This window comes from Myotis yumanensis, unplaced genomic scaffold (genome assembly GCF_028538775.1).
Source record: "Myotis yumanensis isolate MYYU_CA2020_CCGP unplaced genomic scaffold, mMyoYum1.0.hap1 SCAF_18, whole genome shotgun sequence".
NCBI lineage: Eukaryota > Metazoa > Chordata > Mammalia > Chiroptera > Vespertilionidae > Myotis > Myotis yumanensis.
Genome location: NW_027223769.1, coordinates 33,948,123 through 34,013,215, shown reverse-complemented (window position 1 = coordinate 34,013,215; position 65,093 = coordinate 33,948,123). Strand labels below are relative to the sequence as shown.

General features: G+C 58.4%; 4 protein-coding genes across 11 annotated transcripts; 3 read left to right on the top strand and 1 right to left on the bottom strand.

Moving 5' to 3' along the window:
* The first annotated feature begins 5,417 nt into the window (after positions 1-5,417).
* On the top strand, positions 5,418-9,736 carry SPMIP8 (sperm microtubule inner protein 8). Of its 2 annotated transcripts, none has more exons than XM_070398487.1 (7): positions 5,418-5,642; positions 6,719-6,780; positions 7,061-7,235; positions 7,891-7,952; positions 8,167-8,231; positions 8,542-8,574; positions 9,566-9,736. In XM_070398487.1, exons 1-7 carry the CDS (start codon positions 5,420-5,422, stop codon positions 9,594-9,596), a joined length of 651 nt encoding a protein of 216 aa, XP_070254588.1. In that variant the 5' UTR covers positions 5,418-5,419; the 3' UTR covers positions 9,597-9,736. The 2 variants fall into 2 exon arrangements, with proteins under 2 accessions (XP_070254588.1, XP_070254587.1); XM_070398486.1 differs by having other exon boundaries at positions 8,098-8,231.
* Positions 9,737-13,980: 4,244 nt separating this feature from the next.
* ZNF319 (zinc finger protein 319) lies at positions 13,981-37,218 on the bottom strand. Of its 6 annotated transcripts, XM_070397793.1 has the most exons (4): positions 37,090-37,218; positions 35,196-35,447; positions 19,041-19,207; positions 13,981-17,756 (listed from the first exon to the last, which is right to left on the bottom strand). In XM_070397793.1, exon 4 carries the CDS (start codon positions 17,497-17,499, stop codon positions 15,730-15,732), a length of 1,770 nt encoding a protein of 589 aa, XP_070253894.1. In that variant the 5' UTR covers positions 17,500-17,756; positions 19,041-19,207; positions 35,196-35,447; positions 37,090-37,218; the 3' UTR covers positions 13,981-15,729. The 6 variants fall into 6 exon arrangements, with proteins under 6 accessions (XP_070253894.1, XP_070253896.1, XP_070253893.1 ...); XM_070397795.1 differs by lacking the exon at positions 19,041-19,207; XM_070397792.1 differs by lacking the exons at positions 35,196-35,447; positions 37,090-37,218 and adding an exon at positions 19,902-20,165 and having other exon boundaries at positions 19,041-19,212.
* Positions 20,883-28,671, top strand: USB1 (U6 snRNA biogenesis phosphodiesterase 1). 2 transcript variants are annotated; one of them, XM_070398477.1, is made up of 8 exons: positions 20,883-21,035; positions 21,859-22,025; positions 22,502-22,685; positions 24,198-24,251; positions 25,198-25,303; positions 26,480-26,563; positions 27,654-27,754; positions 28,367-28,671. In XM_070398477.1, exons 1-8 carry the CDS (start codon positions 20,926-20,928, stop codon positions 28,653-28,655), a joined length of 1,095 nt encoding a protein of 364 aa, XP_070254578.1. In that variant the 5' UTR covers positions 20,883-20,925; the 3' UTR covers positions 28,656-28,671. The 2 variants fall into 2 exon arrangements, with proteins under 2 accessions (XP_070254578.1, XP_070254579.1); XM_070398478.1 differs by having other exon boundaries at positions 27,654-28,459.
* On the top strand, positions 37,158-57,714 carry MMP15 (matrix metallopeptidase 15). Its single transcript, XM_070397791.1, has 10 exons — positions 37,158-38,092; positions 48,714-48,862; positions 49,496-49,621; positions 50,992-51,299; positions 51,591-51,752; positions 52,842-53,095; positions 53,501-53,639; positions 54,213-54,363; positions 54,485-54,600; positions 55,872-57,714. The coding sequence occupies exons 1-10, from the start codon at positions 37,934-37,936 to the stop codon at positions 56,306-56,308; spliced, it is 2,001 nt and encodes a 666-aa protein (XP_070253892.1). The 5' UTR covers positions 37,158-37,933; the 3' UTR covers positions 56,309-57,714.
* Positions 57,715-65,093: the final 7,379 nt, after the last annotated feature.

The window sequence follows — 65,093 nt, the reverse complement described above, 5'->3', positions numbered from 1 at the left end:
TCAACAGGAGGACAAAATTAACCTATTTTCATGATTTCAATGTTTAAAGTAAAATGACAGGGAAGCCCCTTGTGCATGGTTTACTGGGATAGGTCAGCCCTACCTTATATGGGTTCAGTTTCTGGTATCATTTACCTTCGGGGAACAGGGAGCCCCCCTCCCCCATGATCAGATCCCCGCAGGAGGGCCTAGCCTAGTGGCACCACACAGGTCAGGCTGTGCAAACTCCCAGCCCTGAATGGTCCCTTCCGGGCCATGCCCGCCCCAGCCCTGGGCAGCCAGGTGTTGGTAGAGGGCTCCTCTGTCCCTGCTCCACCAAGGACCCCAGCCCCCGGCTGAAAAGGGCAGGCCCGGGCCCAGGATCCCTGCCCCGGGGCCCCGCTCCCTGAAGCCCATGGCCATGCTGCCTCCTTCTGCTCACAGCTCTGACTTCCGTCCCCACTCGGCCTCAGCAGCCAGCCTCCCCTATGAGAGGCTCAGCCTCCAAAATAGTGAACTTGGGCCAGACATGACCCCTCTAGGCATCCATGTCCCTGCTGGGTGGGGATAGACAGTGGCTGGGGCCCAGGCACCACTGTGGTCCTGGCTGTCCCTCTCAGGGCCCCTTTCCGACCAGCCTTTCAGAATCTTGTGAGGAGCTGGTGGAAATGTTCATTCCTAGGCCCCCAAGCCCTCTGCGGGCCTAGAATCTGCATTTCACAAGCTGCCCTGGGAGTCAGATGCACACTAAGGTTTGAGCCGCGCGGGGAGGGCCGGGGGAGGGAAGCCCTGGGTGCTCAGCTTCGCCTGGTTCTCCGTGTCTAAAGGCCTCGCTAGCAGGAGAGCGTAGGGATCCCATCAGCAAGCCCACCACCACCTCATCCCCCCTTACCTGCTCTGAGGCCGGCCACCAGCCAGGAAGTGCCTTCTCCCCACCACCTGCAGCTGCCCTCTCAGACACGGGGATTAATTGACAGCACCGGGCAGGCGGGCCCTTAATTGACAGCACAGCACAGGGCCGTGTGCAAAGGATTAGCAGGTGCCAAATGGGGGTGGGGATGTGGGGTGGTGGGGAGGAGGCTGACGCTCAGGGAGCCAACAGCAGCCCCCTAGAGGCCAGCAAGAAGTCTGGGGGGGGGACAGATTTGGGAGCCTCGGGGGGCCCAGGGGCCTGGCTCCCCACATACCTTGGCCAAGCTGCAGAGTGGCTGGTCGGAGAATGACAGCTTGGGGTCCCCGGGTGATCCTGGAAGACTCCTCCAAGTGGCAGGGGCTTGTCCACTCTCGGTCATCAGTGGCCGTACACCCCAGCCCCCCAGCGCCAAGGCCGAACTCGGGCGGATTCTCTCTGGTCCCAAATCCTCGAATCCCAGGCAGCTGGGGTGGGGCGGGGCCTCAGCAGCTCCTGCCTTGGGCTCTGCCCGAACCACTGTGGTCCCAGGGCCAGACCATTAGGAAGGATCTGAGGACTGAGGGGTGACTGACTGCGGGTGAGCTGGCCCCCTGAACTGATGTGGGACCCTAGAGGGGAGACAGAGATCTCGGGGAGGAGGACAAGAGGGACAGAGGCCCGGGAAAGAGGGACGCTGAGGCGACAGGACCTGGACGGGCGGTGGGGTAGAGGGGTGTTCAGCAAAGGGGTGGGAGCCTAACTTGATCATCCACAGGATTTCTCGAGCTCTTCCTCCGCGCCCAACAGCGTGCCAACCTTGGCCCATTGAGCAAGACAGGCACGGGGCCTGCCCTCCTGGAGCTTCTATTCAACGGAGGGGACAGAAGTAAAGCAGATTAAGGAGGAGTAAAGAAATATTGCAGCCCAGCTGGGGTGGCTCAGTGGTTCAGCATGGATCTATGAACCAGGAGGTCACGGTTCAATTCCCAGGTTGTGGGCTCGATCCCCAGGAGGAGGTGCGCATGAGGCAGCTGATTGATGTTGATGTTCCTCTCTCATCAATATCTCTCTCTCCCTCTCCCTTCCTCTCTCTCTGTAAAAAAAATCAATAAAAAAATATTTTTTAAAAAGAAATATTGCAAATGTTGCTGATTCCATGGAAGAAGCAAACAGGGCAGGGAGTAGGGGCTGGCAGGTGTCCTTGAAGAGGTAGACATGTGAGCTGAGACATGAAAATCATGATCTGAGTGAACGGTGGTCCAGGCAGAGGACACTGCCAAGGTGAAGGAATGAGCTTGGATGCACCTGAGGAGGAGAGGGGCCGGGGCCGGGGCTCAGTGGGTGTAGGGAGAGTGGCAGGAGATGAGGCCCAGGGATGGGCCCAGGCAGGTCATGTAGGCCTGTAAGCCATGAGAAGATTGGGTTTTAGTTGATGGACCGCATGAGCCTGTCTTGTCTGTGTCTGCGACCATAGGTAACGACAAGCCGTGGTTAAACTATGTAGCAGGAAAGCGGGTTACCACTTGTAGGAAGTTGGGGCTGTGACTTGGAAGAGGTACTGGAAGCTCCTAGACCAGCCGTGGGCAAACTACGGCCCGCAGGCTGGATCCGGTTCATTTGAAATGAATAAAACTAAAAAAAAAAAAAAAGACCGTACCCTTTTATGTAACGATGTTTACTTTGAATTTATATTAGTTCACACAAACACTCCATCCATGCTTTTGTTCCGGCCCTCCGGTCCAGTTTAAGAACCCGTTGTGGCCCTCGAGTCAAAAAGTTTGCCCACCCCTGGCCTAGACTGTTTTTTGCTTTCTTTAGTTGGCAGCTATTTTTTTAGAACAACTTGAAGAGGTATAATTTACATGCCATAAATTTCACCCGTTTTAGTGTACAGTGATTTTTTAGTAAAATGCCTGAGCTAGGAAATTAGCACCCTCTAGTTTTAGAACATTCCCATCACCCATTCCACCTCCCCCCCCCCCCGCCCCCCAAGATCCCTCCTGTGACTTCCCGTCCCACCCCAGCCCCAGGCAACCACTAATCTGCCTTCCGTCTCCCAGGCTTTGCCTTTCACGCACATTTTATATAAATGGTTCGCACAATCTGTGGAGTGTTTTTGTGTGCGGTTTCTTTCATAATGTTCTTAGCATAATGTTTTTGAGGATCATCCACATGATAGCACGTATCTTGGTTTCTTTTTCATTCTCAAGAGTATCCCATGGTGTAGCTGTAACACAGTCTGTTTATCTGTTCACCAGTCAACAGACACTTGGGTTCTTGCCACTCTTGGGCCATTATAAAGAATGAACATTTGCATGAAGTCTTTGTGTGGCCATATCTTTTCATTTATCTTGGGAAGATTCCTAGAGGTACAATTGCTGGGTCATATGTCAATGTATGTTTCACTTTTTCTTTTTTAAGTTCAGAGCAGACGGGCGAAGGAGAGAGAGATAGAAACATCAATGATGAGAGCGAATCACCGATCAGCTGCCACCTGCAGGCCCTCTACTGAGGATCAAGCCTGCAACCCGGGCATGTGCCCTGACTGGGAATCGAACCGTGACCTCCTGGTTCATAGGTCGACACTCAACCACTGAGCCACACTGGCCAGGCTATGTTTCACTTTCTGAGAAACTGCTAAACTTTTTTTGCAAAGTAGTGCCCGATGTCTTGACTTGCGTGGTAGTTACATGAGGTCTCATTTTATAAATTTGTGGTCACATTATTTATGCACTTTCTGTATTTTGTTATGTTTCACAGCTTTAAAATAGTTAGAAATAAATGCGGGGGGGGGGGGGGGGGGTTGTGACTGAAGTCAACTCTGGGAGAGTTTTCCGTGAGCTGCGGGCTTGGGGATGCTGTCCTGGGGCTGTATGGAGCCCTGCAGGAGGAGCAACTGGGGAGCCAGATCCTACGTGATCTCACAGGATCAGCACCCACTCAGCACCCGGGCAGGCATATGCAAAGTACATATGCAAAGTACATATGCAAAGTATATGCAAATAGGGCAGGCTCTCCCAGGGGTCCCTCACCTGAGGGTCTCTCTCTACTGGTTGTGACCAAGGTGGCAACAGGCCCCAGGGCTTGGGGGTGCTGGGCTTAGGCACTGGTGACCTTGCTTTCTGGGAAGGAGGGAGGGAGGCTGCAGGGGGCTGGGATGGTGTATCACCTGCTAATCCCTGTCCTGCTGAGGCCATCGCTCTCCCTGATCCCCTTATGCTGACCCTGGATACGGGCCGCCACTAATCCCCACCCCTGGAGCCCCAAGGGCTGGCAGGCAGGGGGAGGGAGGGCCCTCCCAGACCCCAGGCACCCCTCGTGGCAGGACCTGGGGCCCTTGCTTAACACCGATGGGAGCCTTGAGGCCCAGAGAGAGACAGTAACAAGTTTAGGATCACACCGCCTGTCCTGGCCAGCCCTGGCATGGCCATCCCCAGGGAGCCCAGCTCCCTGTCTGACATTTCCCAACATGCCTGGCCTGTGCTGTGGCCCAGAGGACAGCAACCTTCAAGAAGGCTGAAATGGGGGGTAAGGGGAGCAGACAGAGGACTCCTGGCAGCAGGCTCTTCTCCCCAGAGCCTGTGGTTGCCAGGGTTGCCAAGGAGTGGGTGTCCTCACAATCAGGTGGCAATGGGCATTGTGTCTGCAGAACATTCTTTGTTCCCCTACTGTCTTATAAGGCACTGGGCCTGGCCCACCTCGCTATCTCTTCCCCGCCCTGAGCAGCTGGAAGAAGAGAAAATCCTTATAAGCCCGAGCACCTGGGGCCTGAACCCTACAGATCAGGTAGCCACTGTGGGTGGGTCAGGAGCAGAGAGTCCTTCCTTCCCTGCTCCACTCCCTGTCCTTCCCCCTGCAAGCCCATCCCTGTGCCCTCGCCCTGCTCCTCCATGGCCCTAGGTCCTCGCCTCCTGCCCACCTACCACCACCTCCATCTCTCGCCTCTAACGGGGCTCAGGAAGGAAATGAGCTGAGTCAACAAATCCTCACTACAGTTGAACAGGCGGAATGGCTCCTGGGAATGCCTGATTTTTAAAGGGAGGCGCTGCCCAGGCAGCAATGTTTCCCCAGTTCGTATCTATCTTGTCTCTCCCCTTCTTTAAAATGCCTTTGTCTTGCTGTAGAACTTTGAGTAAATGCCAGAGGCCTTAGCTAAGGCCAAAAGTCCATAATTAGTTCTCACTCTGAGCTAAATCTGAACCCAGTTGCTGCTGCTGCTTCCTGCTCCTTATGTAAGAATAGACTCAAATGCCACCTCCTGTAGACCATTCCCCGAATGCCACAACCCCAGCCTCCCCAGACACACACCCCCTGTCCTGACCCTGTCAGAGCCCTTAGCACATCCTGGGTGTGCCATGTTGTCCGATTGTCCCTGCCACCACACGGGGAGCTCGAGAAACATAAAAAAGATCTGGCATACAGTAGGTGCTCAATAAATGTCAGACCAGAAGACAAATCAGCACTGGCCAAGGTGGTGTTCCGATGCTGAGGGGTGTCTGGCTGACCTGAGCCCAGGGTGAACCCCTTTGTACACTTTGCTCCCCAGCTATGGCCCGCATCATCGACCTGGTGCCCTGGGACGATGGCTCCACCCACGTGTACGCGTCCCCAGCCATCCTGCTCCCAATGGAGCGGCGGAGAAACCAGTTGGCCAGCGTGAAGCAGCAGCTCTACCACCCGGCCCTGCCCAGCCTGCGCCGCATGGACATGGATAATGCCAGGGCCTGCCTGTCGGACGAGCACTGCCAGACCACCACCTACTGCCGCAAAGGTCAGGCCGCTTGGCCCGCTGCTGGGGCCCCTGGGTCTTTGGCAAAAGGGTGGATGGTTCGGAGGAGAGAGATCTGGGAGTGCAAGGCCATGAGTGGCAGGTGGAAGCAACCAAGGGGCTAGTCCCAGCTCTGCTACTTCCTACCCAGGAAACCTCACAAGGTCTGAGCCTCTGTTTCCTTATCAGCAAAATGGGGTTGGTAATGGGACCTGCCTCCCAAGGCCCAGTTTGAGGTTCAAATGAGGTAAGGCAGGAAAACTAATTAGACTAGTGCCTGGCACCTAACGGGTCTCCACGCATGGAGCATATTGATGTAGATGTTATTATTATTCATAGAGAACAACTGTGCAGAGGTCAGTAGTTGCAGCAGCAGGAATTAATAATAAAAGCACTAATAACAACTTCTGCCCAATCCTCTCTCCATCTGGAAAATAAGTGGAAATATTTTTTCCATTTGTCTTTTGACTTCTCGTGTTGTTTTTTGCAATGCAGAAGTTTATTTTTATGTAGCCAAAGTTATCAACTTTTTCTTTAAGGCTCCCAGATTAGAGTTGGCACAGCCTTCCCCACCCCAAGATTAGGAAGAAATTTACCCATGTTTTCTTTCTTTTCTTTTTTCTAAAGATTATTTTTAATTGATTTTTTTAAGAGAGAGAAAGGGAAAGGAGGAGGAGGAGGAGAAAGAGGAGGAGGGAGACGGGGGGGGGGGGGGGGGGGGGTGACATCCATCAGCTGCCTTTTGCATGTCCCCTACAGGCGACCAAACTAGCAACCTTTCAGTGCATGGGATGATACCCAACCAACTTAGCCACACTGGCCAGTGCTACCCATGTTTTCTTCTAGTAGTTTCTTTTCTTCTATAGTTTCTTTTCTCTTAATATTGAAATATTTGATCTTTTGGAGTTTATTCTGTTGTAAGCCATATTAAGTAAAAATCCACTTTATCTTAGTTTTCTTAAAGTTGTCAAATATTTTTTCCCAAAAAAATGTTAAGCAGTGTGGCCCAACCTCTTCTGGTGTGGGCCTGTGACTGCTGCGCAGGAGGCATCTCCTCTCCCTTTCTCTTCCTTCTTCAGATGACTTTGACAACGCACACTACACACTCCTCGGTGTCCCCAACAAACCCCTGCAGTGCTTGGTGAGTGAGTGTCCTTTGCTCCTGGCCCGGGTTTGCTCAGGGGAAAGGAAGAAGGCTGCGCCTGCACCCAGCCCCAGGCGCCTCTGGTCTTGGGCTCTACTCCGGGTGCTTCCTCGGCCGCCGCCTTGGGACCCTGGTCCCCTTCCCGTCTCCATCAGGGGCTTCAGGCGCCCCTTGGTCAGATGAGCCAAGTGTCAGCTCCGCCCTCCAGGGTAGTTTGCGTCGGCCTCCCAGGCTTCTGCATCTGCCCCTGGGGCCCTGACTCCCATCGCCCGGTCAGGACATCACCGCCACTGGCCAGAAGATCCGCCACAGGAGCCGCGAGGGAAAGCTGGCGCCCATCCCCCCGGGCATCAACCGAATCAGCTGGCCCAGCTTCACACGCGCCATCGAGGACTGGTCCCGTTTCGTGTCCTCTGCCGGCGAGTTCAAGCTGCCCTGCCCGAGCAAGAGGGGTTAGTCTCCCGGGCGCGGAGGATGCCCTGGGGCGGGAGAGGTAGCCGAGCCGCGGCAACCGCCTTAGGTTGCCCTGGAGTCCGGGATCCGCAGCGCTGACTACGGACAGGGGAGGGGGGTGGGGGTGGCGCTCCAGCAAGGACAGGGCGGGGAAGCTGGGGAGCAGCGGGGGCACTGAGAGAGGGAAGGGCTGAGACGCATTGAGAAAGATGGAAGCGAGGTTCGTCTTAGGGACAGGGTGGAGCCAGGTACGAGCCAGGAGCCTTTGGGCTGAGGCTGAGGCTGAGCCCAGGGTGGGTTCTGCGACCCGCGAAGCAGGGTCTGGAGGCGGGGCTTGTTCCCGCCGCTCAGTGGTGATGGGACGGGTTCTAAGCAGGTGTGGGCGGGGCTTGGTCTAGGGGCGGGGCTCAGGTGAGAGAGAGGGCGGGGCTTGTCCTGGCCGTGCAGTTAAGGCGGGGCCGGTTCTAGGAGCAGGTGTGGGCGGGGCTCAGGTGAGAGGGAGGGCGGGGCTTGTCCTGGCCGTGCAGTTAAGGCTGGACGGGTTCTAGGAGCAGGTGTGGGCGGGGCTGGGTCCGGGGGCGGGGCTCAGGTGAGAGAGGGGGCGGGGCTTGCTCCGAGTGTGCTCGGGGCGGGAGACCGGCGCTCTCTCCGCAGTCGAGAGTTTCAGCGGCTACGCGGTGCGGTATTTGAAGCCGGAGTTGACCCAGAACTGGCGGGTAGGGAGGGCTGCGCTGGCCCGTCCTTGGGGCCGGGCAGGGTGGAGGGAGGAACGGCTAACCCGGGATGGGGCATGGGCGGAAGGAGGGTCTCCCAGTCCTCAGGGCCAAGATCTCCCGCATAGAGCGCTGTGTGAGGCGTGAGCGGGTTGGGGTTTTGGGGTGCGTGTCTCCCCGGCTCACGGACCACCCCTATCCCTCTGGCCTGCCCCAGTACTGTCTCAACCAGAACCCCAGCCTGGACCGCTATGGACAGAAGCCCCTGCCTTTCGATTCCCTGTAAGTGAGGCCACAGCCTTCCCCCCACCCCTCTCCACCCTGGACCCCTGTGAGATGAGGGGAAATTCGTTGGCTCCACTACACCACAAGAAAATAGCAATTTCAAAATGAATAACTGTGGAACTTCTGCCGAACGGAGCCCCTTGTCCCCCAGTCCCTGGCAACCTCGCCCTTTGGGGTGGGCGAAGGTGCAGCGTAATCCTGGTGGCCTGGAGGCTCCCGAGGTGGGAGCCAGGTTTCCGGGGAGCGAGGTTCCCTAAGATGGGAATGCGCCTCCCCACCCCGGTTCACCCTCCTCCCTCTCCCGCAGGAATGCGTTCCGACAATTCGGCTCCAAATACAGGTAGGGAACTGCCCCGCCCGCCCCACACCTGGCCTTCCCTCCCTCTGCCTGGGCTTCTGGGCGAGGGAGGCTCCAAGGGTTAGAGAGAGAGCCGATGCCTTCCAGAGACCCGCCCAGGCAGGAGCGCAGCCCACCTGGAGGTGGAGGGGGCAGAGAGCTTGTCCCACCCAATGTGCCCCCGGCCATGCAGGGTTGGGAGGTTACCCGAGAGGAGAACAGGGGCCAGACAAGCAGACAGATATAAGAAACATGATGGAGGGGGTCAGGGCTGCCCTCCGGGATGCAGAGCTGGCAGGAGCTGGCGCGAGTGTGCACAACATTCAAGCGTCTGCCTCTTTTGGCCGGCTCCCACCTCTCCAGCCCGGTTCTCTTCATCAGTCCGCAGTCTCCTGGTCGCGCTACCCAAGCCACCAGCACAGCCACGGGCTCCACACCTTCGAGTGTGCTGATCTTTCTGTGCCTGAAAACTCCTCTTCAGTCTTTACAGCCCAACCCAAGGATGGCCCATCCTTGAAATCGTCCCCCACGCCTCTCCCCTCCAGCTCAAACCCCCTCCCTAGGAGTGGTGTCCCTATCTGATGGTGCACAGGCTGCTGTGCCCTAATGATTGATGGGAAGCTGGCTTCTCGCCCACCCTGCGCACACCCAGGGAGCACGTGCGATTCTGTCACTAACATATAACGCCTCCCAGCGCAGTTCACTAAAGGGTTGAACATGAGAAATGCGGTGCATGGTTGGGGATCAGAGGGAGAGAAAGGTGAGGCAAACCGGAAGGGAGGGGGCTTGGAAGTCAAGCAGAGCAACTGAAAATATAACAAGAGAAATAGGGAGCCATTGAAGGTTCTTGAGCCAAAGAGAGGCAGGGCGGAAGCTGTGTTTTCAGAGCTTTGAGGGCAGGAAGGTGGGTTGGGGAGGGGGGGGGAGGTAGACATCCTGATTTTCCCCCAGGATGCCCCAGAGGCGCCCACCTCACCCCAGTTTCTCTCCACAGTCGTGTCAACTACCTGACCCCCTGGCACTAATCTGTGAAAAGGAGGCCGATGCCCAGGCTGCTGGACCATGCCACCTCAGTTTCCAAGCTGGACAGAGGGGGTACGGTGGCAGCCCCCATCTCCCCAAGAGTTCATCCTCACTGGAAATAAACCTAATGCTCCCACAGGAAGGCACCAGGCTCATATCCTGTGTGTGTGTGTGTGTGTGTGTGTGTGTGAGTGTGTATGAGTGTGTGTGTGTGAGTGAGTGTGTGTGAGTGAGTGTGTGTGTGTGTATGAGTGTGTGTGTGTGTGTGTGTGTGTGTGTGTGTGTGTGGCAGGGACTGGGAGTGGCCAGGACCTGCACATGACAATATCTTACCCTTTCCTGCCCCTACCGACTCCTGCAGGACGGGTGGGGCGAGAGGAAAAGTCTGGCGACCCTGGGAAAGAGTCAGGATCTAAGCTGTGAGGCCCAGCTGGGGGTGAGATGCAGAAGCAGGCTGAGAATTGGGGTTTCCTTGTGCCCTGTCCCCTGCTTGTAGCCCCACAAGCAAGTCCCCTCCACCTCGGACTGTGAACTTGAGCCCTAAAGAGAAAAGAAGAGGTTCAAAGGGGATTTTTAGACACCATACCAGTGTGCCGGGAGTGGGGGAAGAGGGTGCGGGAGGGGGGCAGCTGGGGCTGGGGCTGGGGCTGGAGAGGTGGAGGCAGGCTTGGAGGGCTGGCCAGGCCTGGGGACTCTTCCTGGCCACACAGCAGAGAGTAGAAGTAAGATGAGGGCCCCAGGCCACTCAGAGAAGCAAGTTTCCTGCTCCACAGGCACCACCAGTGAACATACCGTGTGAGCAAACACTGGTCTGCTCTACCCAGTGCTGGCGGGTGAGCAAAGGCAGGCACGCAGGCCGGGTGGGGATGGATGCCCGCCGTGACGGGAGACCCACAGGCCCTCCCCACCCGGCCCTCCTTCCACCTTCGCTTTGGGCCCTGGGGAGGGCCAGGCATTCCAGCCGGAACCTGTGAATCTACGGAAGGTCAGGCTTTTCCTGGAGGCATGACCTTCAAGGAACAAAGAAACCCGCCAGCGTGAGGATGGCAGCTTATCACAGGGAGCCTGGCCCGCCCGGATAGAGGGGGAGCAGGGGGTGGGGGTGAGGGGTCTGAGAGGTAGGAGGGAGGACTGGAGACCAGAGAAGGCCCTCCACCAGGCGCCTGTGGGGGCCCGGGCTCTTTATAAAGCTGCTCCGCACAGATGGGAAGACGGAGCCCAGTGGCTTCAACCTCTGAGGAAGCAGAGGGCTGGCCGCCCCCTCTGCCTGCTGGGAAAGAGCTTCCCTGCTCCCCTGGCCAGACCCAGTGCCAGCTCCAGTCCCGGCCATTGTTCCGGCTTCCTGGTCAACCGCAGTGGGTGGGAGCCAGAGCCCCAGGCTCCAGTGGCTGGAGCTGGAGGCCTGTGAGGTCCCAGCCCCACTGCCCGTCCCCCACCTGGCCAGCCCCCCCGCAGTGCCAGGCTATTTTTATCACTAACTGCATGGCCCTGGATATCTCAAGGGTCTGCCCTGCCCATCTCACGGAGATGGCATGAGGCTCAGGCCAGCTGGGGGGTCGGACAGGTCTTGGGAACAGGGCGTCGGAGGGGAGTGGGACACCCCGACACTCAGGTGGGAGAGCTAGGCCGGCTCCCTCTATCATCTCCCCTCCCCGTGCTCTGCTTTCCTGAGTGCCCACTACGTGCCAAACACTGCACACAGTGAGGGCAATGTCACCTCACCGTGCCCTCGCCCTAAGCCCAGGGGAGAGCATTACTGGCTCCATTTCACAGATGAGGAAAATGAGGCTCAGAAAGTCCAACAACCTGGCACTGATGGGCAACAGCGGTGCGACACCAGCCAGCTGTGACTGTGTGCTCTTCACCGCGCCACTGCCACCACAGCTCATGAGCTCAGGGTCCCCTCCCACTGTCCCCTGTGGGGCCGAGCACAGAGCCAGCCACACGGTGGGAGTTTGACAGAGCTGCCAGGATGATGGCTCCCAAGGGAAGTTGTCTTTGGTGGCCCTGCCTGCCCGGGCGATGACCTGCGGACCCTGGGAGAACGCCCCCACCCCCACCAGGGCAGTGCCTCTCCCCCAGCCAGCGGGAATTGCTAACTCCAAAAGGTAGAGTTTTATGTCAGCCTCCCCCTCTCGCTCCTCCCAGCTCTGGCTCTGATCCGGATGTCCTCCCCCCCACAAGGTACCGCCCTCTTGCCATACCAGCAGTGGTTGGGGCGAAGGGAATGATCACCCAGAGACTAAAGAAGACAACGCTAGTTTGCCACCCTGGTCACAATGTCTGAAGTTCCCCTGTGAAAATGCTACGCTCTAAGACAGGGGTGGGAAACCCTGTTTCTGCTGAGGGCCATTTGGATATTTATATCACCATTTGCTTAATATAATTCACTTAATATAAATTTATGTTGCTGTGAAAGAAAGCTGCTAATTTATTGAATTTTGAGTCCCGCATGCAGTTGCCTTGGCAGGGCCAAACCAAATGGTTTCCCAGGCCTTATACAGCCCACAGGCCGGACATCCCCCACCCCTGCTCTAGGAGGAGGAGAGTCGCATCAGATACGGGACAGGTGAGAGAGGTACCTGTGTGTGTGGCCAGGTGCGTTGCGCAGCTGTGTAAGCCAGTTTGTGCCGTTCCTGTCACTTACAACCAAGAGAACGCAGGCTGAGACAGGCAGGCAGCAGGCTGGAGGCCAGAAGAGACGCGGAGGGAAAAGGAGATATGGATCGATCCTGTCACCTTCCCAGAATCAGAGTCTCGGGTCTCTGAGGGCCTTTGGAGATCAGGGGTCAAGACTTCTGCTTCAGCTGAAACCGGTTTGGCTCAGTGGATAGAGCATCGGCCTGTGGACTGAGAGGTCCCAGGTTCGATTCCGGTCAAGGGCATGTACCTGGGTTGCGGGCACATCCTCAGTGGGAGGTGTGCAGGAGGCAGCTGATCGATGTTTCTCTCTCGTCGATGTTTCTAGCTCTCTATCTCTCTCCCTTCCACTCTGTAAAAAATCAATAAAAATATACTTTTTTAAAAAAGACTTCTGCTTCAGATGGAGAATTAAGGCCCCAAGAGGGGCAGAGAAAGGCCTGTGGTCCCTTGTTAGCAAAGGGCTAGGACTTGAAACTGAGCCTCCCGGCTTCATTCCCGGCCCTGGTTGGGCCCAGGCTGGAGCACAGAGGCTGAGAGCCAGGTGGGAGCTGGAGGGGCCTCGGTGGTTTGTGAAGGGAAGCAGGGATAGTGACAAAGGAAGAAAAGGTCATTGCAGACTCCACGTGGGCTCACATTCCCAGCCGGGGCTGCTCCTACCTCTGGTGCACGCAGACCATCCTCTGTTCAGGAAGGAGAACCTGAAGCTATAAATCACCAGGCACATGCCAGTGCTTTCCAGGCATCTCTGGGGGGTGGCTGGGGTTTGCCTGAGCTCATGCAGCTACAGGGGAAGCCGGGATCCGAGCCTGGCTCAGGCACCAAGGACCAGGTGTCCTCTTGCTGGACCGAGTGGTGGCCGCTGGCAGAGGAACCACATGGTTTCTCAGTCTCGGGGGCGGGGTCCTCCTGTGGCCACACACAGAGGAAATAAAGAGAAGTGTGAGGTCCGGGTCATATCTGGGGTCCCCCCCCAGCCTTTCCACTAAGCCTTCTGTACCCATTTTTGAGCCCCTGCATTGTGGACAGCTCCCTGTCTTCTTGATTTTCTAGCCTCAACTCCCACCCCCACCCGCAGGACAGCATGTCTTTGCTGACCGCCCTCCACTGGCTCTCAGATGCCCAACCTGGGGAGGTTGTTTCTCCCTTTCTATCCCCACCTCTGCCCTTGCCTTGGAGAAATGGAAGAGGCTTGAGCTGGAGTTGGGCCGCTGGGAGGCAGGGATGGGGTGCAGGAGAAAGGGGTGTAGGAGGGCTGAGATGGGAGGCGGCTGGGTTGGGCACGCAGACGGATCACAGGGCGAGTGGAAGCGGGTGAGAGCAGGCAGTCCTCTGGGCCCATCGCTGCTCTCGGCAGGCGCTGGTTTTCCACTGGGGCTGAGCAAGCGGCTTCTGACCACCCATGACCTGCTCGTCCTCGCGACCCAGGGCTGCAGGGCCATTCCTGAGGGTCCCAGGTATCCTGCAATTGGTATTATCAGCATCTTCACAGCTCCCCCACCAGGGCCTCCATACACAGCTCCAAGAAGGGAAGGGTTAACCTCCCCATTCTTCAGATAGTCCCCAACGAGGGAGCTTCCACAGTGACTTGCCCAGTCACACAACCACAAGGTTCAAAACTCGGGATCCGAACCCAGCCTATGTCCCAGGCTCAAGCCTGCCACCCTGGCCCGCACCCCCCTCTCCCTCTCCACGTCCCTTCACGCCCCCCGTGGAAGAACGACCAGAACACGCAGCGCTGGGGTCTGTGATGGGCAATGTCTTTACTTCTAAAGCATACATTGGACTCACTATATATTAACATCCAAAGGGGCTATCTAAAATGGAGACGTTCTTTTTAAAAATCCAAATTCTCACATTTTTATATAAGATTCAAAATGACATGAAATTAAAATATACGATGTTATGAAGAGTATAACAATAGCTTTTAGAAAGCAAAAGGAAAAGAAAAAAAAAGTAGCAGTTGCGACTGTTGTCAGCCTGGGTCAATGTCTTTTGAGGCCTTGAGACTGTCTTTTGGGGCCGGCCCAGCCCCACAGGAAGGGAACCCGGTCAGATGGAGGAGGTGGATGTGCTTTTCAGACGTGTTAAGGAAGAGTGGGATGAGGGGGGGTGGCTCCCTGCTCCTCTGGGTCCTTGGTGCATTGATTAACATCTTCTTTTAAGACCCAGGACCAGGGAAGGGGGCTGGAAGAGGCAGGGGCAGAGCTGGGGCCTAAATACTCATTTCCATGATAAAGGTCCTCTGGGCTTCCCAAGGGCCCCGGGCGTCCAGTGACATCAGTGGACTCCATCCGTCTACTGATTTCCTTAACCCCCTTCCCCACCTGTTCCATCTGCCGACACCACGGTTCCACGAGCAGTGTGGGCAGCCAGAGACAGGGAGGGTGCAAGAGGACCCAAGGGAGAACTCCCTGGCCTTGGAAGTAGCTGGATGTCATCCAGGGCATCTGGGCAATGCGAGATCGCTGCGGTCCCTGATAGAGGAGGGTTCCCATGGGCTGGCCATTCGCACGGTCCTTTCACCTGCCCCGCCCTGGGTACACAGGCCTGGTCTGGGCCCTGACGCAGGGCCGGGAGCTGATTGAGGCCACACCCTTGATACTGTGGTTCACACAATTCAAGGGGGAGGACACTTGTCCACAACCACTGGGAAGGTCATGGGCGTGGCCCGGGCACCAGGTGGCCTAACAATCCCCCCCGTCACATCAGCAGCTCTGTCTGGCTGAGAGCACACTCCCCAGCAGAGCTCGGAACCAGGCGGCAAAGGTGAGAGGGGCACTTCTAAAGCATCGGGATTAGGCCTCCTGCCTTTCCTCCTTTCCCTGTAGACAGCACTGTCCTGGGCCCTGTCCCTGGCTGAGTGTCCTCCCTGGAGGAGGACTTCTCGGCCTCTTCCCTCTGGCCAGGCCGATTGCTCTCCAGGCAGACCCAGCCCACAGGTGTTCGGCCTGCTTATCCATCTCACCTGTCAGAAACTCCTGGCCAGGGCAGACAGAGAGGCCCGCGGCTCATGGTGTGCCCTCCTGGTCCCCAAGACTAATCACAAGGCCGGCCTTCTCCCTCAAACAGCAACTTGAAGGAGGGTGCCCTCCACCCAGCCCACCTCTGGGGTCCAGCCCTTCGCCCAGGCCCTACCATGACTGTCCTCTTTCCTAACCATCTGGTTTCTAATTAGGCTACAAGGTTTGGGAAGGTCGGGCTGGCGCCAACCCCTCTTTGGGGTGGAGAGAGGCCACCTGACTTCCAGTCTGGTTCCAGGCCCCCAAAGACAAGGGAGGCTGATGGCTCCCAGGAAAACGAATCCTCTCCAGGGAAAGAGGTTCGTGGAGTCGGGACCAGCCAGGGCAATCTGGCTCCCCCACCTCCGGGCAGGTTCCAGAAGTGCCAGGCCTCTCCACCTGCCCAGTGCTCTCCTGTCCTCCTGCCCAGAGCCTCTGAACCAGGAGGCCGGGCCTGGCCTGGGGTGGAGACAGGGGGTAGGACGGCAGGGACTCAGGGCAGGCAGGCGGCCACCTGGTAGGCGCCCTCGGCAGCAGCGGCCGCTGCGCTGTGCTGCGCACTGTGTTCCTGCAGCAGGGCCACATCCAGGAAGCGCTCGCCGCACCACACGCACTTGAACTGCTGCTCGCGGGCGTGCACGCCCTGGTGCTTGTTGAGGTGCTCGCGCTGCTTGAAGGCCTTGTCGCAACTGGGGCACTTGTAGGGCTTCTCGCCGGTGTGCACGCGCCGGTGCCGCTGCAGGTCGGACGCGTACTTGAAGCGCTTTTCGCAGTCCGGACACTTGAGCGGCTTGTCGCGGGCTGGGTCACAGCGGTGCTGCACGAACTCCGAGGACGAGAAGAAGCGGCGCTCGCACAGGGTGCAGCGCAGGGGTTTCTCGGCCGGGGAGCAGTGGGCCAGCTGGTGCTTCTGCAGGGCCGACGCCCGCTTGTAGGCCTTGTTGCACACCGAGCACTTGAAGGGCCGCTCGGGGGCGCTCGGCAGGCACTTGTGCCGCAGCAGCTCGGCCGACTGGTCGAAGCCCTTCTGGCACACGGGGCACTTGAAGAGGGTCTCGAGGGTGTGCACGTGCTGGTGGTAGAGCAGGTGACTGGGCTGCCCGAAGCCCTTCTCGCACAGGCCGCACTTGAAGGGCTCCTCGGTCTTGTGCGTGCGCCGGTGCCGCATCAGCGCGTACTGCTGCTTGAAGCCCATGGGACACAGGTCGCACTTGAAGGGCCGCTCGGCGCTGTGCGTGCGCTCGTGCTGCCGCAGGTCCGAGGGCCGCTTGAAGGCCTTCTGGCACTCGCCGCAGCGGAAGGGCCGCTCGCCGCTGGGCGTGCACGGGTGCTGCAGCAGCTCCGACGACTCCTTGAAGTGCAGCTCGCACACGTTGCAGCGGAACAGGTGGTGCTCGCCGGAGTGCGCGTACATGTGGCGCACCAGGTGCGAGCGGTGCTTGAAGGTCTTCTCGCACACGGCGCACTTGTAGGGCCGCTCGGAGCTGTGCGTGCGCTTGTGGTGCACGAGGTGGGACGACTGGCTGAAGCTCTTGTCACACAGCGTGCACTTGTACGGCTTCTCGCCCGTGTGGATGCGCTCGTGCCGCGACAGCTCCGACAGGTGCTTGAAGGGCTTCTGGCAGACGGGGCAGCTGTAGGGCTTGTCGACCTGCTCGGGAGGGACGACCGCGGGCGGCGGCGGCGGCGGTGGGGGCAGGGAGGGGGCCGCAGTGGCCGCGGGCTCCGCCGCCTCGGCCGGCTTGTAGGTCTTCTCGCAGATGGAACATTTCACGAGGCCGCCGGTGCCGCTGTGCGCGCTGTGGTGCTGGGCCAGCGAGGTGAGCAGCGAGAAGCCCATCTTGCAGACGCCGCAGACAAACGGCTTCTGCTCCACCTGCACGCACTGGTGCTCCAGCAGGTCGGTGGCCTGGTGGAAGATCTTGAGACACTGTGTGCACTGGAACGAGCGGTCGTGGCCCACCAGGCACTGGTGCTCGTGCGGGCTGGACAGGTGTGCCAGGTCGTGCCCACACACCCCGCACTTGGGGCCTGGCTCCCCTGCCGCCTGCAGGGGCTCGTGCTGTGGGGGCTGTAGGCCCGGGTCCGGCTGCAGGAGGATGCCATAGACGGCACAGCCCAGAGGGTTCTCGGCCGTGCCGGGGGGCAGCGTGTGCTCCGCTAGGGCGGGCGGCGGCTCCGCGTGGTGCTGCGGCTGCGGGGGCTGCGGCTGCTGCGGCTGCTGCGGCTGCGTCTGCGGCGGCTGCTGCCAGCTCTCCGACATGCTTGGGAAGATGAAGCAGGGCTTGGACAGTAATGGCTTCAGTTTCCCCGATTTAGATGACCCAACCCAGAGAGAGAAGGTGCCCGGGATCAGGGGTGGACGAGGACCTCAGACAAGGCACAGAGGAGGGACTTCTGGTCAGATGGCCCAAGTCATTAACCAAGACAGGCTACAAGGCTCTGCCTACAGCACCCGGGGCTCTTCGGGGCAGGGTGCCAACAATGCCAGGGAGGCTCTGCCCTCCCGGATGACGGGTTCTGTAGAAAAGAGAGAAATCGTGAGATTAAGGCAGGGTCCCGACACTGGGCCCTCTCCCTGTTTTTCCTGCACTGGCCACACTGACATCAACCACATCAACCACACCAGGGAAGGCTCGGGGCTGGGAGGTCTGCCCCCTTCACACACCACCAGAGCAGTCTGTTGGCAGCTCAGCTCCTCCAGCAGAAGGGATAATAGCTGTGTCCACCCCACCGGGGCCAGGATGTCCCAGCCCCCCACGTACTGCCAGCCTTCTGTCACCAGCTGCCTCACAGGTGAGAGTCCGCGGTGACCTGTCCACCACACAAAGAAGTCACAAATTCTGCTCAGGCTCCAAGAAAAGCTGACCAGTTTGGGCCACGGTATCCAAAACAATGATTTTAGCAGCATAACTTTTTTTTTTGCAAATAAATTCTTACTTGGAAGCCCAGTATATAAGATGGATAAAAGCAGAGAGGCTCCGTTTGGGGCCTCCCTAAGGCCTGCCAGCTCCTCTCCCGTTGCTGCCCTGAATTCCAACCCGGAACATCACTGCTCAGAACAGCCTGCTGGGTCAAAGAGGCCAGGCCTCCCAGGTGTGAGGGCCCCACAGCAAACAGCCTCCATCGGTCAATATTTCAAACAACTGCACGGAACAAAGGACCCTCTCAAAACCTTCTCTTGTGGCCCACATCCCTTTCAACTATCCCCTAGGCCAGGGGTCCTCAAACTTTTTAAACAGGGGGCCAGTTCACTGTCCCTCAGACCATTGGAGGGCCGGACTATAGTTTAAAAGAAAACTATGAACAAATTCCTATGCACACTGCACATATCTTATTTTGAAGTAAAAACACAAAACAGGAACAAATACAATATTTGCATTTGCATGTGGCCCGCGGGCCGTAGTTTGAGGACCCCTGCCCTAGGCCCTCCACCCTGACCATACGACTGCTCTCTCCCCACACGCAGGTTGGATGGTCTTGCGGGGACCTGAGCCAATGCATGATGGGATTAAATGATAGGTCCACTGACCCACCGAGCTTCAATATCTACAGGAGAATTTCTACTAATCCCACGGAGTATCAAAAAAAAAAAAAAATAGTGCTAAATCCTCTGATGTGACTGTGCCGAGGCCTGCAGGGAGATATAAGCAATTCCGAGCTTGCCTCTGCGTTGTGGGGAGTAACCTGCTAAGCACAGAGCGTTTCTCCTCATCACCTTCCCAAAGACCATCCTGCTCCCTGGCTCCCAGTCTACAACTTCCTGGGTAAAGACCACCCAGTCCAGGCAAATCTCTCACTCACCACTTTGTGGCAGCATAAGGTAATGACATCGAGAGGGAGGAACTTTTAGAATCCAATGTAACCCACGTACAGGTTCCCAGCTCTTCTGCCTCTAAAATGAAAACTTTCAAAGTTTTCTCCTGAGGGAAAGAGAAGTAGATGCCTTCACCGGCCGGCCTGGCCTCTAGCTGTTCTGCCAAAGAAACGTGAGAGTCAGGCTGAAAGCTGTCACTCTCCATCTTCTGGAAAGAGGGGGAAAGAGCCCTTGCTCTGGGTGAAGGCAGCAGGTTGCACGAGCTGGCAGGTGCCAAAGCCTCCCCAGAAGAGAGGGAAGCGGGGCTCCTCCAAGGGCGGTGTGGGCTAGGCTGCGCCAACACAGCTGTTTTTTCCTGCATGAATGGCTGCCAAACATAAGGTCCCTGGCCCAAGGCCCCCAGCGCCACTGCCCACCCACTCCAGGAAGGTGCAGCCACGAGGCCTCCCTGATCGCCCTGCAGAGTGGGGTAGGGAAGCAAGGGGGAGACCCACCCCCGCGCCCCACCCCAGCCCTTCCTCCTCCCGGGGAGGGCGAAAGAAAGCCCATCACCTCCCCACCCGCACTGCCTGCCGGCTCAGCTCCGCAGCGCCTGTCAGCCCTCGCCCGGCACGGCCAGGCCGCTGCAGCCCCCGGGCGCTGGCCCCGCGGGCGAATGGGCCCCAGGAAGGCCTGGGGGCGCAGGCCCGGCCCGGGAAGCAGTTGCGCCGCGAGGCCGGCCTGGCCGCCCAGCTCGGAGGCCGCCGGGTCGGGCTGGATGGTTGGGGGCGGGGAGGGACGGCTGGGGAAGGGGTGCGGCGGGCGCGGGAGTGGCCCCCAGACTCGGCCGCAGGCGCCCCGCCGCTCACCTGCTCCAGGCCACCCGCGGAGTCGGGCGCGGGGCGAGAGGAGACCCGCTGTTCTCGGCCGCCCCTTTATTCCGGCTCGATCGGCCGAGGCGCGGCCTACGCGCGCTGCCAATCCCCGGCCTAGCGTAGCGGCGGCACCGGCCCGGGAGCGGGGGACGGGCTATCGGCGATCGGAACCAGGGGAGCGGCGAGTGCGGCCGGGATAGCGGTTCGGAGCGGAGGAGCGCCGGGAAGACGAGCGGACGGACCGATGGCCTTGCAGAGACCGGAGGACGGGCGGGCGCGCGGGGCCAGGGAGGCGGGGCTGGAGGAGGAGCGGCGGCCCGGGCGGTGGCGGCTGCGGGAGGAGCGGGCCGCGCGGAGCGAGGCCGCCCCCTGCCGGGGACCTCGAAGCCCGGCCGGGCAGGGTCGGACCGCCGGGCGCGCGGAGCGCTTTGCCTCAGCTGACTCGGGAGGGTCCTCCGCTGCCGAGCACCCCGCTCAGCCGTAGGGGAGAGGGTTCTGGCCCCGGCCCGACCCGTGCACCTGAGAGGGGGGCCCCTAGACCCCGGGTCCTCTGCAAGTGACCCGCCTGACTGCTCAGCGGGCTCTTAGGGGCGGGGCCGGCCTGAGCTGGGGGCTCGGGGACCTCGAATCGGCCGGGGCGGCGAGGGCAGGATCTCCGCTGAGTCTAGAGCGCCCCGCTGACTGAGGGACTGTCGGGAGCCGGGACGTCTGCTCCGGTGGCTGCAGAGCTCCCGCGCGACCTGTGACATGGGCACACGGAGGCTGGAGGCACGCGGAGGGGCCGGGCTGCCCTGCACCAGCAGCGAGCGGCAGAGAGTGCGGTAGACAGTGCGGTCTGGGTGGGGAGGGAGGGTGCTGGGCGGCGCTGGCCCCGCCCTCCCTCCAGGCCCCGCCCAGAGGCGGTGCTAATGAAGGCCCCGCCCCTCTAGGTCCCGCCCCCAGTGGCACTTCCGGCATCGCGGAATTCCGGGTGCTGAGAGCAGCGAGCCGGCCACACTGTTGTCGCCCAGGAGGCCCCATGAGCGCGGCTCCGCTGGTGGGCTACAGCAGCAGCGGCTCGGAGGATGAGGATGAAGCCGAGGCCAAGGCCGGGGGGCCGGCCAGGCCGGGGGCTGGATGCCACCCTCGGTGAGGAGCAAAGAAGTCTTTCTGGGGAGGTTGCGGGGTTCACGTGAGCCCCCGAAGGGAGGGTGGGAGATCCCAGTGAGAAGCGGCTGGGCAGGGAAGGAGAAGGAGCCCGGGGAGGAGGGGAGGGCGGAGAAATGGAGATTCCAGGAGACACCCCTGGACAAAGCCCCAGAATGCCCCCCCACTCCCGACTAGACCCAGGTTAAGAGGCAAGAAGCCTGGGTTGGGGTCAGCCTCTGCCACTGGCTGACCATCTCCTGGCGCCCATCCCTGCACCGCCCTAGGTCTGTTTCCTCGTTTAACACAGTTGCATAGTAACAAGAGCTAAAGCATGGAGATTGTTTTCATTCATTCAGTAAAGATTCATTGAGCGCCCGCTCGGCGCCAGGCTGGGACTGGGGACCCAGCTGTGAGCACAACCAGCGAAGCCTCAGCTCTGAGGTACCAGGCCTGGTGCCGCTGAGCGCTTTTCCAGCAGCAGCTCCAATGGCGCCATCAGGTCGAAGTATACTTTACAGAAGAGGAAACTGAGGCCCACAGCGGGCACACGGCTGGCCAAGACCGCGAGCTGGGCAGTGCTGCTCCAGCTCAGTCTGCCCCTTTAAGGAAGGTGACAGCTGAGCCACACATTGCTGCCTGCTCCCTGCTGAGGTCTGGCTCTGAGTCGCTGGGAGACCCCAATGAGACAATCCCGGGGGGGGGGGGGGAGAGCTGCAAAGCTTACAGCACCTGGTGGAAACAGATGCACGGTTCCCCTGTACGGAGGTAGAGGGTGCTCCGAGGACACAAGTGCTCATTTTGTTTTTCTCTTTCTCTCTTGCAGTGTCCAGAGCCCCCTTCCCAGCCAGAGGCTGCCAGTGCCGGACAGTGTGCTGCACATGTTCGCAGGCACCGAAGAGGGCCCTGAGGATGACAGTGCAAAGCATGGGGGCCGGGTGCGCACCTTCCCCCACGAACGGGGCAACTGGGCCACCCATGTCTACGTCCCGTGTGAGTAATGCGTGAAAGACACGTGGCTGAGACCCATAGGTGCCTCTTGTTGGTTTTTTTTTTTTAGATTTTTAAAATATATTATATATATTTTTAAATTGATTTCAGAGAGGAAGGGAGAGGGAGAGAGAGATAGAAACATCAATGATGCGAGAGAATCATTAATCGGCTGCCTCCTGCACTCCCCCTACTGGGGATCGAGCCCACAACCCATACATGTGCCCTGACCCGGAATCGAACCATGACAGACAAACACGTCCCTTCCCCATGCCACCCCCGGGTTCACAGGTCAACGCTCAACCACTGAGCCACACCGGCCGGGCTGAAATATCATTAAAATACATAGACACGGGCTGCTGTCACGGCAATTTTCTCCTAAAAGCCAGAGTGACAAGGGCCTTTGCCTTCTGGGCTCCTTCACTCAGCCGGACCCCCTGGCTAAGAGGACGGCCCACCCTCTGCACTGTGCCCTCCAGATGAAGCCAGGGAGGAGTTCCCGGACCTGCTTGACGCGTTGCTGCCCCACGCCCAGACCTGCGTGCCCCAGCTGGTGAGGATGGAGGCCTTCCACCTCAGCCTGTCCCAGAGCGTGGTCCTGCGGCACCACTGGATCCTCCCCTTCGTACAGGCCCTGAAAGAGCGCCTGGCCTCCCACCAGAGGTGAGCGCCCAGCGCCCCCCTGCCTCTCCCCTCCCTCCCCTCCCAGGCTCCTCTTCCTGTCCTGAGCCCCCTGGGGCATGGAGGTGTGGGGTGTGTCACCCCAGCCAGCAGGCCAAACGTCTGCACCTCATCCTGTGTGAGCTCGGCCCCCCACGTAAGCTCTGGAGCCTTCGTGTCCTCGTCCGTGTGTAGGTCATGGGTGTGGTGGTGGCTGCTCAGAGGGGACTTGGGAGAGTGACATGAGATCCGGGGTGCCCTTATCATGGCACCCAGCGAAGGATCGGAACTGGACCCCACTTCTCGTCGTATCTGCCGTTCTAGGACTTTTTAAAAAACTGAACTGTTTCATACATCGGCCTGCCAGGAATGCCTTTTCTCCTAGACTTGGCCAGATCGCCGTCCTGCTCCTTCACTGCTCTCCCGGTTGGCGTTTCCCCCAGAATCCCTCAGGGGGCAATCCCAAGGACCATTCATCCATGGCTGTTTACACCCTAGAGCTCATTTCACTCCTCATACCCAGTCCTTCCCATGTCCCTTCGGAGCCCAAGTTCCTCTAAGCCAGTGGTTCTCAACATTCCTAACGCCGCGACCCTTTAATACAGTTCCTCATGTTGTGGTGACCCCCAACCATAAAATTATTTTCGTTGCTACTTCATAACTGTAATTTTGCTACTGTTATGAATCGTAATGTAAGTATCTGATATGCAGGATCTATTTCCAGGGGTCGCGACCCACAGGTTGAGAACCGCTGCAAGCCCAGGAGTGCGGCTTCTCTCAGAATTCCCCCCTCGTTTCCAGGCGCTCTGCTCACTGTAGGCATCCCCTGGACATATAGTGAGTGAGTGAGTGCGCAGGCCAGAGAGAGTCCCGAGATCATCCCTGGGTCCTCTGGTGTTGGTTCTAGAAGAAGCAGACGGTCCCTGTGTAACTGATCTGAGTGGTGGGAACGAGTTTCTGCCCCAATTTTATACCCAAACCACTAGGCATCCGAGAGGAGAGCGAGGACTTTGGAATCAGGCACACTGAGGCTCAAAGTGTCGCTCACCACATCCAACGCCCTCAGTTTTCTCGTCTGTGAAATGGGCATCATTATAGTGCCTGGGACACAGGGACTGTTCTGGTCATTGCTTAGGTGAGATCAGAATTGTCTTTTTTTTAATATACAAGGAACACATTATCTTTTCCGTGATCTATTACCACCTGCTTGACGAGTAAGACTCTCTTGGTTCCCGTCGGTAAGTTGAGATGGTCTCAAACTGTTTAATGGAATGACTGGCTATTCCTAAAGTAGAAATTTCGCTGGCACCTGGATGGAACTGGATGTCACTTGAACTGGGTGATTATTTAAGGTCTTGTCCAGCTCTAATATGTTAGGGTTCAATTCACCACCTGTATGATAGGAGGACAATACTAGTGTGCCATGAGTTCACTATATTTTCAAAGTGCTATTTTTTTTTCCAATTTTTTTTCCTTATTCTTCCTGAAATGTGGTCTTTTTTTTCTAAATTTCAGATTCTGCTTTACAGCCGACCGGGTAAAGATTTATACCAATGAAGAGAAAACCAGGTGGGTCTTCCCCACTAGGCCCCGTCATTTCCAGAAGCTTCTCTAGAATAAAGATTGGGTGGGAGGGGGGGGTGCTTGGTTTCTGGCCTTGTCTGTCGCAGTTTTCCATTTGCTTGTGTTTTAACCGACTCTATGACTACAAAGGCGATTGTTCCCAAATCTGAGCCTTTCTTTCATTAAGAGAAATAACAGAAGGGTGTAGGGGGAGGGGCAGAGGTAAACATCTTGGTGTACTGAAAAAAGCCTGCGGCCAGAAGAAAACCTGAGTTCCTGCCCAGCTCTGCCCCCAATTTAACACTTAGCTCACAGCTCCAGCTCTGTGACCTTCTGTTTCCACGTCACACGCCTGTCCTTGATCCGTTCATCACTGGATACTTGTGAGGCTCAGATGAGCCAAACGAGTTTTTGATGGCCCTGGCCGGTGTTGCTCAGTGGTTAGAGCATCGGCCCGTGCACCGGAGGGTCTTGGGTTTGATTCCCGGTCAAGGGCATGTACCTTGGTTGCGGGTCCGATCCCCGCCCCCAGGCCAGTTGGGGTGCATGTGGGAGGCAACCAATTGATGTGTCTCTCTCACATGGATGTTTCTGTCTCTCCCGCTCCCTCCCACTCTCTCTCGAGCCAAGTCCTCGAGAAAGGGGCAGACTCCGAAGTGACGATGGAGAGATGAGTACAGGGGCTTCGGGGTCTGCAGACTTGGCAGTGGCCGGCGAAAGCACTCCTGTCAGTGTTATCAGACCCTGGGGAGGAAGGGAGGCGTGTGGTTAGACCGAGGGCCAGAAGGTTTCCAGCCGGAGGAGGGAGGATGAACAGGAGACGGTGAGCGAGCACTCATGGTCCAGCCTGCTCGGCCATCCGTCTGTCACGGCCTCCACCCCGTCACAGATGCTCCCGTTCTCAGTGGCTGCGTCTCATGCCCCTGTGGTCTCCACTTGTGTCTCCTCCCAGGACCTTTGTTGGGCTGGAGGTCACCTCTGGCCACGCCCAGTTCCTGGACCTGGTTTCAGAGGTGGACAGAGTCATGGAGGAGTTTGACCTCACCACTTTCTACAAGGTAGCCCACGGGGCCTTTTCCTCTCTGGCGGCCCCTTCTTCTACTCGAGTAAAACCCGCCCCAGTTAGAGGCAAACTGAAGAGCCCTCCAGAACTTTCCATTAGGTGTCCCCAGCACCAGCCTTCAGAGGACGCGCCCCCCCGGAAGCTGAGGGGTCTGCGATGTGGTCAGATGCAGCCCATTCGAAGGCCAACATTCCTTAGAATCCTTTTCTATGCATTTTTAAAGATGCACATGAGTTATGCCTTCTACTCCATAGTTTTTTATGTTTATTTTTATATTTTTGTAAGAGGCGGTTTTCCTCAGTTTTGACACCCCAAAGGGTATAGCTTCATATACCTTCCTGCACCCCATGGTCTCCAGGGGTTCTGGAACTCCAAGCTGAGTATCAGGGCTTTAAAGGGCCGCCAGCTTAATATCTTCTTTTCAAATCATGCTGAGATAGGCAAGTGTGAACCTGAATGGAGACAATGGTTGTTTCTTCTTCAAGGTTTTAGACACTTTGATTTTTGTTCATCTCACCTTAAAAAGTGTGTCATCTGTCGAAGCGTTTTAGATCAGGACACAGGCTCAGAGCCTGGGTTCTCTCCCGCGTCCCAGATTCACTGACTCGCCCCATAAGCAAAGGAAAGTCTCTGCGAACAGGACTGTCTCCGCTCGGGCTGCCACGACAAAATACCGTGCGCTGGGCGACTTAAACACCGAAATTTATTTCCTCCCAGCTGTGGGGCCTAGACGTCCAAGATCAAGGTGTCCGCGTGGTCAGTGTTGGTGAGGCGGCTCTTCCTTGTTTGTAGACAGTTGTCTTCTCACTGTGTCCTCACATGGTGGAGAGAGAGGGGAAGCAAGCTCTCAGGCGTCTCTTCTTATAGGGCGCATATCCCATCATGAGGGCCCCACCCTCATGGCTAATTATCTCCCAAAGACCCCACCTCCAAGTACCATCCTATTGGAGGGTAGGGCTTCAGCATAGGAACCCGGGGGGAACACAGTTCGGTCCAGGGCTATGTTGTTTACCGGTAGAGGGTGCTTGGGACCAACTCGGATCAGCACTGAGGGCCTCTCCCGTGGAGCCGTCCAGGGATCCAGCGGGGATGCCATGTCAGGGATCTGCTGTGATGCCCAGGCCGGCCTTGGCACCTGGTGACCGCCCGCCTCCCTGCCCTTCCCCCGCAGGACCCTTCCTTCCACATCAGCCTGGCCTGGTGCGTGGGTGATGCTCGTCTGCAGCTGGAAGGCCAGTGCCTGAGGGAGCTGCAGGTGAGTTCCCAGAGCAGGAGCCCCGGGGGTGCTGAACTCCAGAGTGAGGGGTGGCGGGAAGCGGGAGGTGCCGATTGGCCCTGGGGGTGAGGTGCGCAGCCCTGAATCTCCGGGAAATCGCTGGTGTGGCAGGAGCCCCGCCGCCTGACCTTGCTCCCGAAACTGCAGCCCTGGACCAGCAGCAGCAGCAGCAGCAGCAGCAGCAGCAGCGTCACCCAGGAGCTTGTTAGCACTGCAGACTCTGAGGCCCCAGCCCAGACCTGAGCATCAGACCCGCATTTTAACAAGCTCCCTCGGGATCTGTGCGCGCAATAAAATCTGAGCAGCGCAGCCCCAGAACACGAATCCGAGAGGACGCTGTGGGCCTTCCCTGAAGTCCTAGCCCCTTGCCCGGAGGTCAGAGGCCGGGATGCCCACAGGGGCCCGGCAGGTGTTGGAAATGAGTGAAACGTGCCGGGTGTGAGGAACATCCACCTTCGTGGCCTTTCTCGTATTGTGATGAGGAGGTGAAACAGTTCCCTCTCCCGTCAGTCTGTCGAGCTGCCGACTCGCCTCCTCTGCTCAGGGAGGCGGTGGGAGTGTTGCCGTGCGGGAATGTGGCCTCGTGCTGCTGCCACTCCTGTTTTTCCAGAGAAGCCAGAAACCCAGATTTTTATGTATCGTCTCCCTAGTTCCTGATGTTGGCAACCAATTTTTATGTTTTTCAAAAACATTTTGCAAGCCCAACAAAACCTGCGTGCTAGGTGCAGCCATGGGCCTGCATCAAATAGCCGCCCTTGCTCTTGGCCCGATCGTGCTGGATTGGAGGTGGCAAAGAGCTTGCTGGGGGCTCCAGCAGACCCGGGTGCCCATCCTGGTTTTATTGGATTCTGTACTGCAGGGCTCTGAGCAGCCACTCCCTCCCCTGCAAAGCTGGGATGGTCGGGTCGACCTCACAAGATCGTGGAGCTGATAGGGCCTGGGGTCTGTGTGGCCTGGGGTCTCCCTTCACCACCACCTCTGAAGGACCTCAGAAAGCTGTTTGTTTGCAGCGTCCTCCGGTCCCCTGAGTCCCCTAAAGTGACTGTCCCCTCCTGGCTCCCGGCTGTAGGAAATTGTGGACGAGTTCGAAGACTCCGAGATGCTGCTGCGTGTGCACGCCGAGCAGGTCCGCTGCAAGTCCGGGAACAAGTTCTTCTCGGTGCCTTTGAAGTGAGCGCCAGAGGCCCTCCTTGTCCCAGGTCCCACCGCAAGCCAGGCAGAGGTGGAGGAGCCTGCGCAACCGGCCTGGGAGGCCTGGTGGTCCCCGGGCCTGGTCCTCTCCCGGCCCTTTTGGGTTGCAGGTCCAGTGCTGCTGTGTTGTGGTCGTTCCCAAAAACCACCAGTAGAGGGCAGACCGGGCTCCCTAGTTCTAGATCTGTGGTTCTTATGCAAAAATATAGATAAAAATGGGGTCACCCGGTGAGCCCACCCATACTCAGCCAGAATCCCCACTGTAGTCCTGCCAACAAATGGCCCCTCTCCCCACCCCCTACCCCCACCCCCGCACACACACACACCCCACAGCTTCCTCAGCTGTTTGCACTGCGATGCCCTTGGCTTCAGACCAGCCTTTTCAAAACCATGTGTCCTGGCTCATCCCTGCTCAAGCCAGGACGCAGGGTCCTTCAAGGGGTCTGTCACTCTCCCTCACTGAAGCCTGTCCCTTTATTGCTAGTCCCAGCCCCTCCTACGCCAGCGAAGGCCATGTCAGGGCCAAGGCACAGGGTGCTAATTTGAGGTTCAGCATCAGTTTTCTCCATTCCTTCCTCCCACTCGCCCCAGCCAGGTGCCTGGGAAGGCTCCAGCAGATGTTTCATTTTGGCCTCGCTGGCGGCTTCCAGCCAGGCCTCCAACGCTCTGCTGTGACCTCTGGTTTCCCAGCAGCTTTTCCCAAAGAGGCCGAGGCGCCTCCCCCATCGAGGGCTCGCTCTCTGGCCTCCAGCGACCTGCGGGCCTGCTACGGGGACACGGACAATGGGCCAGGGGCTGCACAGGGGTCTTATTCTCTCAGCCCTCACGAGAGCAAAGGACCGGTCCTCAGGTGGCCATCTGGATTTCCAGTGATGGATAAGGAGATATTTTTATGTTACAGTTTTAAATTATGTTTAACAAATAAAAATTACAGTTTGTATTTTGGGTTGCTTCTATCTAACTATGTGAAAAGATGACTCTTCTCCACCCCCCCCCCCCCACCTTCTTTAGGTGCTTCACAGTTTGGCCACGAGAGACGTTAATGTTGGGGTGGGGTCACCCAGCCTGCCAGGCCCGCACACCAGTGAGGTCACACATGCCACATCGAGCCCAGGGCTGGGCATGAGGCTGGAGGTCGCCACCCCCATTCATCATCGGTGTAAGAATAGACATTTAGATACTAAAACGATCGCAAAGCCCTTTCTGGGACCTTCTCGTCCGTTCCTCCCAATAAGCCCCTTGAAAGATGAACTGGGAGGAATGATTATTCCATCATATAGAAACGCAGGTTCAATGACCAGCCCGAGGTCACAGGAGAAATCAGAGGCAGGCCCCGCCTCCACCCTCGCCTCCACCTGGCCCTGGTCAGGCCCGAGGGAAGGTGGGGAATGGGGGCCAGGCCGCCTGCACCTGTGCTTCCCAGTCGCTGCGCCGAAGGTCCCTGAAGCCGCGTTCTGTGCCTGGTTCCCCAGCCCCACCACACTGATCTGCTGAGTCAACTCTGACTGGTCAGTCCGTTCTGGCTTTTGAGCTCACGCTGAGATGGAGGAGCAGCAGCCAAGCGCCTCTCCTGGCACGGAAGGAACACGGCAATCCGGCTGTGCTATGCAGTCAGCATTAACTGACGCCTGCTCTGTGCCAGGCCCTGACCTGGGCAGCTGGGTGAATCAGGCTCATCCGGGCCTCTGGATGCTCACAATGGGGGGCAGGGGATGCACAGACGGGGTGCACCAAGGAGAAGCCCCCTCCCCAACTCTGTACGGCTCAGCCACCCCATTTCCTGCAGGTTGCCAGTTCAGGATGGAAGCCGGCCTCCCACAGGCAGGTTCCATGGGCACAGACCACCTGACTTTCCGCATCAGGGACACTGTCTGGGGTGCCTGCTCTTCCTGGGAGGGGCTGGGTATGATTAGCACCTCCATCCACAATCTGGGGGGACTGGACCTTGGTGTGTGTTGGGGCGGGGGGGGGGGCGGGGGGCGGTGAGAGAGCATGGGGTATGGATGGAATGAGCATGGGGCAACTTTGAGAGAAGGGCCAAGATCAATAACCTGCTCGTCAATGGAGAATGGAAGGTGGTGATAGAGGAAGGAAGTAGGAGATTCACTGGGGGAGGGGCGGAGGCCGGGCCGGGCGGCAGGGGCTTGGCAGGCGCCCAGACCTGGAGTGCGCGCTGACAGGGCAGAAGCCGCTGGGGCGCTTCCTTAAGAGGCGATGTGTCTGATGCTCCAATGCTCCGGAGGCTCGGGCAGGACCAGAGTGGCCGGTCCGCCCCAGGCAGGCTGCCCGCCCCAGGCCAGGCTGGCGTGGAGTAAAGACAAGCTGGAGATGGGGATGTTATCACACCAGGGAGGGTGCAAAATCAACACATCTGGCCTCGGTGTCCTCAGATGTTCCCCGCGGGGCAGGGAGAGGATCCTCCCTCGCCTGGTTGGCCCGCTTCCACCTGGCACTCTGGGCTCTCCACACCGCTCTGCAGAGCAGACCACCCGAGCTCTGCTTCCCAGGGCGAGGGAAATTACCTCGCCTTGTTTGTTTATTCTTTGTCTTGTGGTACCCGGAGCCTGAGAGGCCTGTGGGGGGTGCAGGGTGGGGCAGCCGGGGGTGGGGGTGGGGGTAGGGGCCCTGGGCCTGGTTCCCATCCACAGTGCTTGGCTTTACCAAACAAGGGGCCTTGGCCACTCCCTGAACCAGAACCTTCCCTTTACAAATGGGGAGACAACCCCACAGAAGGGCAACGACTTGCTCGCAACTTAACTTGATTGACCATAAATCGTGCGGGGCAGGAACCCCGAGAACCCGGGGTCTAATCCAGAGCTGTTCGGGCACCCCCTCATACCACCAGGGTCTCAGTAGGAGAGTGTGCTGTGAAATGCCGTGTCTGGGCTGTAATTCAGAAGACTCCACGGGAAAGGGACGGGGGAGGCTAAGGTCTAGATCAGTGGTTCTCAACCTTCCTAATGCCGCGACCCTTTAATACAGTCCCTCATCTTGTGGTGACCCCCAATTTCATTGTTACAAATTGAACATAATTAAAGCATAGTGATTCATCACAAAAACAATATGTAATTATATATGTGTTTTCCGATGGTCTTAGGCGACCCCTGTGAAAGGGTCGTTCGACCCCCAAAGGGGTCGCGACCCACAGGTTGAGAACAGCTGGTCTAGATGAACCGATATGGTAAAATGTGGATAATGCTTAGAGCTGGCTGACTGAAGGGCTGGGGTTCATACCTCTCGGTCCCTCTGGTCCCCTCAGGCCCGGAGAGCCACAGAGCCCTGTGATGGATGGAAGTACAAACTCACCTTGGGCCCCGAGCTACCTGTAGGAGCCAGAACCCATCACTGCGAACTTCAAGGTCTAGTCCCAGGGATGCCATCGCCTTCAGATAGGACTTATACTAGAGGAAGCTCCTACCAAGAGAAAAACGATGACCAAACTGGTTTACCATAGGCCCCTAAGCGCATGGTTCCTAGGCACCTCTCTTTACTAGGTAGCACCCTAAATTCAAACTTAAAAACAAAAAATTTGGCTGCTTGGGAATACATAGTGTGAAAGATGGCAAGGCGTGCAGTTAAACTGGGATGACCCTGTTGTTCATGTCTGACGTCTACTGTACATTTCCCAAAAGGAAATTTCGGAGCAAAAAAAATTTAGAAATCCATTTCCCAAAGGAGGGACCCCCACAGAGAAGTTTGTCCGTGGAAAGGGGTGGAATTGCCCCACCTTTTCTCCAAACCCCGACTTCCTTTCCCCAAGGAACCTCTGTCAAACACCAGGTAATGTCCACCCATTGTTGGTGCTGACAACGATTCTGCCTTTGACCAAACTTCGGCCTGGCCCCCCTGAGCCCTCCACCCCACAAGGCCCAGGCATGTACTTCCTTCTAGAATCCAGTTTCACCTAGAATCCTGCTGATCAGATTAGCAAGAAACCCCCACCCTTGGTTACCTGATCCAACTCCCCATCCCCACTGCCCCCCCCACCCCACCCCCCACGTGATCTGATCACCCTGATGGCCTGCCTTCAGCCAGAATCCCTCTGGGCCTGACCTCATCTCCTCTGGGTGAGTTCCCATTCATCAATGCCCTCCCCACACACACACCCAATTTACTCCTAGTTGATAAATCTCCACTTGTTCTGGTTGTAATTTGGAATTGAACCCCATTCTACACTGGAGTCTCTCCCTTTTGCAATGGTTTCTCTCTCTCTCTCTCTTTCTCTCTCTTTTCTGCAGTAGTTTTTTTTTTATTATTGATTTTTTTCAGAGAGGAAGGGAGAGAGATAGAGAGTTAGAAACATCGATGAGAGAGAAACACCGATCAGCTGCCTCCTGCACATCCCCCACTGGGAATGTGCCCGCAACCCAGGTACATGCCCCTGACCGGAATCGAACCTGGGACCCTTCAGTCTGCAGGCCGACGCTCCATCCACCGAGCCAAACCGGCTTCGGCACTGCAGTAGTTTTTTGAGTAAAATCCATCTTTACCACTTTAACTTCTGTCAACTCTGGTTCTCTTTAACAGTTCTTTGTGCCGTTACTGGGATCTGGATCATAACCACCATCAGACAGTGCGACCTAGACCTTTGCCTCCATCCAGTCTGCTTGCCCCTCCCCCCATGATTTCCCAGCGTCATTCAAAGCCAGAAGGGCTTGAGGGACTGACTCTGCCCAATAAGCCAAGGTTTGTTAGACAAAACACGTCTGGTCCCCACTCCTAGTCTATGCAATACTCCCCCTTTGGCTGTCAAAAAACCAAATAGGCAAGGGCATGCGTTCGTCCGAGATCTGCGATCTGTCAGTGAAGTCGTCAAACCCAGATTTGCCTCGGCGCCTAATCCCAACACTATCCTGTCGGATGTCCCTTCCAACACCCAGCATTTCACAGTCCTTATTCGTGTTCCGTCTGGTTTAGGACCCCCTTTGTACGCCATCCCAATACTTGTTTGCCTTCACCTGGGATGACCAACAATACACTAGGACTGTTATGCCCCAAAGACTGAGGCTCCTCCTCCTTCCTTCTTGCGCAACCCTAATTGCCAATTGGAGGGACTTGAAGTTCCCAGGAGACTCCACTGTAAGCCAATATGCAGATGACCTCCTTCTCTGTCCTGACCGTCGTGACAAGTCCTCCGGACACGGAACACCGCCCTAAGCCAGCAGTGAGAAAGGGCCACAAGGTGGATAGAGACAATCTCCAACTGTTCTCTCTGTGTCTGGGTCATATTTCAGCTGCAGGTAACCTGTCTCCACAGACAGAGCCTCTACAATCCAGCATTTCCCTCTCCCAGAAGATGACAACGGAGAAGTGTTTTAGGTCTTGTGGGGTCTGATGTGGATGCCTCATTTCTCCATGATTGCCTCACTCCTCTATGCCATGACTAGGGAAGCATCCCCAGACCCAGGAGACGAAGGGAGAGGGACAGAAAGACAGAAACATCGATGATGAGAGAGAATCATCCATCAGCTGCCTCCTGCAGGCTCCACACTGGGGATCGAGCCCGCAACCTGAGCCTGTGCCCCGACCGGGAATCGGACTGGGACCTCCAGGTTCATAGGTCGATGCTCAACCTCTGAGCCACGCCGGCCGGGCAAGGGCTCTCCTCTTTCACCTCCCATCCTTGGACTTCTCAGTTACTCCCTGCCTTTGGCTTGTGCATGAAGCAGAGGGTCATGCCCTTGGAATGTTATCCCTGAAACATAATGGACACCAAAGACCCCTGGGATATTATAGTTTGGCCTTTGACCCAGAGGCCAGGGCATATCCCTCAGCGAGCCATGGCTGCAACCACCACACTTGTCTAAGCTACCTCTGATGTACTATTAGGTCACCCGCTTGACATACACATTCCGTAGGCTATGCAGACCCCGTTGCTTAATAAAATATACAGCACTTTTTTGCGTCTCAGCTTACCTCCTATGAAATCTGACTCCTTTCTCCCTCTCCCATTACAATACATCACTGTCACTGCCTCCTTTGCCCACAGGTGGGACGCCCCACAACTGTATTATTCACACCAGATCATTATCCTGTCCTAGGCTAGCTTTCCCAGAAAACCCCCTCTCCCAAGTTGACCTTCCTCTTCCCGTCCATGACTCTCACCTCCCGAAGGAGGCTGGATATGCCGTTATAGTCCAACATGAAGTTCTAGAATACCGAGCCCTGCCCAATGCCAAATCAGCCCACGTCACTGAATTCATGGCTCTTCCTCGGCTTGCACAGGAGCAGAGGGAAGGTTAACATTCGCGCTGATATCCGCTGTGCCTTTGGGCTGGTACCTGGTTTGGGTATGTTACAGAAACACGGAGGGTTCTTGACAGCAGCTGGTACCCCAGGAACAAATGGACCCCAAACAGCAGAATTTCTAGAGGCATTGTTATTGCCCCAGCTGATCACTACAGTTAAAACTGAGGGACAGCCCTGGCCAAGGTGGCTCAGTTGGTTGGGCACTGTTCCATGCACCAAAAGGTTGCCAGTTTGATTCCCTGTCAGGGCACATGTCAGATTTCGGGCTCAATCTCGTGCAGAAGGCAGCCAATAGATGTTTCGCTCTCACGTCTATGTTGTGTGTGTGTTTTTTCCTCTCTCCCTCTCTTTTCCTCTCTCTCTAAAAATCAATTTAAAATCTTTAAAATAAAAAGAAACCTGAGGGACATACTAGTAACACAAAAAAAATTCAGATGAGGCCTGAGGAAATAGATGGGCTGATAAATATGCTAAATTAGCAGCCTCTTCCCCCACCACCCAAGAAATCTAAGTGGTTCCCAAGCCTGGGACCATGCCCCATGCATGATTCACGCCCCTAGCAAGACAGAGCAGGATGGCACGAGATTTTTATCACGCTACTCAGAATGGTGGCAACTTAAAATATACGCCTTGTTTTTTTAATCCTCATCCCAGGATATTTTTTCCATAGATTTCTAGTGAGCGTGGAAGGGAGGGAGGAGGGGGAGAGAGAGAGAGGGAAACATCAACGTGAGAAAGACACATCGATTGGCTGTGTCTGGGGCTGGGGAACCTGCATCCGAGCCCTTGACCCTGGGTCCACAGGCCAACATTCTAACCACTGAACTAAACTGGCCAGGGCACGTATGCATTGTTTATTCCTGGAATTTTCCACTTAATATTTTCAGACCACGACTGACCGCAGGTACCTGAAACCATGGAAAGTGAAATCACAGGTAAGGGGCGGGGGAGGGGGAGGGGGACAACCACATTCATTGCTTAGGCAGTTGACCCTGCAATCCACCTTGTTCCTGGTTTAACCACATGCCTTGAACTGGTGACTCCCCAACTATGAGAAACCGAGCTCCATGTTCTCCATCATGGCATCGCCCTTCACGGGACCCTGGCTGCAGAAGGGGGCACTTGCACAGTAATCGGAGTGACTGCCGCACCTCTGTCCCCTGCAACCCACCTGACATCTTTGCCGTAACGGAGAAATGCACGCATCACCGCGGAGGAAGGGCAACAGGTCACGGACTTCTTCCAGTCTGTCCGTGAAGGTCTACAAGGCTGGGGCACACAAGCCGGTTCAGCCTTTAATCTTCGTCTTTCCGTTTATCTTCAAAGTATCCCTCCCATGCTTGTGTATCCCACATGGCTTGTGGGTCGTAGAGTACAGCAATCATCCGCTGTCACCAAGTCTCAACAGATGGTCCAGCTGGTTCTAAGGTAACAAAGGCAACCGAGTGAGACATGGACTTACGTTGTTCAGAGCAAAAAAGAACGGTTCTTCCCTTGAACAAGAGGGGGACTGCAAGGATTCTTTGCTTGATCAGCCTTTAGTGGCGCCCCTGAGCCCTCTCCCCACCAGTGTCCATGCCTGTACTCTCTGTAGGATCCAGTTCTAGCAAGAAACCTGCTAAGTCAGTTTAATGAGAAATCCTCACCCTTAATATCTGGTCAACCTCTAGAACCCCACTGCCCGCGGGTGATATCTGATCTCCTCGGCCTGCCTTCGGCCAGAATCCCCCCCAGGCTTGATGTCTCCTCTTAGTCATTTGCCACCACCAATGCCCTAGCCTTTGCTCCTCAGCTGTAAATCCCCACTTGTTACTGGTTGTGTTGGGAATCAGGCCCAGTTCTATACTGAGTCTCTCTTCCTCTATTGCAATAGTTTTTTGTTTTCGTTTTAAATTTTTTTTTTGTTGATTTCAGAGAGAAGTAAGAGAGAGAGAGAGAGATAGAAACATCAATGATGAGAGAGAATCATTGATCGGTTGCCTCCTGCACACCCCACACTGGGGATCCAGCCTGCAACCCAGGCATGTGTCCTGACGGGGAATCGAACCATGACCTCCTGGTTCATAGGTTGATGCTCAACCACTGACCCACACTGCCCGGGCTTGTTTTGCTTTTTAAAATCTATCTTTGACGCTTTAAATTCAGTCTGTTCTCTTTAACAGTGCCCTTTTGTCCCCACCTAGCAGGTTGGTGAACAAGCCAATTTATCAAACTCTGCCAGATCTCTGTCCATTTCCCGGAGGTGAGGCTTGGGGGGGGGGGGGGGGGGACGGCGTGGGGGAGAGTTCAAGAGAAAGCTCCTGTGGTGAGGAAAGCTCCCATTTCCTGGCTGGGAGGTGGCAGAGGGGAAGGAAGGTCTCAGCCCTCCTGCCCTGCGGGGCGCCTTCACATCCAACCCCTGACACCCGATGTGTTGGGTCAGGGCTGTGCTTGCTGTGGGCACACAGCCTCTTCAGACCCTAGACTAGGGACCGCCCCCCCTTAAGGCTTTGAACTTTTGAGGTCCACACGGAGGGGCAGGGTTAAATCTCGCACTGCAAGCTCCACTCGCGGTGGGAAGATTTGCCCCCCAGCCCAGCACCTTGTCAGGCCCAACTGTCACATTTCACTGGCACAACATAGTGTCCTCCTCTTGGGAACCTGAGGTGTGCCAGGCCCGGGACCGGACGCTCACCTAACCCTCGGCCCACGTCCCAGATAAGGACTTGGAGGCTCAGGAAAGGGAAGCCACGTGCCCACGTGCCCACGTGCCCCAGGTCAGACAGAACGCAGGTCGCTACCTGCCCCTCCTAAACGCGTGCGTGGTCTCCCTGCAGGCACACGCAACATACCCAGCCCCTCCCTTTGCAATTAAGAAAAGTCACTGGGAGAGGCAAAGACTTGAAGGGCTTTTGAGAAAACAACAAATCCCTAGATTTTGTTTATCTTTTGTTGTTGCTGCTGCTGCTTCAGCCTAAAACAGGATACTGGGTCCTTCCTCCCAGCCCTCCTTCCTGCCCACCGTAGCCTCCGTAGCCCCACCCACCCCCCGGGTGGGAGCAGCGGGAGTCTTCGTTTCTCCTTACCCGCTCGGCGGGGGGTCACTTTAGGGATCCTCCCCACTCTCCAAAAGCTGGGATCGGAGTGAAGGAGGTGGGCTGGGGAGGATTCCCGCCGCCTGGAAGGAGTGAAAGGGCCGCCTGTCCGGCCCCACCGCCGGCACCTGCTACCAAGAAGCTTCCGCCGAAGACACCGCCCCCGGCCCCCGCCCCCCGCCCGCGGCCGCGCGCAGACAGAGCACTGGCCCTTTAAGAGCCGCGGCGACCGCGCGCGGGGAGGAGGGCTGGGAGCGCCCCAGCTGCGCCGAACTCGCCGGGGACGTCGGGCTCCGGCTCCCTGGCTGGCTCCTCGCTCTGACCGGCTCCCTGCGCCTCCTCCCGGGACTGCGCGGGGACCCGGGCCCGATCGGGCGCGGGGCGAGCAGGGTCCCCGGGCGGGAGGCGCGCGCTCTGGGCAGCGCCCGGCCCCGGGCATGGACAGAGAGAGCTGGGCGCGCAGGGGGCGCCGCGGGACCGGGCGGCCGGAGCGCTGAGCTGAGCCAGACAAAGGCTCGGGAGTTGCAATTGCTCTCGGGAGCCGGGCCCCGGGCGCCCAGGCTGCGGGACCCGGCGGCTGGCGGCTCTGGCCGGCCCTCTCCCCCCGTGGGCCGGCTCCGCGTGCCCGGATCTGCCCTGCCCGCTTCTCCGCGGGCGTGGGAATTTGCCGAGGGGACCTCTGCGGCTTCGGCGGGGACCGGGACCGGGAGTCCGTCTGCCGCGCGCCCGCCGGGCGGGGAGCCAGGGAGCGTCGCAAGTTTCCGAGCCGCGTGAAGGGACACGGAGCGGGCGAGCCCCGCGTGCGGCGCTCCCGGCCGGGCTGGCCGCGCCGAGCATGGGCAGCGAACGGAGCGCGTCCGGACGGCCGTCCTGGGCGGGCAGCCTCCCTGGCGGCCGGGAGGCGGCGGCGCGGCCGCGACTGCTGCCGCTGCTCCTGGTGGCTCTGGGCTGCCTGGGCCCCGGCGCAGCGGAGGACGCAGAAGTCAATGCCGAGGTAAGGACCCCCGCCCGCACTTCGCCGGGGGCTGGGAGACTTGGGGGGCAGGGAAGGAGCCACGCCCGCAGGCTGCGGCCGGGAGGTAGAAGGCGAGGAGACGAGCCCCCCAGTCCCTAGGGATGGGGGGGGGGGGGGGGCCGGCGCAGAAAGGTGCCATGCACGCTGGCCCTCCCCAGCTCTCCCTGTGCAGTGCACCTCTTCCCAAACCCTGGGGGCGCAGGGCTTGCCTCCCTTCCCTACCACTCCCCTGCCCTGGGCGCTGATCCGCCCCAGCCCGGGTCCGGAGCCGCTTCTGACGCCCCCAGCCCTTGCTCCCCTCCTTCCTTCCCTCCCTCCCGGCGGCCGATTCCTCGAGAGCCCTGCGGGCGCCGTGACGTTTTTTGCGAGTGGGGTGGGGGCTGCCCTGGGGGGAGCACGGGCTGAGCAGGCGGCGCCCCCGCGTCCCCGCCTAGAAAGCATCTGGTCTGGGGGACACTGAGGCACTCGCGGGGGCCGGGATGGGGGAAGGGGATGCGAACCTCCGAGGCCGCGGACTCGGGTGGAGGGGGCGCTTTGGCGACTTTCTTGGGCTCTTGGACCGAAGCCGCGCCACGGCCAGGTTGAGTCCGAGAGAGAAACCCGGCGCTCCCGGCGCTTCCGAGCCACCGGAGTTTCCGCGCCGAGGCCCCTTTGCGCAGAGGACGGGCTCCGCACGTCTTTTCTCCCGGAGCCCGTCTGACGTCCGGTGGGGGTCCCAGCCTGGGTCGGTCCGTGGGTGATCAGGTGCGGCCTCCGCGGGAAGAGCTGGGTCTAGTGCCAGTGGCTCCATGGAGTCTCCCAGCGCCATCCTTCGGGGCAGGATAGTGAGGGCACCAGCTCCATTGCCCCAAATTAAAAGTGGGGTCCACTCTTTCCCGACTACTTTCTTTAAAAAAATTTTTTTTATTGATTTCAAAGAGGGAGAGAGAGATAGAAACATTTATGATGAAGTCCCCCACTGGAGATGGAGCCCACAACCCGGGCATGTGCCCTTGACGGGAATCGAACCTGGGACCTTTCAGTTCGCAGGTCATCGTTCTATTCACTGAGCCAAACTGGCTAGGGCCCGACTTCTAAGATCCGGTTCCCTGCGGGGACTAGGAAGGGAGAGTGGACGGCAGGGGAAGACCGCCTCTGCGCTCCCCCGGGTAGGCTCGGGCCTCGGTGCCCTTGAGCCGGCCTGAAGCCTCCCGCCGCCGGGCTGAGCACCGGTTCTCCCAGCCCCCAGCGGCTTCCCCACATCTCCCTGCTGCCTGGGAGATTTTCCATGGAAGTCTGCCTCTCCCCGCCCGACTTTAATAAAAGCTTGGAGGAAGGGCAGGGAATTCCTCCCAGCTCGGCTCAAGTTACACCTCTCCGCCAGTTCCCCACCTGCTCTTCCCTTGCTCCTCGCCGGCCAGGGAAAGCTGCAGGGAGCCGGGTCCTGGCAGGAGGTGGAGTGGGAGCCCAGCCCATGCCCGGTCCAGCTGCCCCCCACCCCATTCATAGGGACAGGCACTCAGGGGGCTTCTGCGGGTGGGGCTTGCCCCTCAGCCTGTGAGCCAGGTACCCAGTGAGGAGAGACTTGGCCCACCTGCCACTCTCTGGAGCGGAGAGCTAAAGGATGGCCAGTCACAGACCCGCCCTGGAGCCGCCTTTAATCCGCTAAGGCAGTGGTTCTCAACCTTCCTAACGCCTCGACCCTTTAATACAGTTCCTCATGTGGTGGTGACCCCCACTTTCATTGTGACAAATTGAACATAATTAAAGCATAGTGATGAATCACAAAAACACTATGTAATTATATATGTGTTTTCCGATGGTCTTAGGCGACCCCTGTGAAAGGGTCGTTCGACCCCCAAAGGGGTCGCGACCCACGGGTTGAGAACCGCTGCACTTAGGAAAGGCATGGCGGCACAGGAAGCGATTACGGACCACGTGGGAATTTGGTGGCCATGCATGATGAAGTGTCAACTTAGATGGCCAGGCGATGATAGATCCTGGGACCTGCGGTCTGCAGGGCTTCCTTCTCTCCTTCCTTTGCTTCTGCTCCTCTATCATCCCCTCCTCTCCCAGGACCAGACAGGGGTCACAGACCATGGCCCTCAGCGTTTGGTGGCATCAGCTAGAGCAGTGGTCGGCAAACTGCAGCTCGCGAGGCACATGCGGCTCTTTGGCCCCTTGAGTGTGGCTCTTCCACAAAATACCGACTTCTGTGCATGGGCCACAAAGTTTCAATCGCCCTGTACGTGTACGCCTGCACGTGGTATTTTGTGGAAGAGCCACACTCAAGGGGCCAAAGAGCCGCATGTGGCTCGCAAGCCCCAGTTTGCTGATCATGGAGCTAGAGATTCTGAGAGTGACCTGCAGCCTCTCTCTGGGGGAGAATTTGGCGTTGGCTGTTGCTGGAAGAGACTGGAAGGTTTAGGGGGCCCAACGTGGAAACCGAGGTAGATGGAGGGCTAGAGACAGGGGGCTTGTCCCTGCTCCTGGGATTGGCTTTGGGGTACAGACTGTTCTTTGGAGTTGTGCCAAGTTTGGCCAGATCTAGGCCCAAAGAGTTGAATGGCTTCAGCAGCCAGTGCATTTGCCAGGAGGCTTGGGGACAATTGTCCACGCTCTCCGAGACCAGCCTCTGAGACTCCTGGGCCTGGCCTGCACCTTGTGTCCAGAGCCTCTCTCCCCTAGGGAAGGGCTCTGGTCCTCGCCCCAGAACCCCCCACAGCTCCAGGCTTCAGGTCGGGTCATGGCTGGCGCCTTCTCTGAGCATCCTGGTAACTGAGCCAAGGCCAGCCCCTCTCCCTCCCAGGCAGAAACCACAGGAGTTTCACTAGACCGAGGAACCAGGAGTCTGGCATGTGCTAGGAGCTGGCAGGCACCTGCAACCTGCCAAGCCCCTGCCTGGAGAAGGCTGTCTTTCTTTTTTTTTTTTTTTAAATATATTTTATTGATTTTTTACAGAGAGGAAGGGAGAGAGATAGAGAGTTAGAAACATCGATGAGAGAGAAACATCGACCAGCTGCCTCCTGCACATCTCCTACTGGGGATGTGCCCGCAACCCAGGTACATGCCCTTGACCGGAATCGAACCTGGGACCTTTCAGTCCACAGGCCGACGCTCTATCCACTGAGCCAAACCGGTTTCGGCAGGCTGTCTTTCTTTTTTTTTTTTTTAAATATATTTTTATTGATTTCAGAGAGGAAGGGAGAGGGAGAGAGAGATAGAAACATCAATGATGAGAGAGAATCATTGACTGCTGCCTCCTGCACGCCCCACACTGGGGATTGAGCCCACAACCTGGGCATGTGCTCTGACCGGGAATCAAACTGTGACCTCCTGGTTCATAGGTCAGTGCTTAACCACTGAACCACACCAGCCGGGCAAGGCTGTCTTTCTTGAAGAAGCCACCACTGAGCCCTGACCGGTTTGGCTCAGTGGATAGAGCGTCGGCCTGCGGACTGAGGGGTCCTGGGTTCGATTCCGGTCAAGGGCATGTACCTTGGTTGCGGGCATATCCCCAGTGGGAGGTGTGCAGGAGGCAGCTGATCAATGATTCCCTCTCATCGATGTTTCAAACTCTCTATCCCTCTCCCTTCCTCTCTGTAAAAAATCAATAAAATATATTTAAAAATAATAAAAAAAGAAGCCACCACTGAGTTACTCTGCCCTGTCCCACTCTCTCCCTTGGATGTCAGGTGCCAGTCTGCAGCTGTTCTGGGCTGAGCCCAACCCCCCTGCCTACATGCAGGCGTCACCTGACTGAGGTAGCAGCTGTAGCTCCTGGCCTCCACCACCACCCCCCACCCCCGCCCCGAAAGTCCAGGCCCCCTTTCAGATCTGTCCCACTCTTGCTGGCTACGGCACCTGGCCTGCTTACTAGTAAATGCCATTGGTTTCACCAGAGAAGCTATGGTCTCTTCCCACTGGTCCCTCCTCCCCAGGTATAATCTCAGGCCCTCAGCCAGCCCCCTACAGGTGACTCAGGCTGTCAGAGGTCACAGGTATGATGCAGCTGCCACAAAAGCATGGGCACACTCATCTTCCCTGGACAGACTCCTTCCTGTGTACCTTTCTTGTTCCTACCTGGCTGCTGAGCAGAAGGAGCAAAAGGAAGGGAGCAGGGGGGTCAGCTTGAATTCTGATTTTGACCTTCAGATCTGACTGGGGAGCCATAGCCCCAGGTTTCCTGTGCTCCCATCTCCGCGGGCACTTCCATGCTGGCCACCCCCTCCTACACTCTGATTAATACCCCTTCTTAAATACGGAACAGAAACTCCAGAGGCCTGGGCCGGCCCTTGAGGAAAATGAGCCTTATCATTGGAAACCCTTCTCTTCTCCCACCCATCCCTGCTTTTCAGTCTGTTCTCTTTCTACTAACAAACCATCCCTCCATGGTGTATCTGCAAACCCCCAGAGAACTGGGTTGATGGGTGCTGCCAGGGGCCCAGGATCCGATTGGGCCGTGCCCCTGATGCCCAGTCCTTTGCCAGGTCCCTGCTTTGGGGCTGCTCTGGGGTCCCCTCAGTCAGCTGCCTCCTTGAAGGGTGCCCTCCCTGTTTGAACAATGCATCTGTCCGACCTGCACATTCCAACCTTTGGACAAACACCTCACCTTGCTCCACCCAAGAAGGGCGGAGAGGAAATGACATAGAAACACACCCAGAAATGATATAGGAACCCCCCACCCCCCCCAAGAAGCCTTCCGCCAAACCGCAGCACCCACTGCCCAAGTTCTCCAATGCCAACTCAGAAGGGCAATGCTGGCCAGAATGGAAAAGCCCCTACCTGCTAAGTGCTGGGTTCTGGCTGCCCCCTCCATCCCCCTTTTGTTGCTGCTCCAGATGTGCCCTGCCATCGTCACCTCTGCCCAGCTGGGAGCTGGACTTCTGTGAGGCCAGCTGTGGTCAGCGGACATTAAAGTTGGCGCTATAGACTGAATGTTTCACCAATGCCCCCCCCCCCAAATTCACATGCTAAAACCTAACTCCCAAGGTGATGATATTAGGGCCTTTGGGAGGTGGTGAGGTGATGAATAGAGAGCCAGCATGAATGAGATTAGTGCTCTTAGAAAAGCTGGCCGAGAAAGCTCCTTGCCCCGCCCACCATGTGAGAACAGTGAGCAACCAGGAAGTTTGTAACCAGGAAGAGGGCCTGCAGGGATCCTGAGCGTGGACTTTAGCCTCCAGAACTGAGAAATAAATGTCTGTTGTGATAAGCTACCCAGCTTATGATATTTTTGTTATAGCAGCCCAAGTGGACTAGGATAGTTGGCCTCCTTAGTATCATCCCAAGATCTATGTGGCTCACTTGGGCCCGGAGCTGTGTTCTCCGAGTCACAGAAGCAGAGAGGGGTCAGGGGCTCTAGGTTTGGAGCCTTCTCCATCACCAAAAGGGTCCTGGGAAGACTCCCTGATGAATGTGAGGACCTGGGACCCCGAAGGTGGCTGAACACTCTAGGCCAGTGATGGCGAACCTTTTGAGCTCGGCGTGTCAGCATTTTGAAAAACCCTAACTTAACTCTGGTGCCGTGTCACATATAGAAATTATTTGATATTTGCAACCATAGCAAAACAAAGACTTATATTTTTGATATTTATTTTATCTATTTAAATGCCATTTAACAAAGAAAAATCAACCAAAAAAATGAGTTCGCGTGTCAGACGCAGTTCGCCATCACTGCGTCTAGACCTATGGCACACAATAGGTGCCATCTGGCAAGATGAGCCCCAGAAAGACCTGGTTCCAGGATGCCTGGACCCTTTAGGGGAGGGAGCACAGAATTTGCAGCCCGGGACAAGAACAGCAGAGGTGTTTGAGACAAGGAGAGATGCCTCGGGCCCGATCCCATTCCCCAGGAAACAAGACATTCAGCCTCCAGCATCTGGACTGACAGGTGAGGGCCTGGGTCCCAGCCATGAGCCGGCCTTGGTGGACGCCCCCATCCCATTGCCATCTGATGGCTGAGCTACCGCAGCCATGGCGCCTGGAGGCCAGAGTCCAGATCAGCTCTCCAAGCTGGTCCTTGGCTCCAGACACCACTCTGTCCTTCTCCCAGGAGCGACTGCACCCTCGAGGGTGAGAGCCCAGCTTCCTGTCCAACACTTGTGGGCATGGCCCCTGGCACACAGGAAGTGCTTGCAGAATGGTGGCAGAGCAGTGACCGTGAGGAGCAAACGGCATTGGCTACCGAGCAAGTCGTTGAACCCATCCGAGCCTCAGTTTCCCTATCTCCAGAATGAGAATAGTGAGCGCATCTCCTGGGTGGAGTCAGTGGGGAGAGTCCGTGCGTTAACGTGTAAAATGCTGACCAACCGCCATGCGCCATGGCCTCACCTGGGCCCAGCAGGCTCCCATGCTTTTTTGAGCACCTTCAACGCATTTGGTTCTGTCCTGCTGGGCCCCAGCCAGGTGGGAAGGAGATGGTGGAGGTGGGGCTGGCTGAACCTGGAGCCCTCCCCCTCTCCTGTCTGGCCACCCAGGCTCTGCCCTGTGGACATCCCCATCTAGGAGATTAACACCTATGAGGGTTTCCAGGTGAGGCTCGGGCCTGGCCCCCCGCCAACCGAAACCACTAGCAAACAGGCCTCTTTCACCCCACCCTGCCCACCCACTGGCCCGAGGACCCTGCTGTTTCTTGCTCCGGGTTAAGGAAAGCCCCGCAGGGTGGGAGGCCACAAGGTAAGGAAGGGGCAGGAACGCAGGCCGCCAGCCTCCTTCCTGCTTCTCTAGCTGCACAGCCCCGCGCCCCCCAGAGCCCCTTCCCCTTCTCGAAGGGCAGTTCTAGAATTGCTCGAATATGGACCGTGCTGCTTCTAAAGGTAGTAAATCACCCGCCGAGGACGGGGTGGCCTGGCCGGCGCCCCCTTTCCTCAGCGGCCTTGGGGCTGGTTAGGTCACCTGTGCTGTCACCCCTGTGCGGCCACTGGGGAGTGGACATTCTGCAGAGGAAGGCCAGGGGCTGGGAGAAGTGGCCTTGGTCCTCTCCGTTACTCCAAGGCCCGCTCTGTGGACAAGCATTCTGGACCAAGGGGCAGATGAGGAAGGGCTAACCGTCAAGGCTGCCCGAAGATGGAACGGGCCACCTTGGTGGCAGTGAGCCCCCCCATCTTTTCAGGGGAACAGGCCTGATGGGACCCTGGCCCCGTGGTGGCCCATGGAGGTTTCCGTGAAGTAGTTGGACTTGATGGCTTTGAGGTCCCTTCCAGCCTGAGACTGGGGGAGCCTAGGCCTGCTCAGGGTCACCTCGCTGGTCACATGGGCGCCTGGCTCAGACCCCCCAGCAGGCCTGGGGTGCATGCCCTGCCTCTGCAGCGTCTGTGACTCCCCCAGGCTCATCATCCGCTCTGTGCCGGCATGGCCTTGGCTTGCTCCCAAGAGCCCTCAGACTGCGACACGGGGTGGGGAGGAGCACAGCAAGGACCGAGCGCCCTGAAGGGCCAACGAGATGCCTTTGTGCCTGTCTGGGCAGCCCCGCCAGGGTGACACGCCATGGAGAGCCGTGGGTGACAGAAGCAAAGCAGAGCCCTGCGGACTGACCTTATCGCACAGGTTCTGATAAGGCCGGTGGAAGGAGCTGGCTGTGGTGACAGCCGCAGCCCTCGCCCCCTGCCCCCACGGCTGTGCTTAATGCACAGTATTGATCAATCTGGAAGCTCCTTCCCAGACACACCCTCCCTGCGGGCCTGCCTTGGCATTGTCTCTGCAGCCCTGGGGGGCAGCCCAGCTGACAGGGCCCAGTGCCCAGACCCAGCCAGAGCTGGGGAGCGTGGGGAGGATCAGACGCCCTCCCCCAGGGCTGTGCTGGGCACTGTTCCTGGGAAGGACCGGAGCCCGGTGTCCCCAGCCTCCAGCCAAGCGGATCTGGTGCTGCTTCACAAGCAGCCCGGTCCAGTCGTTCTGCTTGTGGGCTCGAGCTCTAGCCAGATCAGCTGTGCAACCCTGGGTGGGCCACGCACCCTCTCTGAACCTCACTCACCGTTTGTATAATGGGAGTGGGGTTCTTGTGAGCACTGACTGGATGGCCAGCCCACAGCAGTCTCGGCCCTGGCCTGCTGCATGTATGGCTTCTCCTAGGGCCAGGGGGCCAGGGATCCCCTCTCAGACACCTGATGGCCCCACATCTTGCCTGGGCCCAGCCACTCACCTGAAGCATCTGTGCACACATTTGGAGCTCAAGAAAGAAATGGCTGAAGGAGCCAGGGTGGGATGGGCTGCAGGTAGGAGGGGCCTCATGGCTCCAGCGTTCGCTTTAGAACCTTCCCTGCCTCTCACTGAGTGACCCCCGTGGAGGTCCCTCTATTCTGCTGCTTACTGACCTCCCCAAGCCTCAGTTTCCCCAGCTGAGAAACCAAGTTCCACCTGCTTGGCCCTCCACCTGTGAGACTAGGTGCCCTACCGGTGCAGCTCAGTGGTTGAATGTCGACCTATGACCCAGAAGGTCGTGGTTTGATTCCCAGTGGGGGGGGCGGGCGTGCTGTGGTTCTCTCTCATCATTGATGTTTCTGTCTCTCTCTTCCTCTCCCTTCCTCTCTGAACTCAATAAAAATATATATTTTTTAAAAAAGGCCTCCCCCATCCCATGCCCTCTGCTGGGCTCTGAGCTCCTCCCTGCAGACAGGCCCAACTCGCTCCCCTCCCCCAGCCTAGGGCCCCGGCCTGAGCCTCCCCCTCCCTGCCCTCCCGTCACTCCGCAGACACCGCTAATCAGCCCTGGGTGCCTGTGATTGAGCTCCCGGAGATATTTTTACCTTATGCAAATAAGTGATGTCAGGTGCCCTCGCTGTCGCTGTCGGCAGCAGCCCCACCTCCAGCTGATCCCTTTCCCTGCGGAGCTGAGCATCATGGCCTCACCTTCTAGATCTCTCCAAATTTCTTCGGGGAAATCGTCCATTAAGGGTGGCGGGTGTCCACCTAGACACACACCCAGGAACTTTGGGAGCAGTTTCCTGTGATTGGAAAGAGCAGAAGCTGAGAGAAGGTGCCCTGGGCCACACGGCTGGGCTGGGCTGGCAGGGGAGGCCACCTACCTCCCCCAGCTACCCCGCCCTCAGCAGCCCTCAGGCCCTGCTGGAGCCTGGAACCTTCAGCCCTGTTGGTAGAAGCAAAAACCTGCCCCTACAGGGACAGCCAGGCAGCCCCCGGCCTCTGTCATTAATGGCACGTTTATTGAGCAAGTTCCCCTGTCCAACAGTGCAAGCGCTAGTGTCCCCACTTAGTCCTCACAGAAACCCAAGATGTGAGGCAAGTCCTCGGATAACAGAGCCACACCTCAACGAGGCTTGGCTGGATATGTTCCCAGCCCTGTCTGTCCCCAGAGCCATGGTTGTTTCTCATCTGCCCCCCCAGCTCTGCCTCCTGGTTCTGTGGCTGTTTCCCGGGCCTGAGAAGCCTGGTGGTTCTGACCGTGTCTCTGCGCTGCCCTCCTGGGCCCAGCAGCGCTCCCTCCAGCGGCAGTCTGGGTGCTGCTGAGCCAGGGGTGTGGCCGGATACCCGGGGCTGGGCTGAGGGTGGCACTGAGGGAGCAAGTCCCCGAGGAGCTGGCTGTGACACTGGTGGCAGACAGATGGGGGCGTGGCCCTGGCCAGCTGACACCTGGCTGTCAGCCCAGAGCAGCCACCATGTTTGGTCATCATCCTGCCTTGTGGGTGCGCAGCAGGCCTTCAGGTCCCGTCACTCGGGGGGGGGGGGGGGGGGGGGGGCACCCAGAGACCCAGGGTGGGCCAGGAAAGGTGCGAAGGACACCTTTCCATGTGGCCAAGGCCCACAGAAGTCCCTGGCCTCTGTGCCCCAGCCTCCCACGGTGGTCATTGTGCGCTCGTGGCCATGGGGCCATGAGGTGGGCAGGCCAGAGTCCCTTTTCTCACTACAGCTTGGCCAGGTTCATCAGGGATCCCATTCTCCTGCCATCCTAGTGGAGGAGACAAGTGGTAAACACCTAAGTGACATATGCGGTGTGTCAGATGGTGACAAGTGCAAGAAAGAAGGAGAGGGGGTGCAGGGTACAGCAGGTGGGGGTCTTTTTTAGTGTTGTCAGAGAACACCCTCCAGTCAGGTGAGGCTGAAGCGGAGACCTGAAGCACACGGGGTGGGAGCCGTGCAGACATCTGGGAGACCGCAGCATGTGCAAAGGGCCTGAGGCAGGAGGGTGCCTGGCTGGGTGGATGGTAGGAGTGAGGGCTGAGAGCTGTGGGGTCAGGTACCGAGGGCCTGGTAGCTTCTGTAAAAATGGGCTTTTCCTCTAAGATGAGAAGTCTTTGGAGACCAGGCTTTTGATTGGGCGCTCGTGTGAAAATAGACCCAAGGGCCTTGGCCGGTGTGGCTGGGTTGGTTGAGTGTCGTCCCATGCCAAAAGATTGCCAGTTTGATTCCCAGGCAGAGCACATGTCCAGGTTTCAGGTTCGGTCCTGCCCCAGTCAATGTTTCTCTCTCTATCTCTCTCCCTCTACCTTCTTGTCTCTCTCAAATTCAATAAAAACATTTTTTTTTAAGAGAGGATAAAAACCAGCGCAGGAGGTGAAAGCGGGGAGGTGGTGGAGGCTCTGGGCGGTGGTGGTGGGCGCATCTGATGCAGGCTGTATCTCCAGAGCCAGCCATGCTGACCACCGTGGTCTCTCCTTTGCAGAACTGGCTGCGACTCTACGGCTACCTGCCTCAGCCCAGCCGCCACATGTCCACCATGCGCTCGGCCCAGATCCTGGCCTCAGCCCTCTCCGAAATGCAGCGCTTCTACGGGATCCCTGTCACCGGCGTGCTTGACGAGGAGACCAAGACGTGAGTCCCTCTGTCAGGCCCTTCCCAGACGCCCCTGGCCCCTGCCCTCCTCCTGGCCTGCTCTCGTGAGGTCTTGGCACACGGAGTTACCAGAAAAGCGTGGTCTTGATAAGAGATGACAAATAGTTTGATCCTCTGTGCTAGCTCTGATTGGTTGGGAGTGGCTGCCTGAAGCCTTGTGTTGAGAAAGCTCCTGAGGCCGAATCCCAGCTTGGCCGCAGGAGCACAGGATAGATGAGTGATGTCTGCCATCACTAATAGGAGTGGAGGGGCTCGGTAGCATACATGCCTGGGATGGGACAGCATCCTTCGGCTTTGCTCTGAATGGGACAGAGGGGAAGTGACCCAAAGCCCCATCCTTGATGAGCATGCATAGAACCTAACGGACCCAGGACAGGAGGCCTCACTCCTGGGTGATTCCCCTGAGAAGGGGCCCACCTTTGCAGAGGCCTCGCTGGGCATCCAGGCTTCCAGGACAAGATCATTGTACCTGTTTTCCTGGTGAGGGAACTGAAGCTTAGCTGGTCTCCCACCACACCCTAAGCGGCAGCTGAAGGCGAGAGGTGGGAGGGCGGAAGGCGGTGGGCTGCCTGGAGGAGGCTGTGTGCTCACCCCTCCCCGCCCGCGAGCCAGGTGGATGAAGCGGCCCCGCTGTGGCGTGCCGGATCAGTTCGGGGTGCATGTGAAAGCCAATCTGCGGCGGCGGAAGCGCTATGCCCTCACCGGCAGGAAGTGGAACAACCCCCACCTGACCTTCAGGTAGGGACCCCAGCTTCCCAGGGTGGCGTCCCTGCCAGGGCATTTCCCCATCACCTGGTCTGAGGCTTCAGGCTTCCCAGTGGACTTGTCTGGAAGGTTTCCTTTCTCAGCAGCCCCCCCCCCCCCCAGGGTGCCCAGTATAGACAGTCCAAACCCACTCTGGCTCCCACGCTGACCACGGCTGCACACCCCAGGCTGTCTTCCTCCTGAGAAGGTCGGGACCCTTGGAGCGGCTTCCGCTCTCTCCTCCTTCCCTCCCCCGGCCTTCCCCTCCCTTCCCCCGCACCAGCTGCCTGGCTTGGCCTCACTGCACCGGCACACACTGAGGGCCTCCACAGTGCGGGGATGAGGTGTCAGACACCTGAGGGTGGGGAGGAGAGGGGGCCGGAATCCAGGCATCTGCTGGGTGGGCAGGCAGGCAGCAAGTCACCTGCAAAAACCCTCAGGCACCCTCCTCCTCTGTGCTGAGTCCTCGGGCAAGAAACGCCCTGTGGCGGTCCCCAAGGGCTCCTCTTCCTGTGTCTGTCCAGCCACGGCCCCACCAGAGCTCCGTCGCCCGAGGAGGAGTAGCTCCCACGGCCTCTGAGACCCCAGGCCCCCAGTGAATTCATGGTCCAGCACACAGACGCTTCCTCTGATTTAACGAGTTCATTCATTTCACCCTCCCAGGGACACCACGATGAAAGCACTAACCTTTACCCGTTTTACAGACGAGAAAACTCAAGTTCAGAGAGATAACTCACTTGCCCAAAGTCACACAGAAAATGGCCTTGAACTCAGGTCAGCCTGACCTGGAACCCAACATTCAGAACCGATAGCCCATGTTCCCCAAACTTCAGCCATTTGCATTGCTCTTTTTGGGTCTTTCAGCTATATATCCCCTGTACATTCATTTACTTAATGTTTTCTTCCAGAAAATAGGCATATTTGACACCATGCAGCCTTATGTGGGAATATCCTAATGAATTCCTGGTTTTGACATGCCTCTTTTTCAAATTCACCTCCAAGCAAACTAATGGTTGAAATTTCAGGCAGTGTTGTTAAGTCGGTTCAGATCTTTTCTTTTTTTGGAGAGAGAGAGAGAGAAAGAGAGAGAGAGAGAGAAACACCGATCGGTTACCTCCCACACATACACTGACCAAGCGTCAAACCCACAACTCAGGCATGCGCCCTGACCAGGAGTCAAACCAGCAACCCTGCAGTGCATGGGACAATGCTTAACCAACTGAGCCACACCGGCCGGGGCCCAGCTCAGATCTTACGCACGTACCTTGAGACCATGTGTCCCGGCCTCCAACCCAGTGGGTGCCAGCAGTGGGCAGGAGCCCCAGGCCCTGGGTTCACGGGCCTGTCTCCCCGCCCACCTACAGCATCCAGAACTACACGGAGAAGCTGGGCTGGTACCACTCGCTGGAGGCGGTGCGCAGGGCCTTCCGCGTGTGGGAGCAGGCCACGCCCCTGGTCTTCCAGGAGGTGCCCTACCAGGACATCAGGCTGCGGAGACAGAAGGAGGCCGACATCATGGTCCTCTTTGCCTCCGGCTTCCATGGCGACAGCTCACCCTTCGATGGCACAGGCGGCTTTCTGGCCCACGCCTACTTCCCGGGCCCTGGCCTGGGCGGGGACACCCATTTCGACGCAGATGAGCCCTGGACCTTCTCCAGCACCGACATGCATGGTGAGAACAGCTGGCCAGGCGAGGGCAAGGGAGGCAGAGCTGGGAACGCAGGGTTGGGAGGGGAGAGCACTGACATTTGGTCTCAAGCTGTTATCCTACCATCTTCGAGGGGTGGGAGGGAAGAGAAGGGATCATTGTACCCATTGCTCAGATGGGGAAGGTGGAGGCCCAGAAGTCAGAGCAGCTTCTAAGAGTGGAACAAGGGCAGGCTCCCTGGCAGCCTCAGCCCACAGTCCAGGGGGCCAGGTCCTGGGCCAGGCCAGAGCTGACCGTCCTGCCGTCCCACCTCAGGGAACAGTCTCTTCCTGGTGGCAGTGCACGAGCTGGGCCACGCGCTGGGGCTGGAGCACTCCAGCAACCCCAGCGCCATCATGGCGCCGTTCTACCAGTGGATGGACATCGACAACTTCGAGCTGCCCGAGGACGACCTCCGGGGCATCCAGCAGCTCTACGGTGAGCGAGCGGCAGGGACACGCTGGTGGACTCTGCACGCCTACCCTCAACCCAGCCCCACCAGGCACAGGTGCTACTGCTGTCCCATTTTATAGACGAGAAACTGAGGCCCAGAGAAGATCAGTGACTTGTCCATATCACTCAGATGGTGCTAGAAATCAAACCCAGAGCCTACACCCAGAGCCCAACAGTGGCTCCTGCTGGAACCTGTGGGGGTGGGGGTTGGGGGGTGGTTCCATCTCTGACCCCCTCTTCTCCTAGCCTCAGTGATATTCTTATTGACCAGAGGTTCCAGGACCCCATTCCTCCTACTGTCGCTCCCAGCCCAAACCTGTCCTGGATTCTCTGCTAATATTGTCGGTTTATCACTTCCCAGTGTCCTCAGGCAGGAGGCACCCCCCACCCAGGTCCCACCCAGGCCCCAGCGGTGTGGGCTCTTGAGGGCCAGTTTGCTGGGTCAGGGCCTGCGCTCCGTGCCCACGCCAGGCACCTCCCTGGTACCGGCAGTGCCCACCTTGCTGGGCACATGGCAGACATGCCTCACTGTATCCCTAGCAACCTGGTAATCAGATGGCACTTGGCAGGGGCTGCAGAACCATGTTCCTGCCCCTGTGTGTGTCCCGCGAGCCTCCAGTGGGGAGGTCGACGAGGGGGCTCTATGGAGAAGGATGGGGATCCCCCTGAGGATGGGGGTGCAGGGAGGAGGTCTGTGTGGACAGACAGGGCCTTTTACCAGGGCGGGCACTTCACCTGGGGCACGGGTTTTTCAGGTTGGGCCTAGAGTCTCAGGGTTCTGAGGAGGACAAGGCTGGGTTCTGGGGCCTCCTTCTCACTTCTTTTTTTTAAAATATATTTTTATTGATTTCAAAGAGGAAGGGAGCGGGAGAGAGAAACATCAATGATAAGAGAGAATCACTGATTGGCTGCCTCCTGCACGCCTCCTACTAGGGATCAAGCCTGCAACCCAGGCACGTGCCCTGCCCTGGAATCAAACCATGACCTCCTGGTTCATAGGTCGATGCTCAACCACTGAGCCACGCCGGCCGGGCAGCTTCCTCACTTCTTGTTCCCCCTCCCTGGACTCTACAGGCACCCCAGACGGTCGGCCACAGCCCACCCGGCCCCTCCCCACTGTGACACCCCGGCGGCCAGGCCGGCCAGACCATCGGCCCCCCAGACCCCCCCAGCCTCCACCCCCAGACGGGAAGCCGGAGCGTCCCCCAAGGCCAGGCCCCCCAGTCCAGCCCCGAGCCACGGAGCGGCCTGACCAGTATGGCCCCAACATCTGCGACGGGGACTTCGACACTGTGGCCATGCTGCGTGGGGAGATGTTCGTGTTCAAGGTCTGACCCCGCCCAGGCCTCCCTCAGCCCCTTGGCCCAGACTCAGAGCCCGAGCACCCCGCCCCGCCCCACCCCCAGAGCTGTGCCCCACCTGGCCGCTCGGCACCCCCACTTCCTCACTGAGCAGCCCTGGGAAGCCAGGAGACTAGACTGCGGAGCCTCAGCCGAGGGATGAGGGATCTCCCTGGAGTCCTACAGCAGGCCCAGGGGTCTGCCCCTTCCATACCTTCCGCCCCTTCCGCCCCTTCTGCCCCTTCCGCCGAGGGCTCCCCCTGGTGCTGCCCTCAGGATCTCAGTGTCTCTGCCGGACCCTCCCTGGTCCAGGCAGGGGTGGTCCCCGGTGGTCCCTCTCCCAGGCCGAGGCAGCGCACACGCTCTGCCCACTCACACCCCCACCCTCCCCAGGGCCGCTGGTTCTGGCGGGTCCGGCACAACCGCGTCCTGGACAACTATCCGATGCCCATTGGGCACTTCTGGCGAGGTCTGCCCAGCGACATCAGCGCTGCCTACGAGCGCCAGGACGGCCGTTTTGTCTTCTTCAAAGGTGTGCTGGGTGGTGGGCAGGATGGGGCCCGAGGAAGAGGAGGAGAGCGAAGGGCATGGCACCCATTGGGCAGCACCCTGATCACCTGTGTCCCAGGGCCCCCCCTGAGCTTCCGTGAGGCAGCAGCTCCCCCAGAACAGGGCTGGGCCCAGACCAAAAGTGGGGAGCCCTGGGCCGCGTGCTGGGGTGCCCCAGGGAACAGCCCCAGAGGCCAGGCAGGGGTGAATGTTCACATGGGAACGCAGGCCCTTAGATGTAGTGTGACTGGGTGTGTGGTGTGTGTTCAGGTGTGAGCGGTCACATGCGTGTGTGTAAACGAGTGTGTCACAGTTGTCCATGAGTGCAGAGTGGGTGTGACACAGGGTGAGTTGCCTTGTGTGTTGTCATGGGTGTCAGTGCCTGTCCTGTGTAAAGGGTGTGAGTGTGAGTGTGTGTGTGTGTGTGTGTGTGTGTGTGTGATTGTGTGTGATGAGTGTGGCAGTGGATGTGAACGGAATAACCTTCCTGTGCCCCCGCCCTGCCCACCCCTTCAGCCCCCAGCCCTATTCTCACCACCTCCCGCTCCTCCCACAGGCGACCGCTACTGGCTCTTCCGAGAAGCGAACCTGGAGCCCGGCTACCCACAGCCGCTGACCAGCTACGGCCTGGGCATCCCCTACGACCGCATCGACACGGCCATCTGGTGGGAGCCCACGGGGCACACCTTCTTCTTCCAGGAGGACAGGTGAGTGCCTCCCCACCCGGGAAACGCCCCCCTGCCCCCAGGCCCACCCAGAGAGCACCCCCGACCAGTGGGGACCAGACTCCAGGCCCAGCGGGCCCACAGTCTGCGCTTTCGGTCACAGGTACTGGCGCTTCAATGAGGAGACGCAGCGGGGAGACCCCGGCTACCCCAAGCCCATCAGTGTCTGGCAGGGGATCCCCGTCTCCCCCAGAGGAGCCTTCCTGAGCAACGATGCAGGTACCAAGGCCAGCCGTCCGCCCGCACTCACCATCCCCTCCCCCACACACAGGGGGCGGGGCTTTCCGAGGCCATCAGGCATTGTGATGACATGTGTGGGGGACAGGGTTGTGTCAGGCCCCGGGCTGCTGGGAGCTTCTGGTGCATGACCCTCTGGTCCTCCCTGCATCCTCATCATCCCAGCTTACAGACGGACACACTCAATCACGGAGCTTGAATACAGGGCCCCAGACCCCACAGCGAGGAAGTGGTGGGGTCAGGAGTCCCACCCAGGCCTGCCCGTGCCCAGCACTGGCGCTCAGAACTGCCCTGCTCGCCAGGCAGCCTCGAGCTGGGCTCAGAGCCATGGGATAGGAGTCCTCCCCGGTGCCCACTCACCTCCCTGGAAATGGAAGCCAGATCTCTGTCCTTATAACCGAGCGACAGGGAGCTGTGGCTTTTGTTTCTCCAGGGTGGTCTCTGGCGGGCTTAGAAGAGCCATAGCCCTGGTTCTCAGGTTCCCTTCGGGCTTTGCCATTGCTCAGGGGATCACCCCACTTCTGTGTGTGATGCCAGCACTCTGCAGCCGCTCTCATCTCCCTGCTCAGCAGAGTGTAGACTCACCCCGTGATTCTGGCCCCTCCTGGGGCTGACGGGACGTGGCCAGATGCCCAAGGCCGGAGAGCCGGGCCAAGGCAGTGCTGGGCTCTGCGCCAGGTCCGCTGCAGGCGGGCTGTGCGGCCTTGAGCGAGACACTGGCCGGTCTCGTGTGGGGTGAAGCCAGATCTGGGACCGGGGACAGGGTCCCCTGACTGAGCCTCCTGCCCAGCAGGCTGCAGGACCCTGCCCCCTGTACTGCCCTCGTCGGTGTCAGCCCCGCCGGGAAGCACAGGTGACCTTGACCCACACCCTGCCCCTCTCTGCAGCGTTTGGGTCAAGGGCACCTGTAATTGGGAAGAGGCAGATTTGAAAATGCTCAGGGAAGCAAGTAAAAGGAAGTGGTTTTGTGTGTTTTTTCTTGTGATTCATCCTCACCCGAGGATATTTTCCCGTTGATTTTTAGAGAGAGTGGAAGGAAGGGAGAGAGGGGCACATCGATGGGAGAGAGACACATCGATTGGTTGCCTCCCACACGCACCCAACCTGGGGCGGGGGATGAGCCTGCAACTGAGGCCTGTGCCCTTGACCAGAATTGAACCTGGGACCCTTCGGTCCTGAGCCAAACTGGCCGTGACGAAAGGAGGGTGTCTAAAGCCAGGCCCCCCTCTGACCCCTGCCTGCTTGCCCCGCAGCCTACACCTACTTCTACAAGGGCACCCGATACTGGAAGTTCGACAACGACCGCCTGCGGATGGAGCCCGGCTACCCCAAGTCCATCCTGCGGGACTTCATGGGCTGCGAAGAGCCGGGACCCCGATGGCCCGACGTGGCCCGCCCGCCCTTCAACCCCGACCCCGATGCGGGTGCAGAGCCCGGGGCCGGCGGGGACGGCCAGGAGGGTGACGGGGGCCACGAGGCCGGGGCCGGGCCGGAGGAGGACGGGGGCAGCCGCGTGGTGGTGCAGATGGAGGAGGTGACGCGGACGGTGAACATGGTGATGGTGCTGGTGCCCCCGCTGCTGCTGCTGCTGTGCATCCTGGGCCTCACGTATGCCCTGGTGCAGATGCAGCGCAAGGGCGCGCCGCGCATGCTCCTGTACTGCAAGCGCTCCCTGCAGGAGTGGGTCTGAGCCGCCTCCCGCTCCCCACGGTGCTAGGGCCAGGCTGGTTCTGAGACTGCCCCTGGGGCACCCGGCAGAGCCTCCGGTGGCTCCCTCGGCCCCTGGGTGGGGCCCCCCAGGCCCTCCAACATCCCTGCCAGCCCTGCCCCCATGGTTAATTTATGCCCAGGGTTTTTTTGTTTGGTTTTTTGCACACTAACTGAGCATTGGTTTCTACTTTGCTGGCCTGGGCCAGTCCCTCAGGGCAGGGGGTAGAGCTTTCTAAATGGAGTTTAGCTCCAGACCTGGAATTAGGCCCCACCCACCTTTGGCGAGGCCACAGCGCCAGCAGAGGGGTGGGTCCGAAGGCGCAGGTGGGAGCCTGGCTGAGCTGGGGAGGTTCTGCCCGCAGCCGGAGCCCCAGGGCCTGACCAGGAGCCCCCAGAACCTGACCGGGAGCTCCCCTGGCCTCCGCCCACCTACGTCTTTCTCTGCCTTAGGAACAGCTAAGTGGGTGTAGGCTTCCAGGGCCACCCCAGGTCAGGGGGACAGGACGGGGAGGTGACCTGGCTGTGAGTCCATGTTGAGTTTGGTTCCTTCCCAACCAACCCCAGCAGCCCGAGCTCCTTGTGCCTAAGAACCCTGCCCACTCCTGGCCAGGGAGGGGCTGGCAGCCCCCAGCTCCCACGTACCCCTTGAGCCCACACCCCTTTATCTGTCTAGAGAAGGGGTTCTGGGCCCGCCTTACCAAGGACCAAAGGGCGTCTGCCAAGGCCCCTCCAACCAGGAGCCTCGCCTCCCTGGCTGGGCCTCCAGCCCCCAGTCTACCTTCTCTTCTCTGAGCTATAGGACCCACCTGGGCCCCTTCCCTGGGCCTAACCCCATCCTCTCTCGCCCACACCTCCATCCTCAGGGGTCTCGGAACCCCACCAGCCTCAGGCTCCAGCTACCAGTTCGCCAGCTCTCCTGGGAGAGAGGGGGCTGATGGGTGCCCAGGCTGGGGTGCTGGAGTCGCAGAGCATGCCCACCTGTGTGGGTGCCCACAGCCCAGCATGCACCAGGCTTGGAGGGGGTTGCTCCCCTGCAGCTCCCTGTCCCCCTGGGCCCTGGTGGGAGAGGCCAGCAGGAGCCCCTGGGGCCTGGAGGCTGCCGGGCTCAGCCCTGAGGGCGAGCTGCTCCCTTCTTTTTCTTCCCAAACCGAGCAGAGGCGAGGCTGCTGTGGGAAATGGTACTGTATAGCCGGCTCTGCCCCCCAGAACCCCGAGGCCCCGAGGGAGGGGCTTCTCATGGGCTGGCCCCCAAATGCGGGTCCAGCAGCTTCCGCCCCCTCCATCCTGAGAACGAAGAGCCAGCCAAGCGGGGACGGGGGTCCGTGTCCACCCCCATATGTGTCTTTCTGTAAATAACCTGCACTGATTAAACCGTATGGCCGGCGAGCGTGGCCTCCTTTGTAAGAGGCCGTGGGCCGGAGCTTACAGCTGGAGGGGCTGCAGGTGACGGTCCCGGCGGGAGGGGGCGGGGGAACGGGGGTACTTGTTCCCACACCTAACAGGCCTTGCTCCCAGCTCTGTGGGTCTCCTTCCCAGGCGCCCCTGGAGGGAGGAGCTGGGGTAAGAGTAAGAGGCAGCTGCCCTCAATAGCTGGGAGGAGGTTGGGGCAGGGGGCTGGGGTGGGACAGGAAGGGGTGGGGAAGATGTGTCATTCATTCCTGGCCCAAAAGGGCAGCCCAGCGTCCCACGCCCTGCACACCCAGGAGGAGTGGGAGGCCAGGCCACCCATCCAGGCTGGGCTCTGAGCAGCCCGAGGACCAGCCTGGTCAAGAAGGACATGGGAAACAATGCCACTGCGGACTCCAGGCGTTCCCCTCACCTCGTGCTCTGTCGGAGAGTGAGGGGCACCCCAGATCTGCCCTCGCATCTTTGAAGCAGCAGAAAGGCTCGCCCGGGTGGGTACGGACCATGCCAGGAGAGCGGGGGACAAGCAGTGCCCCTCAGGTCTGGGTCAGCCTTGGACCCCCCCCCCCCCATCCCCGCGCGCCACGCCCAGCCCCATCTGTCTGCTGGGCCATCCTATCGGGCACCAGCCTGCACCCCCAGGAATGCAGTGATCAGCTGCAGTGGGTCCCACAACTCCTCGGACAGGGTCCTTCCACCCTCCCCCACAGCTGCACGCCCCTCCCCAGCCCCCCTGACCCCTCCCTTTCCTCTCTTTGTATTGAAAACTGGCTGAAGAGAGTCGGAAATGCTGGCCCTAGGAAGCCCCAAGGCCTGTCAGGCTAAGTTTGGAAACCCTGTGCACCCCCACACAGGGACCTGGGGAGGGGGGGGCGGGGGGGAGGGGGGGCCTGGGGGTCCAGGGCGGACTCCATCTTCTAAGCTTTTCTGCGGCAGAAGCCACAGGACCCCCACCCAGGTCTGCCTTCTGCTGAAACCTCAGGGTCACCCAGAAGCCCAGAGGTCACCGGACAGGTGGAAGGCAGTGTGGGGCGCAGGGCGGAGGAGGAAGGGCCTCTCACTGAGACTTGGCGGAGGGATCAGCCCGGCAGGAAACTCCCACCCCCAAGCCCTTTGGTAAAATCTTAAGAAACCCAGTGGCCGAAGGGACAGCCAGCTCATCTCTGGAGCCCCTTCCTCATCCCTCGGGGGCCGGCTGTGTGAAGGTCTCTGGGGAGGGACGGGTGGAGCACCCCAGCCAGTCCCCCCACCCCACCCCCAGACACTGGCAGCCCCAGCCTGATGCCCCGCTGCCCCAGCATTAAACAGGAGCCTGCATCTTTAAACTGGTTTTTTGATGAACACGGCTGTAACCTGAACTCACCTTGGGCCCCTCACAGCCCCATCCCTTCCTTTAGATCAGTGGTTCTCAACCTTCTGGCCCTTTACATACAGTTCCTCATGTTGTGACCCAACCATAAAATTATTTTCGTTGCTACTTCATAACGGTAATGTTGCTACTGTTATGAATCGTACTGTAAATATCTGATATGCAGGATGGTCTTAGGCGACCCCTGTGAAAGGGTCGTTCGAAAGCCAAAGGGGTCGCGACCCACAGGTTGAGAACCGCTGCTTTAGATTTTGCTAATTCCAAAGTAAGACGATTAAAACACTACAGATAAAGAGAACGGGGAAGAGGAGTCCCGTAAACTCCCCCAGCCAGTACGGACAGCCGGCGGGTTTTCTTCCAGCCCTTTTCCCTCTGCGTTCGCACCGCGTGGAGTTGTGGCTTCAGCCCGGATACTGCAAACTTAAACCTCAGTGGGAGGGATAATGCGACCTGCCTCGGCCGCTGCTGGGAAGGTGGACAGAGGATGGTGGCTGCAGTGCTGGTGACAGTGCCCGGCATTTGGTGGCCTCAGTCGACGCGCATGCTCCCCCACTTAGGTTTTACCCCTGAGAACAATGGGGCTCAGAGAGGTGAAGTGACTTGCCCAAGGTCACACAGCGAGGAAATGGCTGTGCCGGGATTAGAACCTACAGGGACCGACTTCGCAGCAGCCCAATGCCTCCCCACCCTGGGACAGATGCTCAACCGCTGAGCCACCCTGGCCTTCCCGCCCCACACATTCTAGGCAGGGAAGACCCCAGGGCCACCAACAGAGCCTCCTTTCAGGCTGGGGCAGGGGCCAAGCCGGCCGCTTCCTCCCCCTCCGACTTGGCAGAAAGGCCTTTTTGTTGTGGCTCACACAGAGGCCATTCTCCGGCTCTCGCGAAGGAATGGCCGGCTTCCTGCCCATCCACAGCCGCCCGGGCTGGGTGGACGCCTCCATGTGGGCCCAAGAGAAGCAGGGCTCCTGCCCCTTCGCGCCCTCCAGTCCCGCCTCTGGGGCCCCAGGCTGCCAGGCTGTGCTTCCCAACCCATGAGATCACCCAAAGGGTATAGAGGTCAGCCACTCCTCGGCGATTCCAGCAAATGCTGGGGATTCCAGGCCTCGAGATACTTTCAGGGCAGAGCGGTACCCGCCTCAGCCCACTGCTCCAGCGACCTCAGGACCCACAGAGCCCTGGCAGAGGCCCCTGCTGGACGGCTTGCCCGGCCCACATGCCCCCTGAACTTGCTTGCCTCTGTGACTTTGCGTATGCTGGTCCCTCCTGCTTGAAAACCCTTCCCTGCACATTTCATCCCGTCCAGGGTGCGCAGATCCTTCGAAGGCCCGGATTAAGGCTTGCCTTTCCACATTCCCTCCCTCCCTCCTCGAGGTGATTGCGTTTCTTCCCACCTCTGGCTCACCCAGCCCTTGCGTCCAGGCCATTCCTTGCCTTGGAGCCCAGCCCGGCCGGCCTCCCAGGCGCCCAGATGCTGACTGCGGCCCTTGCTCACCGGCTGTGTGTCCTTGGGCAAGTCGCTTCACCTGTCTGAGATTCTCCTCCCCCAGGAGGCTAGTGGCCACACCTGATCTCACACAGTTGTGAGGCTTGATCGAGCGGATCCTTGTAAACACTTAGATCGGCACCTCGCCCAGGGAGTCGTGATTTGTTACTGTGCCTCCGTTTTAGGCGCAGGGACCTGGTGGGCACTGAGGAGGAGGCATCCCTCCTCGCCTTTCTCCCCAGGACTGTGTGCGGTGTGGGGTCAAAGGTCACCAGCCCGGGGACAGGTGCCGGGAGGAGGGACATTCAAGTCCCACCAGCTCCTCTCCCAGCTGCCTAGGCCTCTTCCTGCGGCCCCTGGCCCGGCCCCTCCCCACCCACAGCACCAGCCGTCCTTCCCAGGCCCTGGGCCGGAGGCCCGGCTCGGGTTTCCCCCCCAAGTGTGCCTGACACCCTCCACCCCCACATGTTCACCCACCTCGGTCTTGGCCAGAAATAGCCTCCAACCTCCACTGACAGCCAAGCGAACGGGCCCCGCCTGGAAAAACGATATCACGGCGCTGCCAGCACGCATCGCAGCCGCGCACGGGCTCCATCAAGAGATCATTGGGAGCCGGTGGGAAGGGAGGGGCGGCTGAGCCCGTCATCTCCTCCAAAAACACACAGCGCCGTCCTGAGGCCCGTGGGCTTCGCCACATCAACCCCGTTACGGATGGGGACCCTGGGCCCGGGCACCGGTCCCCAGGCAAGGCTCTCCTCCTCACCGGCCTTGACACCCCTCGACCTCCCCGCCCCACGTGGGGCTTCCTCTTCTACTCTTCAGCAGAGCCGAGCACAGGGTGTTCCATGGACCCAGCTTTCCTCCCGATAAAGGGCATTTTTGTGCTTCCACACACTGTGGAGGGGAGCCCACCCTCTGGGAACAGCCCCCTGCCCCCAACACACACACACACACACACACTGTCCTGGGAGAACAACTCCTGGTTCCCTCTCAGTCCAAGGTTCTGGCAGTGCTGACCCCATCCGATGGGTGGCCAGATGATCTTGTGAACCAGGGCCAGCCAATCAGCACCCAGGGCATGGTTCAGGGTGGGCAGGAAACCCAAGCCTCGCCAATCAGGGTCTCCTGGTGACTTTTTTCTGGAGCTTTGGGGAGAGAGAAGCCCTATGTCTGGGGGAAGGGGGATCGCTGAGCTAGGGGAGCATGAGCCTTGAGCTGCTGATGGGTCATCGTGCCACCATACGGAAAGAGCCTGCCTCAGAGCAGAGCCAGGACAGGGGAAAACAGCCTGGAAGATTCTGGAAGGCACCATTGAGCACCTGGATCCAGCCATTCCTGAAGCTCTCTGGCTTGGGTTTTTCAGTTACATGTACCAATAAACTCCCCCCCTTTTATTTTCTTAAGCCAACGTGAGTTGGTTTTGGTTATTTTAAAACATTTATCCCGAATGATGCCCAGGGTACCCAGATGTGTGTTTAGCTTCATGCATTCTTCCTGCCAATCTAGGACTCTTCTCCGGAGGGAGCCCAGCCCCCGGACCACAGGCACCAATCTCTTCCATCCTTGGATGTTTACTAAGATCCAGGGCTCACTCCCGGGTCCTGACACAAACCCCCAGGGTAGACCACGCAGGACACTTGATCTTCTCGAGAGGCCTGGGAAGCAAGGAGCCAGATGGTGGCAGGCGGGGTGGGGGGCTCCATTAACTGTCACGTGGGTTTTATCCGATTGCAAATGATGACACGTGTTGGCCAATGAGGACAGCACAGGAGAGCCAAAGGTGACTCGGAAAATGCCAGCCATCTCTACCCTCTCTTCTACTCGACCTTAATGTTTTATTGTAAATCCCACAGGCTTTCCCTTAGGAGTATATATTAATATATTTTATTTGTTAAACGTGAGTTCATTGCAGTCATGCCTTTTTCATTTAGTATCGCATGAGATGCGGATGAGAAACGTGAGGTATAGGAGGCTTTTTCTTTATTTGCTGCCTGAGTTATTACGAGCATGTGTTCCATTCCCAGGATGGTGAAAGGAGTGACTACACAGTATATCTTTTTTTTAAAATATATTTTTATTGATTTCAGAGAGGAAGGAAGAGGGAGAGAGATAGAAACATCAATGATGAGAGAGAATCATGGATTGGCTGCCTCCTGCACACCCCACACTGAGGATCGAGCCCGCAACCTGGGCATGTGCCCTGACCGAGAATTGAACCATGACCTCCTGGTTCATAGGTCGACGCTCAACCACTGAGCCAGGCCAGCTGGACTAAACAGTTATCTTTAACCCCCTTTCATGTCCATGGGTTGTTTTCCACAACCTCCTATTGGCGGATTCATGCTACGATGCTACGGAGAGGCTTCCGCAACCCACGGCAGGACAATCACAGATGATACCTTGGAAACATCCCTAATTATCGCTAGTTCTCAAGGGCTCTCTCTGCATCAGATGTGATGTGGTTTACAGGAGTAAATCCTGATAAGAACCCCACGGGGCAGTTCTTCTCTTTGCACTTCCCACCAGAGGAGCCCAGGGCTCAGAGAGGTGGAGAAACTTGCTTAAGGTCACACAGCGAATCAGTGGTGGAGCCTGAACTCAAGCCCACACCTTCTTGGGACCCCAAAGCTCACGCTCTTAGCTGTTCATTTGTTCAGTGAACATCTATGGATGTCAGGGATCAGGCGAGGATCCAGCAGTGAATCATACGGGGACCCTCTCCCTCATGGGGCTCATCTGTAAGGGAGATGAGCATCCAGACACATGGAACAGCCGGTGCAAAGGTCCTGAGGCTGGGCCAGGCCTGGCATGTTTGAGGAACAGAAAGGCGACAGCAGGGTGCCAAAGGGGGTGAGAGGGAGAGAGAGAAAGAACGGGCGCAGGACCAGGCTATAGGGTCAGGAGCTGGATATATCCCAAGCCCGACAAGAAACCGTGGAGCATTTTAAGGGTAGGGGAAAAGGTGGCATGAGCTATGATTTTAAGACTATTTCTCCGGCTACTGCATGTTTTGCTGAACTACCTTTGCAAATCTCCATGATTCTTGCCTGCAGAGAGCATCCTAGCAGGGGAACCGCAGTGGGATCACCGCCCACAATGTGCTAAGGCTTTTACTACACGAGGAATTACCCTCCAGAACGAAAGCAGCACCTGTTTCTACTCCTCCCCCAAGTGGCCGAGTGCCCGCCCCGCCCCCCAGGACCAGGCCTGAGGTCATCGTTATCAGTGAAAGCCGTTGCTTTGTTGGTTTTACTTGCAGTCCTTTGGTTGCTGCTGAGTTTAAACTTTCTCCCTTGTCAATTGTTAACTATTGGGGGATTTTTTTTTTTTAGGGGAGGGAGGATTGCCTGCTCGCTGCCTGGTTTGCTCTTGGGGTATCTCATCGTATTGATTTGTAGGAACTCTTCATAGTGTGAGAAACTCTTAAATATCTTTATTTCATGAGATTCAGAGCTACAAAGTTCTTAGCCCAAGCCCCTGAGTACGGATGGGTAAACTGAGGCCCGGACAATGGGTATTGGCTCCAATCGGCGTTCCCGGGTCTCTGGAGCCACACTGGTCCCAGGAGGAGGATACTGCCGGCTGTGTGCCGAGCCTAGAGATCCATGCCCTCCCTCCAGGCCCTGCTGCTGTCTATTGGCTTCTTCCATGCCCCCCTCCCCTCACACACACACACACACACACACACCCAGTTCCTCACCAGAGCCTCCGATCTGGTTCTTGATGGAGAGGAGACATCCTGCAGACAACTGAGTGCAGATGATGTCACCCACTGAGGATGGGTCCTGGGGAGCAGAGCTTCGTTTCTTGGGTGCAGTAGAGAGTGGGAGGGCGTGAAGGGATGGGGCCCCTGTCCTCTCCTTGTCCCCAGATACCAGGGGGGGCCACATGCTGTGATGGGAAGGCTGGCAGAGGCAGGCCTTTGAACAGGAGCGGGGCACCAGAGAAGGGGCAGTGGAGTGAGTCAGAGCACGTCCTGATGGGGCTCAGAAATCCTGGCCGGGGCCCACCTCTGCCTGGGAACTCACTGAGCCGCGGCCTTTGCTGTAAGATGGGCATTCCGTTCCCAGAGCTGGTGCTAAGCAGCAGCGAAATAATGGATTTCAATGTGCAGACTGTGACAGCCTCATTGTCCCTGCCTACCCAGCACCCATCCTCCCACCTCTTGGCTACGCACCTTGGTTTTCCTTGAGGGACCCACTCCTGTCTTGCGCTGAGTTCATCATCAGTTCCCCGCAGCTGTGGGGACCGGTGGTACCCGGTGGAGCCAGCCCCTCTCCCCTGCTGATCCCTTCCAGGAAAAGGCAACAATCCCAGTCGCCTCTGGCCTCTGCCCCCACCTGGGAGCAGCACACAAAGGAACAAAGACAAAGATGACATAGTTTGAGCCCCTGGATGCAGCCTGGCCTGGTGCTGTCGCCCTGACTCTTTGGTGAGAGCCGATAAATACTCCCTTTGGTCCATCCAGTCGGACTTGGCATTTCTGTGTTTGTGACTGAAAACAGCA

Bases quoted from the DNA above. Each gene is read 5' to 3' on its own strand.
- SPMIP8 (XM_070398486.1), top strand. From the start codon at position 5,420: ATGGCCCGCATCATCGACCTGGTGCCCTGGGACGATGGCTCCACCCAC. The intron at 6,781-7,060 runs GTGAGTGAGTGT...TCGCCCGGTCAG, and splicing joins ACAAACCCCTGCAGTGCTTG to GACATCACCGCCACTGGCCA. The intron at 8,232-8,541 runs GTAAGTGAGGCC...CCTCTCCCGCAG, and splicing joins CCCCTGCCTTTCGATTCCCT to GAATGCGTTCCGACAATTCG.
- MMP15 (XM_070397791.1), top strand. From the start codon at position 37,934: ATGGGCAGCGAACGGAGCGCGTCCGGACGGCCGTCCTGGGCGGGCAGC. The intron at 48,863-49,495 runs GTGAGTCCCTCT...CCCGCGAGCCAG, and splicing joins CTTGACGAGGAGACCAAGAC to GTGGATGAAGCGGCCCCGCT. The intron at 54,364-54,484 runs GTGAGTGCCTCC...TTTCGGTCACAG, and splicing joins TTCTTCTTCCAGGAGGACAG to GTACTGGCGCTTCAATGAGG.
- USB1 (XM_070398477.1), top strand. From the start codon at position 20,926: ATGAGCGCGGCTCCGCTGGTGGGCTACAGCAGCAGCGGCTCGGAGGAT. The intron at 21,036-21,858 runs GTGAGGAGCAAA...TCTCTCTTGCAG, and splicing joins GGGGCTGGATGCCACCCTCG to TGTCCAGAGCCCCCTTCCCA. The intron at 25,304-26,479 runs GTAGCCCACGGG...CTTCCCCCGCAG, and splicing joins ACCTCACCACTTTCTACAAG to GACCCTTCCTTCCACATCAG.
- ZNF319 (XM_070397793.1), bottom strand. From the start codon at position 17,499: ATGTCGGAGAGCTGGCAGCAGCCGCCGCAGACGCAGCCGCAGCAGCCG.